The sequence below is a fragment of the Cyprinodon tularosa genome, unplaced genomic scaffold (genome assembly GCF_016077235.1).
Source record: "Cyprinodon tularosa strain WSP-4 unplaced genomic scaffold, ASM1607723v1 ctg389, whole genome shotgun sequence".
NCBI lineage: Eukaryota > Metazoa > Chordata > Actinopteri > Cyprinodontiformes > Cyprinodontidae > Cyprinodon > Cyprinodon tularosa.
In genome coordinates this window covers 469,355-541,443 of record NW_024039106.1, presented here as the reverse complement: position 1 = coordinate 541,443, position 72,089 = coordinate 469,355, and the positions used below count along the sequence as shown (strand labels likewise).

The 72,089-nt window shown below is 37.4% G+C and overlaps 1 protein-coding gene across 3 annotated transcripts; it reads left to right on the top strand.

Moving 5' to 3' along the window:
* Positions 1-12,052: 12,052 nt before the first annotated feature.
* Positions 12,053-63,521, top strand: cdh19 (cadherin 19, type 2). 3 transcript variants are annotated; one of them, XM_038297494.1, is made up of 13 exons: positions 12,053-12,273; positions 23,266-23,630; positions 23,749-24,043; positions 25,945-26,064; positions 33,668-33,835; positions 35,522-35,712; positions 38,779-39,032; positions 40,857-40,993; positions 52,511-52,632; positions 52,898-53,015; positions 57,729-57,977; positions 62,159-62,194; positions 62,774-62,884. In XM_038297494.1, exons 2-12 carry the CDS (start codon positions 23,385-23,387, stop codon positions 62,167-62,169), a joined length of 1,911 nt encoding a protein of 636 aa, XP_038153422.1. In that variant the 5' UTR covers positions 12,053-12,273; positions 23,266-23,384; the 3' UTR covers positions 62,170-62,194; positions 62,774-62,884. The 3 variants fall into 3 exon arrangements, with proteins under 3 accessions (XP_038153422.1, XP_038153421.1, XP_038153420.1); XM_038297493.1 differs by having other exon boundaries at positions 62,156-62,194; XM_038297492.1 differs by lacking the exon at positions 62,159-62,194 and having other exon boundaries at positions 62,774-63,521.
* Positions 63,522-72,089: the final 8,568 nt, after the last annotated feature.

Below are 72,089 nucleotides of genomic sequence, written 5' to 3'. Positions count from 1 at the left end.
TTACAGGAAGCAGTACGCCGTCTTAACAACTCGGAGACTAATTGCAGGCGCTATGAACCGGAGCAAGGGTAAGATTTAAAGAATATGCTTTCATTCTGCGGTAAAAGGTAATGGATACCGATCATAGCTTTACATTTTGTTTTCACAGACCTCCTATTTGCTCAGGACCATAATCAGCAAGTCCAGATTTGCACGATGTTGATAAAGACGACATTGTGTGTAAGTGACTTGTTTTAATGTTTTCTCCTTCCTTGTTACTGTGACTTGCGTTTGATTTTTTATTTATACCACTCTAATTTAATTGTTTTCCAGCTGCCTGTAAGACGTATTTTCAGACGGTACGCAGGAGCTTCAGATATACGCTGCCAGCCAACACGCTGCATGCGGAGGCTATCTGCTCGGAGTTGGGCCAGAAGAAAGAGGGTAAGACTTTATTTGGTGACTATTTTTCAGGTGCATTGATAGATGTGTTGTGTCCATACGCAGTGCGCTGATTCATAGTTTTTTTTTTTCAGCTGCTGAAAGCGAGGCAGAGTGTGCTAGCAGATGAGGAAGTGGAACTCTGAAAGTCCGCCGTCGTCAGCGGTGTCTCTGGATGGATTGTACGGTCGCCGCCATTTTGTAGGCCGGATCTCTCTGAACTCTGTGTTAAGCTGCAGTCCCGGTTAGAAGCGATGCCGAAGTACAGGGCCACGCACAGTAGGCGTCTGCACATCGGACCTGCCTCGGAGGGAATGCTGCCAGTTACCTCCAACCCCGAGGAAGCAAACGGACCGTTCACGGACTTTTAATTTTTAGAAACGCATGTGTTTGGATACGCGCTGTATATAGTTGTGTGTGTTTTAATAAAGCTCTTTCTTTGCATAAACAGCTTCCTGGCAAATCTTCATTTCCTGTATAAATTCATTCATGTCCTTGATGGTAGCCTAATAATTTGTAGTAGTGTAGGATAACATAAATACACACCATATGAATGAATAAATATATGAATGAATAAATAAATATATATATGAATAAATATATATATATATATATATATGAATAAATATATATATGTAAATATATATATGCCAACCAATCACGAGCGACTTTACTTGTTTAAAAAGAAGTGGTTCCGTCCAATACTCAGTAAGAAAATTAAAGCCTGGCGTGGCCACGTGTGGTTTTGCTGCCAATCACGAGCGATTTCATTTGTTTGAGAATAGTGGTTTCAGCCAATACTGAGAAGGTTATTCAAGCCAGACCTGGCCAGCCGCGCGGGTTTGCTGCATTCATATGCTAATTAGGGCCATTAGTACAGCTGATCGCTCTCCACATACGTCACGGTACGTTTCCGACAATTTGTGGCACGACAAACGCGGACAAGCACGGGTTGCAAATTGTCGGAAACTGACGAAAATCAGGCAGATCTGCGGGAGTTTACGGGGGTTTACAGGGACGAAAATCTCACTTTTCATGCAGTGCTAAGAGCAGCAGGGGAATCCACATAGGAATCTTCAGGTTAGGCTCTTCCAGGGCAGATTGGCAGGTTAAGCTCATCCAGAGCTTCAGGCTAGAGACAGGTTTCCTGTGAGGCAAAAACAGAGGAGAGTTAGAATCTGATCTCTCTCTCAAGAGACAACTAAGATTCTTTTAGTTTCAAGGCTCAGGTTGCTAACCAAACTAAGGTCAACACTGCGGCGTCAAAGCAAGGTCTGGCAGCTGGTTATAAAGGAGAGGTCTCCTGATGAGTAGATGCGTCTCAGGTGTGCTGGAAGACTCCAGCTCCAGGAGACCCACGGCGCACTCTGCTGGAGGAAGGTGGTACAGCTCCAGATCCCAACAATTATAATGGAATCCTAAGATGAAAAGGATGGTAGCAATATGAGTGTATTCACATGTTCAGCTAAACATTTGGAAAATAGTTCCTTGCTCCAAATGAGAGCCAGAGTTTAGGGGAGTTTGATGTATCTGAACAACATATAAATTAAGTCATCCCATTTTGCATGCTTCAGAACACTTAGGGATCGCAGTGAAGTACCCGACATGTCAGTGTGTTACCCAAAAAAGCCCTGGTTTTAAATAAAAAAATTTTCTTTGGTTAGTAACATTGTGAATGCTTTATATTTTGAGTTGTATATAGTATAGTATATTACATTATATATACACACACACACACACATATATATATATATATATATATATATATTATATATATATATATATATATATATATATATATATATATATATGTATATATATATATATATATATATATATATATAATATATATATATATATATATATATATATGTTTAGGGGGCAACATACCCCCTAAACAACACACTCCTGCTACGTCTTGTCAAATTAACAGTGAGTATTGTAACGGCAGATAAGATTTGACGATGTGTTTCGACCACATCATATGAGCCAAGGTCACATAGGACTTGCTAATATAACTGTCTATGTGTTTCTCATTGCTGCTCTCGACCTGCTGTCATTTTAACGATCCTGTTTGTGTAAGCTGGTGAGTACTAGTTATATCTTTTCACTAATTATACCAGTAGGTCAATTTATTTAATAACATGGTAGGGGTGTTATGCAATTGAATGTTTTTGTATATTTATTTTGGACTGGTATGTTGTTTTGTGAACATACACCTAACTGCCTGTGTGTAGGGGAAAGTGTGATTCAAGCTCAAATCATGGTCAAACGGTTAACTCTGTACAGTTAAAAAAAAACTTAATTTACAAATAAATAAAAGGTTGCACAAAGTCTGTTTGCAGCAATCTTATCTCTGGTATTAGCCAGCAGATCCAGTTAGTTTTTCAGCAGTCAGACAATTCTTTCCTTGGTCTGCCACTCATGAGAGTGATCCATGATGTGATACTCCTGTAATCTTACCACAGTAAAGAGGGTGAAGGTTGCTGTCTCACAGCTTTTATACCAAGCATGGCATGGGCTCATCACATGTCCCTGTGATGTCTCTGTGGGAGTGTTTGGTTAAGTGGGTCTGCAAGCTTTAGACTTTGCAAAGAAACCAAATATGGACATGAGTCAGTGAAAGTGGTGAAATGTTACCTATTAAGGCTAGGTTGAATAAAATTCTCAAAATTAATAGTAGCTTTTGTGGTCATTCTCAAACGTTAAATTTTCACCAAACTGATCATCAACTGTCCACTCCAATGTGTAATCTAAAACTTTATTTTAATCCACTGATATAGTCCATAGAGTTTTAAATAAAATATTTTTTCCATTAGCCAAAGTAAACCAAAAACTATTAAAAATCCAATGCACAGGTGAAAAGATGTCCACATTAGGACACCTATTAATACCATAATCTATTTCAGCAATGGTTGGTTTGATCAAAAGGGGTAACAAAGTCTCACTTAACACGTCCCTTTTTTGTTTGTTTTTTGCTACATTTGAATTTGTCGGCCAAAAAAAAAAAAAAAAAAAAAAAGAACAAAAGACAGCAAAACAAATGTTTTGGGGGCTTAATGAAGAAAAGCAATAATCAATATACAAATGCCTTGATAGGGCATAGTCATGTAATATGCCTGTACAAAAAAAAAAAAAAACATTGATAAATATAAAATATGGTTATACAGCAAGATTCTTTCTGATAGTGTTTTGACAGTTTTATTAAATGTCAGAACCTCAGAACTTAGGACCCAAGACTAAAGCAGACAGAGGGAGTCATGGCCTAGTGGTTAGGGCATAGAACTTGGAATCTTAAAGGGGAATTCTAGTTTTTTTACATTTGGCCCTTGATTTTACGTTAGTGCATAATGTTCTACTCACCCATATAAGTTTTGTGTCATTTGGAGCTGTTCTGAAGATATTCCGTTAGGTTATATCCAAGTAACGTCTTCCTATGGGCGATCGATTTGAAGGCACAAACTGAATTGTTCCTAATTTATCATTTATGGTATGCCAGCATTCATAAAATGCAGGCGAATCACTGTCCCCCAGACATCCGCGGTTATATTTTTTATATTTATATGTTTTAAAAACAAAGCGGTGCGTGTATCTGGAGAAGGCTTAAGAGTGTGATTTCTCTTTAGTTGGAACACACCCTCTGGTCCCCTTTTTTAAATAGAGGGACCACCAGCCCAGTCTGCCAATTCAGGGGAACCACCCCTGAAGTCCATGCAATGATGCAGAGCTGTATTAATCAGCACAGCCCCACAACATCCAGAGCCTTAAGGTAATCAGCGCGAATCTCATCCACCTCTGGGGCCTTGCCACCAAGGAGCTTTTTAATCACCTCAGTGACTTCAGCACCAGAGATGGGAGAACCCGGAGCCCCCAGGCTCTGCTTTCTCAATGGAAGACGTTTTGGTGGGATTAAGGAGGTCCTTAATCCCACCAAACACCGACATATGAGTCCCAAGTCAAGGTCAGCACCACATCAACCCCCACTATAAATAGTGTTGGTACTGCACTGCTTCCCCCTCCCGAGACGCCGGATTGTGGACCAGAATCGCTTCAAAGCCATATGGAAGTCTTTCTCCAAGCCTTTCCGACCTCTTCCAAGGCCCGAGTTTTTGCCTCAGCGACCAGCAGCACCACCTGCTGCTTTGACTGCAGGTACAAATGAGCTGCTTCTGTAATCCCACAGGTCAATAAAGCCAGATAGGACTCCTTCTTCAGCTTGACAGCTTCCCTCACCGCCGGTGTCCACCAGTGTGTTTGAGGGTTGCCGCCAAGACATGCACCGACAACCTTGCAGCCACAGCTCCAACTAGCCACCTCAACAATACCAGGCACTCGCCAGCATGCCCCACCTCCAGAGTTGGAGCAAACACAAAATCCATCTTGAACTGTAATATGGTTTTCAACCATGTTTTCCCCTTCCTCTTTGTACATAATAGTTTAGTTTAGATGAGTTTCACTAGTTTTACTTAAGAGTTTTAAACTGAAATTTGTTTGACTTGAAGGTGAATGATTTTTGGTAATAAACGCTTATATTCAAAAAGAATTCATTGTGAATTTATTCCATGTATGTGCAGAATTAACAATTTGACCATGATTTGAGCTTGAATCACTTTTCACAGTTATTGTTCCAATACACAGCTAGTAGGGCGTGTGTTCATAAACAATGTATAACAGCCGACATAATATCTGATTTAATAAGAGATTTACCACTCCTACCGGGGAGGGCAATAAACATCTTAAAGTATCAGAAATATAAATTCCAACCTGGCTGGGATTTGAATATAACAGTTATTCACAACATAAATATGGATTGGCATTGAATGTAAATCCACAACACTCCTATGATTAGACCACATCAAGAACTAAAGAACACTAGTAATCTATGGGTTATTAAATGGATGGAAACCAACTTACAAAAGTTCAGTATCTGAATCTTTACAGTAACATGTCCTGGATAAAACCATCTGTTTTTTACAAGCACTGCTAACCCACCTCCCTTGTTTATTATGGCCTTACAGTCTCATAGCAGGGAAACGGTGGAGTCAGGAAATAATCCTGCAGCTATGTTTCAGAAAAACACAGAATACTGCATTTCCAGTATTCTTACTGGGTCCTTACTAAGGCTTGGAATGTTTTCTAAAATTCTAACAGGGCCCATAATGATGGAAGAGATGAGTTGAATTGTCTGCTCATCTCTCTTCTCCTTACTTGTGCTCTGTATCCTTGGCATCTCTTTTTCAACACAGTTGGTACTTGCGGAAGTAGTTCTTTCAAATCAGTTGGTACTTGCGGAAGTAGTTGAAGGAAAAATACTCCCAGGGGCACAGCCTCCAACAACAGAGTCAAATACATTGGGAAAAAAAAGAAACTCTGATTCACAAACAGAGGAACTAAAGTTCTCCTAAAAAACTGCCATCAGTATCAAGCTAGCAAAGTTGGATTCTCTTGGGTTCTATGGTGAATTCATGTTGATTTATTGCTGTTTGTTGCATTCCTGGGTTTAGGGGTCCCAAGTGGAGAAGTCTGCAGTATCAGCTTTTCCATAGCCCGGGGTTCCCATGTGCATTTGTCATTTAAGAATGTGAAGGAGCACTGACAATAGCAGCCTCGTACCATATCTAAACCCTAAACATGTAAAGCCATTGCTAAAACAGTCAGCGCATGTTCTTTACAGTAATTTCTCTCCTCCACAAAAAAGTTAAAATGGTTGGTGTGTTATGATGGTATTGTAGCTTGACCAATGGCTTTGAACAAATAGATGAGAAGAGGTTCTGGAATGCACTCGAACTAGAGTTATGTGAACATACGTTACTCATCATAGAGAAACATTGGTTTTCTGTAACTTCTCTCATTCCATCCAATTTTGCGATACAAGTAAATCACTTTTTTTTGCACCAACAGTGTTCTGAGTCCAAAAGGCACCATGTTTAAAGAAGTTTCCAATGGTAACACCAGATTTAGTATATTAAAGGGCTGTGTCTGAACATCCACCATAAATCCCTCAATCACTATATGGAGCGGAGACTGTAGTGGTCAGTTAACTGTCCGTTCAGACAGATGAACTCTACTTTTCACATCTTCACCTCCCCTCGAGGTGCATGCGTCACTGCAAATCCCATGATGCTTTGCGAGGAGAGCTCTCACAAAGCAATTTGGGTTATAACTTCTCATTTAGTGACCGTTGATGATCAATACTTTTCTAAATGAATTGTGGGAAATTTCAAGTCCACTACTTTTTCATCCACTAGATGTTTGCACATTTCAAATGCCGTATCCACTATAATGCTCTATATATTGATTAGGGCGAATGAGAGGATGAGCCAATGTGTCTTGAATTCTAAATTACCTCGCTTTACTTATAATTATTTTTAAATTAAACACTGCGTGTCCTTTTAAATATTTTAACCTGCTTCTCTAAATTCTCCTTTGGTGTGTTTGTGTATGAATGGTTATTAGTCCTGTTTGTCTCCGTGTTGCCCTTCGATAGACCTGTGACATGTCCAGGGTGTACCCCGCCTTTCACCTATTGACAGCTTGAGATAGGCACCAGCACTTCTCGCTACCACAGCAGGGATAAGCAAGGCGGAAAATGGATGGATTTCCACCAATTAACTTATTAAAAGGTATTTATTTATGAAAATTTAACTTTTTTCTTCAATAAATCTCAACAGATGGTTCTTCATGATGGTGATACCGATGTCACCCAGGTTGGTTAATTCTTATCATTGTAGACAGAGCATCTGCATACTCAAACATGAAATTAAATAACATTATGATGCTGTAACATCTGTTTTTAATGAACTTTGTTTACCCCTAAAATTTCATAGTGGTGATACCCATCTGTTCTAAATCTGGCATATCTAACTTGTGTCATTAATGTCAAAAAAAATCTTTTCAACATATTCCAAAGGTCTGTATTTGTTTAGCTTAGCTTGCTATAAAACAATGTATTATAAAATATTAAGTATGTGAAAAGGCGATGCAGGAGTGTGCTTTACCTAAGGCTGAGTATTTGTAAACATGCAGTGCAATACTGTATTGGTTGATGATGCCTGGAATAGCTGCAGTAAAATACAATTTGATTAGTATTAAAAGCTCAGCAGTGCCTTGATATACTACACACAGCCAAAGGTTATCCTTTACCTTATTTCCTTTATTACTTTAGATTAACTGCAGAGGGAAAATGTTGAGTAAAATTAAACACCATATAACATTAAAGCTGATCTGCTATCCCTTTCCCTAGTTGGACAAACTTGATGCAAACAAGCTTTTGTTTAACCAGTGTTTTGAACTTCTACAAAATAGTGTTATAAACTGTAAAAAGAAAGCAAACTCAACATATTGGATTTTATTATTTTTAAAAGCTCAGCAGTGCCTTGATTTACAACACACTGAAAACGAGGTGTTCCTTTCCATGTTCCTTTATTACTTCACAGTATCTGTAGAGGGACAAGGTTTAATCAATGTTTTGAATACTTACAAAAAAGTGTGGTATATAAAAAGAAAGAGCAAACCAAACAAATTGGTTTTGAGTAGTGTTAAAAGCTTAGCAGTACCTTGATTTACTGCACACTGAAAAGGAGGTTTTCTTTTCCATGTTCCTTTATTACTTTACAGAGGGACAAGGTTGGAGTATAATTGAACGCCATAACAATTAAGCTGATCTATTCTCACCGTGCCTAGTTGAACAAGCTTGACAAAATCTAGTTTTATCTGTGTTTTGAGCTCTTACAAACAAATTTTGACATGTATAAACAAAAAGCAAACCAAACAGATTGATTTTAACAGTTTTATAAAACAAGGAAATGTAAACTGAAAATTAATACAGATGAAAACTTAAAATATGCACCATGGAAACAAACACTGCAGAGGCTTGAATTACTTTAGCTTTTAAAAGAATTTGACACTGTATGTCTTGATTTGTGCCTTGATCTTATTTTTTTTTCTTGACAGTTATATTCATAAAGTCCATGAAACTTTTTTTTTTGTACCCTGCTTTATTCCCATAAATCAGGCCCAGTAGTTGACAAGCACTCTTCTCATGTGGAGGAGGTAGACAGGGGAAAAAAACGCTGATATTTCCTCTCGAATACAGAGATCCACCTCAGGCGGCATCGACTCTGTCCTTATTTGTCATAAGTGTCCAAGACAAAGGCCAAAGAACGTAAGAGGAACATACATTTTTAATGTGACATGCTCATCAAACTCACCACAGTGGACTGAGCAGAATCTCAATGACACTTTATTCTTCCTCCAATTACAAAGAGACAATCCAACAATATGTACACAAGCAGTGAAGGACATGTCTTCCCTGACAAAGTTGAACAGTTCAATATTCCATGTTGGGGAACTTTTGTCATAGCACTGTGTTTGATTTGGAAATAACAGGTTTTCAATAAGATCTTTACACACCTTCATCAGTAGGATGCAAAAGTCATGAAAATGTTAAAAAATATAGAAGTTTATTCTCAGATCGGCAAAATCTATTTTATAGGTCCTGCTTGAAGAAAGATGCCTTCACAGATAGGTAGTTTTACAAGAAACAAGAGAGAACTACACCACAATTATAGCTCACGTTTTTTTAAACAGTATGACATCATGGTGAATGCCTATTTGACCAGACTTGCCTTTATCTTCCTTCAAATATGTTGACCATTAATCTAAACCCAATATTTGACAGCACTGAAAATGTCAGAGGAGACTAAGATATAGTTGTATCTGCCAATACATTCAGAGAAAAAGATGTAAATAATTTTAAACCACCGCTTTCATTTCTGATGTTCTTTTCCGATGCTTTCCCCACACTCCATCATTATAATGAGGGAGGCTCAATTAAACAAGGTCTACAATGGAGGTTTTAAATGTCACAGTGCAGGTCCTGACATTTCTCTGTTTGATAAGGAATCAGAATAGGAGTGGAGTTCACACAGGGAACTAATCTCAAGCTCCGAAATAACAAATTCCACCCTGTCAGAGAGCTCTAAGGGAAGGCTGCTGTGGTCACATAAGGGATTTGCACTAGCGGTCTTGTTTTGGCCTTTTTAGAGTTTTCTAATGATGGAATCCATTTGCATTGTTTAGGGGTGTAATTAGCCTTCCGAGGTTAGCGTATTTTCACGGAGCATATAACGAGGGGTCCTAGGGTATTTTATACAAAAGGTAATTGGGTTTTCTAATATAAAAAGCCTTAGGAAAGACAAACTTTTAACTGCTGGTAATTGGAGTTACTATAATTGATTTGTGAGGCTAAAAAGAAGTACCCATTTTCACATCCCATACAACAAAAAAAGCCACATAATTTTAAAAGTTTTGAAAAACTATAGAATTTAAAGATCTTATATCTAAACCTATAGTTTTTAAGCCTTTCAAAGCTCTACAAAGTTTTAATTTCTTATGAAATAGTTGTTTTCTGGTGTGATTTCTCAGACCTAGAACACAAGACACATACCTTCACTGCAACTCTGTGTCCTATAGCAAGGGTCTGCAACCTGTGGCTTCAGACCCTCTACAATGTCTCTTAAAAGTTCCTTAAAATGATACAAAGAACCAACTAATGTAGTATAATAACAAATACAGGCCTTGGGAGCAGTAATCACCAGATTCTTGAAAGGCATACAGGTGAGTAGACCACCCTGCCTTAACCCTGTCTAATACATCGACCTTCGTCTTGCGTCACGACCTAGTGTTTGCCTCTTCCCCGTCTAGAATGTTCAGCCAATCATGTCTGAACAAGAAAAAATTGGTTAAAAAGACATTGATAAGGCAACATGATTTATGTCCAAGCAACATCAACATTGGGTTGAAAGGGAAAGTTGAAAAGTCGTTATTTTTAGATATGAACTTAAGTGGGGCAAAATCAGACCGACCAAACACAACCCAATTTTCAATTGTTTCTGGACTAAATCAAAACTGTGACGGACCGACCAGCTTTAGCTTACAAATAAACGTCTAAGTGTGTCCGGTGTTTGAGGGGTGTGACAAAAGCCTCCTGCATTTGTTCTTCTGGAGACCTCTCTCTGGTAAATGTGCCTCCTATTACCCAATCTCTAACCTGGATCAATCATCAGAGCCTGTGCAACCTCCAGGCTTCTGAAAAGTGACTCCAATTCCAGTCAGTTCCTGTTCCTGCAATTTATATAAAAAAATATATATATATTATATATTATTTATTTATTCTTAATTACTTATTTCAGCTGAATATGACATGCCTTTTTGGCCCTTGAGTGCCAGAAAAATTGCTATGACTGCCTGGATTCTGTCCACGGGCCTTTAGTTGTCAATGTGATCTAGGCCCCTTAAGGAAACCAGCCTTTTTTTCCCAAAATAAACAAAAAATGTCACAAAAGTGTGTTGATATTTCCAGCCATGGAAATATCTAGTATTCATTATGAAGTTTTGAATTATAACGACTCAAACCCTGAAAGTTGCACTTTTAGTTTTTTGGAATTGGTCCTTAAACAAAGAACATATGAACTAAGTATCATGGTTCACGAAACTTCTTTTTACATTTTTTATTTATTTATTTATTTATTTATTTTTATGTCACAAACCCTGCAGGTCCTCTGTATAAGTATCTGCCTGAATGGCAGATACTAATTTGCCCTTACAGACATAGGGATGGATTGTATGTTTTTACTGACAGTAGTTTTCAGTCCAGACAGTAATTTCTACCATGTATTGTAATCATGACTGGGTTTCATGCAGTGCTGCCTAAGGGTGTAAAGATCACAGCTAGTTAGTATTTGTTTCAGACATGTCCTAGGGGCACACAGATTTGTGCATACACTTTGGATTTTATTAATCACACAAAGGGTGTAGAAAATATCCCTGAATTCTTTAAAGATTTAATGCATCAGATGCTGGATGCCTTATTTATTATATAATTTTAGTTTGTCTTTAACCATCCTTATAAATGAAAAAAAAATAATAAATTTAATTTATGGCAGTGTAAGTATGCTAAAAAAATGTTGACAAATATATAACTGCTACTTAAAGTGCAAGATGGTTAATAACAACATTTTTTTTGATGTTGTTGCTTTTTTGCATAACATTTTTTCTTTGGCAAATATTATTAGTTGCTGTTTAAAAACGTAAAAATGGTACAACTGCTTCCTGTGAGAAACAACATCTTCCACAGATTTACATGATACAGATTAATCAACTTTAATCCTTAAACACTGTTCTGGTTATATAGGACACATTTAAAGATAGAAGGACAAACATTCACTGGATTATTTTTGCAACCATCAGTCATTAGGAGGGGTTTACTATCAAAATAGGACAAAAGCAGTAAGAAGTGTTAGGGAATAACTTGCTCCCTCCCAATGCTTGAATGTCAGAAAACAGATTGTTGATGTCCTATCACTAGCAAAAATGGTGACCTTACAGTGGATGAAATACCATCTGCTCAGTGCTGCAGCTCAACTCTAATAAGCACGGGATTGTTCACCAAGACAGGACAGAAAAAAACAAGGAAAAAAAGTGATAAAAAACCATTTGTAAGTCTGGGCTGTGGCCATGTGAATGTCAATGAAGGCACCAAGTGTTCTGCAGTGTTCAGATTGGAGTCTCAGACAATAGAGCCTGTGTTTGTTCTTCCCTAGAAAGTTGGAGGAGGACAGAAATGGGAAAAAGAAGAAGAAGAAGGAGAAGAAAGGGGATGTTGTCAGTTAAAGGGATTACGCATTCTAAGAGCCATGATCATTCGCCTCTTTTTGTGTGATGGGTGAAATTGCTTTTTATATATCAGGATATTTGGTTAAGCTGATTGTTTTTTTCTGTAAACCAAATGGTGATATCTGTCTGGAGTGGCCTGGACCAGTGACTTGGTGGATGCAAGCATCACATAAATAGGTGGGTGTGGTTATGTACTCAAATTTAGTGTAAGATATTTTGTATTTTATTAAGGGGCTACAGGAAAATTAAGTCAGGAATAACTATCAATTTGACAACATTTCAAAAGAGTCTATTAAGTTTTCTTTAAAAGAAATAAAGTGAGATAAAAGAAAGCATTTTCTCCTCTTTAGACTTGTTTTGTCACTCTAAACTTACTTGTGTTATGATCGAAAAGACTTAAATCCCACTTTTTCTTTCTAGCAAGCACTAGCTGTCTTATGTGTTCCACCTGTCTTGTTCTGTATTCTTCATACAAATGGACTAATAAGTGGGACAGCAAGGCAACTAAAGAGTTTCAGGGAGCATCTATGGTCTAATAAAACCAAAATGTATATTTGAGACATTATTCCAAAATGTGTTCTAGAAATTGAAAGGAACATTACTGAAACACCAGGATCACGACTCATTATAACATGAGGACCTCATATCGGCAAGTTTAGCAGCTTTTCTTGAGATGGATAAAATGTGATGAGCTTCCAATCCCACATTTTTAAAACTAAAGTATTAGCATTGTACTGACTCCTAACACTTATGGATCATAAAGTTATGGATCAAACTGTTTAAGCTTACAAAGGAGAGTTTTTTAGAAAGGCAACCCGTACGGGAAATTGATACACACTCAGTGTTGTATGTTGACCTGAAAATTCTTTATTTCTCCAACTAGATGGCTACACTCATGTTATAAGGACATGTATTTAAGTCTCTAACATATTGATTTTGCAGACAGCTGAATGCCTCCACAGCTGTAGCTCTCACTTCAGTGAACACTGCATTCATACTTTCAAGTACCAAACAAGTCTTATCCCTCTTGGGATATGAATCACACTGAATCTTTGACTTTTCTTTATTGAATTCAGAAGATCGCAAAGAGTTGCTAATTTGTTTGGTCCCATCATTTTCTCGTTGAACTGTTGAGCACATGCACAATAGCATTATCCTTCAGTCATGTGATGTATTGTAAACATGAGCAGAAGGGTTTTATTTTCTAACAGAGTGTAGAACCGAAATTAAGAAATAATAAACCAACAGAACGCAAAATATTTGGAAAAACTTTTTGAGCAACCCGAATGACCTATTGATGGATCATTTTAAATAAATAATATAATGAGACTCTGCCTCTTTAAGTACTTGGAAGTGAAAGTGATGCAGTGTTGCCTTAAAACTGACATGTCAAAAGTTCTGAGAAGCAACATATTCTACATACGACCTAAAAACAGAATGTTTCTAATTACAATGGTAATTAATAACTTTATATTCAATTTATCTTAAAATGAGACCTATGTTATCTTCAAGGTTTAGAAATTCAGATATCTTTGTATTATTCTGTGTCTGTCGTTGAAAAACAATAAATATATATATTTCCCAAAACATGTACCCTAAGGATTAGAGGAAAGGAGCAAAGTTCCTTTTTGCCCCATCATCCAAGTTATGAAAGCAAGTTATAAAGAAACCAGAATTCAAAATGTGTCCAACTATTTGAACGGATATGAAATATCAGTCTGTTTTTTTAAACAGCATTTGCATGCCAGTAGGAGCATAAATTCTTGTCAGTACCAGTGCACACTTTAATATGCCTGACTAAATTTTTACAAATTCTTTTACTTCTAATGATAGTTTTACATGCAGGTTCCCATTCTATGCTGCACTGATGTAAAGAAAGACTGTGTTTAGGATATAGCACTTTAAAAAGCTTTCACAGGAAGCTGGTTTGGTATTTCTCAAACCACCTACTGAGTTCCTCTATTTGAAACTGGATGATATCATTGATCAATCTTTGCTTTTCTATTCATAAATAGTCAAGCTTGAAACTTTATGAATAAAACTTTTTTCTTTGCTGACTTATTCACTAATGCCAGAGTTCAGCGTTCCAGATATAATTATAATTCTTCGTCCACTTTTAGCTTTGTTTCAAGCTGCCCTGAGCTTGCTTTTTGTCTTTTTTCTTTTGTTTAACATTTTCTAAATTTCAATGATGTAAAAAATAATTTATTATTAAGCTACCAGACAGAACAAATTTGAAAAGGAAAAGTCATGAACATTATATGTATTTAACATACAGTATCGTGTTGGCCTCAGAAATGGAGAATTTTGGAAATCTCTCTGACAAAAAAATAAATCCCTTTCACAAAAGGAAAACCTTTGTACTAAAATTGGAAAAAGAAAAAAAAAGACATTCAAGGATCTTTAAGTCTACCGTTGATATTTGAAATTTAAAACTTGATCTACTCTAAGCTAATTACAAAAAAGTGCTTAATGAAATCATTTAAAGTGAGAAAAATGTTTTAACTTTTATTTTTTTTATCATTTCAATTTTGTCCTGAATTCAAATTTAGCAACAAAGTAATATTGTGAGCTTAATAAAGTGCACTTCTTTCTGTTCTTTGATTTAACATGATAACAAAATCACATCCTGTTTAAGGCAGCATGTGTTTTAGTTTTTATTACTCTAATTAAGAGTTCATCAAAAACTGACTTAATTTAAACCCTTCTGGCTCTGCCTCATTCTTAATTGTTTTTCTAACTTAATTGGTTTTTTCCTCAGATAACAAAAAGAGACAAACAACGGTGTGAGCTATAGTCAGTCGGAATTCATGTTATTTTGTAAAGCGGAGATTATTTCCTCTTATATTCCTAATAAAATCTAAATAATTACTCCACAAACAGGTTACACAGCTTGGCTTGACATTCCCCTGTTGTTCTGGCTCAGTCTTGAGGCTTGTTTCAGGTCCCGAATTAGTAAACGCAAACCATATGTCAGCGTGTCAAAGTTGTGTTATGAAGCTCAACGGTAAACTGCATCTCCCCTGGCTGACTCCCAAATGACCAATTAAGGACATTTTTTCTGAGAAGTGTGATCTTAAAGAAGTGACAATTGGTAGATGTACTTTTCGTTAGACCTTTAAATAGAAGGAAACAATTAGAAATTCTAATTTAGCAAAATATCACTATTGATAAAAGGGGAACTGCCATGTAAATGCTAGACTAACTCTTTGTTGAGCATTATACTTCTAAGTCATACAACAGTTATCCCTATCTATCTATCTATCTATCTATCTATCTATCTATCTATCTATCTATCTATCTATCTGTCTGTCTGTCTGTCTGTCTGTCTGTCTGTCTGTCTGTCTGTCTGTCTGTCTGTCTGTCTGTCTGTCTGTCTGTCTGTCTGTCTGTCTGTCTACAGTATAATATCTGCTTTTCTGTCTTCATGTCTGTCTATCTCTAAGGGTGACTAGATGCACTGGATTTTATTTTGAGAAAAAGGAGGATAATTAATAAATTAAAGGTTGTTGTTTACGTCCATTGTATTGATAGTTGTAAAACCATGACATATGTTCTTTTTAGTTAGATATATTGTTAATGTGTTATTTCTGTCAGCTGCAGGAATTGATATGTGTCACCCACAGAGCAATGTCAAATGACACTCTTTCATTGCCATATGTCAGTGTACAACAGCTAAATGCATGGGCACATTAAGATACCTTTTAATAGCATACTGAAACCATTCCTACAAAAGACCTGCATTTTATGAGCTAGAAGACGCATAGAGAAATGATGGGACAGTCTCAGCGCATCTAGTAGCTAACATGGTGAGACTGCAGCTCATTGTCATTCTGTCATGTCACAGAGTGCCAGCGCTGCTCGGTACGCATAGGCTGCACAAGGCTGGGTGGAAATGGGAGGAAGGCCTATTAGATTTAATGAATGGCTGTCAAGCACAGACCACTCTGCATGTACTGCGTGTCATGTACAATGAGGATTTCTTTAAAAATGAGAAAATATACCATTTAGTCCAATGAGCCTTTCTAGTTTAAGGTCCTCTGGGTTTTTTTTTAGAGCACTTTAACACATGTAATTGATGGTTGATATGCTTGAATTATAAAAGCCTCTATGCACAAAATGTGCTTTTAAAGGCACACTTTGATGTTGCTGCTTGTGATATCTAGTACTACAAACTTGACTGTCTCTCACACACACACAAACACACACAAAACATACTGTAATTCCATAGTTGCATACTTACAGCAGATGTCCCTTATCCAGACCCTGACCTAAGTTTTCTTTGCCAAATTTCATAAAACACTTTCAGGCCCATGTTTGTTAAGTTTAAAATCAAAAATGAGTAATCCTCTGCACTAATTCAGAGAACAGAAGCATTTGAAACTGATTCATGTGGTTTGTTCGGACTTGCTTGGTATACTGTAATTGAGGGGGCTCTTGTCTAGGTGGTGCCTCAAGATGTGTGGTCCAGGCACATGCCTGTTGGTCCTTGTAAAAGGCAACGCCTCACGATTCACTAGCCACTAATTGAAGTGTCACTCAGACATATGAATACAGTCCTACCAGAAATACAAAGGCCCAAACAGATGCCCTCATTCAGTGTTTCTACCATAATTTTCCTTATAAGTAAATCTTAGATATGAAAATAATTTTAACACCTGCTTAGAGGTGGATATTGATAGCTGATCTCCATTTACAGGATTAAACATGGGAACTGTGATGCATACCAGACTATTAACATTGTTAATTGAGCAGAGTACAGACAGTCAATCAATTTTTCCAGCTGGCTGAATGTGCACGATCAGTCAGCTGGATGAAGCCACCTGCAGAGCTAGTCTACAATTACCATGTCTAAGGCTGGGCATACACTGTACGATATTTTCAATCTTTGTACTTAACTACCGCTCAAACGGTACAATGAAATCGCAGGGTTTAAAGGTTCACCACTCAAGATGCATGCTGTTACACTGTACGGCCCGACGCTCTGATGCGATCTAACTGCTCACACTACATATCCGAAAACCACACTTCAGACTAAACGTCAAGAAATGGCGCTGGTCAGAATCTTCAATATGGAAGAAAAATAACAAGAACTCCCTTGTTTGCACATGTGCCGTTTGTGGGGTTCTGTTAAATTGGCTCGTAGACACTTCTAGCTCTGCTTCAACAGCAGGATTTGCTCACCTCCCACCTCACTAGGGCCGACTGAATTTCAAACATGTTTGATTTTATCCCCGACCTTATGATTCTTGATCGAGAGATGGTCGTGAGAGGCTGACACCCACTCATTACCCCTTGTATCCTCAGTGATGGGAGTAACAGCATTTAAAGTAACTAACGTAATCTAACTAATTACCTTGACTGTAACTATAACGCAGTTACCATTGCCGACACCCCGTTACTGCACGTTACTCAAGTCGCACAATTAACCTTTTTTTTCATGATAGGACTCGTGTGCGCCTTGTCATGAGAAAGGGGAGCATGAGATTGGCTGATGTATAGTGCAATTATGTAACAGCCGCCTTGTGCTCGGGCCACAGGGTACTACGGAGAGCGTGAACGATCAAATGTTAGTCTATATGGAGAAAGGGAAAAATCTGGATGGATGGATGGATGGATGGATGGATGGATGGATGGATGGATGGATGGATGGATGGATGGATGGATGGATGGATGGATAGATAGATAGATAGATAGATAGATAGATAGATAGATAGATAGATAGATAGATAGATAGATAGATAGATAGATAGATAGATGTTGCAGTATCTACAGTATAACAAACCAAACACACAGGATTACAGAATTAGACATCCCCAGTTATTAATTTCAAACACTCACCAGATCTGCATCAGATACCGTTCCCCCCATGTTAAGAAGAGAGGAACCCTATCTGACGAGGTTTAGAAGCCCATCAGATACCGTTCCCGCTCCAATGTGAGAGGTTGTCCACTGTCACCACATGTTCATCCATTTCTTCAAAGACAATCACTCAATGCAATCCACAAGATTCCCTTAGACAGACAACGCTATGCCATTGGTCTGTATCATACGATTAAATCAACTTTGTCAAGTGCCTTAAGACAACATTTGTTGTGAACTGGCCCTGTGTAAATTAGCTTGAGCTGTTGTTGATGATGAAAGGAAGGTAATGTGCAAAAAGCTGTTTAAAAAAAAAAAAGAAAAGTAAGTGTGATGTAGCATAATTTAGAAAGGATTTTGGTAAAATAAAAAGCAACCTGCAGTCGACCAAAGCACATGGCTATTTACCTAGCTAGGGTTCATGGGTTCATGAACTCAATGGTTTAGTAGATATTTACGATTAGTGTTGCAACTTTAACAGTAGTGTAGTGTGTAGCTGCAATTTCTTTTTAAAAATAAAAGTAACACATAAATTTTTTTGCAGTTCAAGTTCATAAAGATTTCTGGAAAAACAAAAGAAAATTATTTTCAATTTCAAGCAAAAAAAAACGTAATTAGACATATAACATAGATGAAGCAAAGCTAAGTAAGAAATATAGCATTAACTAATTCTGAATAAAGGAGCACTGTGCATATCATGTTACTGTCCTGTTTGTTTGCTTTAATTTGCTTTTGCTTTCATCTAAGTAAGACAATTAAGTAGTGTAAGCCTGTCAGAAAACAAGTAAATGAAAGTTTCTAACAAATTTGCTCTTGGTTTTGACTTTGATTGTCCTCGCACTCTTGACCCTGATCTCGCTGCACATTATAATTGGTGCATCGATTTGACTCACAGTTTGTCAGTGGTATATGTGTCTCTGTTTTCCATGTCTCCTAGACATTGATCTAATTAGAAGTCTTCATTAGTCAGCTGCACAGTGTGGTGTCATCCTTAAGGAATGATGATCTTGCTTGTCATCCCCAACGTAAAACACAATACAGGGCATTGTAGGGTGAAGTGGACAATGGTTTTCAGTTACCAGGGCTGAAATAGGAAAATAAAGAACATTCCTTAAATATGCATCTTAGTTTTCACCAGAAGTGGAGAGTAACTATTTAAATTTACTTAGTAACATTAATTGGAGTAATTTTTTTACAAATAATTCTTAATGAGTAGTTATACAGCACCATCCTTTTTTTCTTTATGTTTACTAATAATATTGTAATGTTGTTTTAAAGTATTACTACTCAGAGTCAAAAGTATTCATGTTTATTAGAGACAATCAGTAGGAAAGTTAAAAAAGTTTATTAAAACAAACAGAAAGAACTGAATAGCAGAGCTGTGGAACTGCAGCGGCAGCAGGAGGGGTGCGGGGCACCGCCCAGTCACTGACACTCTGGAGGGAGAAAAACAGGTGAATGTCCACAATCATCTGACAGGAGATGATTATCAGAGTGAGTCACTTACCTGTTTTAACTGGTAACCTCTCAATTATAGGCAGGATCAGACGATGCACTGCCAACGACCGTCCCTGAGCCACCCAAAGTGTCCCTGATGCTGCACCCCCAGAGAACATGCAGGGAAGCCGATCCCGGTCAGGGGAAAGCAGATCAGGCAGGAACAGTTCCGAGATCCAGGGATCCATATTCCGACCAGGCAGGATCAGTAGTTGAGGGACAAGACGTGGTACCGGGCTACAGCAGGGAACTTTAAACTGGTCTCCTCCTTGGAGGCAGGCTTTACAGTAATAATACTGACTTTCTCTGCGTACCGAGCCAAAACCCTGATGGCTCTGCGGAAAAGGACCAGGACACAATCAAAAGACAAGAGAGACACAAAAACCCTCAATCCGCTGGCCGCCAGGAAATAGGACATGAACCTTGGAACTGACTAAAAACTAACAAAACAGACAGGCATAAGAAATACAATGACCTGGCCCCGATAGCTGGAACTGAGCCCAATATAAAGGAGAACCAGTAGGTGGATGAGATGAGTGATAATTAGGAGCATGACAGAGTTTAGCAGGAGAAAGGCATGAATAATAAAGGTGAGCTATCAGGGCAGATTGTGACAGTATTAGCTTAAGGTTTTTACTCAAGTAAAAGTGTAGAAGTCCCATTTTTAAAACTAATTAAAGTATAAAAATAAAAGTAATGCAGGACAAAAATGTTAAAGACAGATGTTTTTACTGCACTTCTTTTAAAGGGAAACGTTTCTACAATTCATACTTCATTTTTTTTATAACTAATGGCAACAGTGTCAAATTTAGTTTTTGATCATCTTGAAAAACTTTTCAATTGGTATGTGTTTAACAACAAGTTGGTACGGTACGGAGTGTAGCCACAAAGTAACTAATCATTTTGATGTTTTGTTTTTCTTTAATACCAACAGGCCATAATGGAAAATTAGCTCAATACAAAGCTACCAAATCTATTTTTAAAAAGAAAGGAGTAGAAAGCAGAAATAATTGCAAAAAACAAATTTAAGTAGTGGAAGTAAAAGTTGTCTAAAGATAATTACTCTAGTAAACTTCTACTTAATAGCAAAACTTCTACTTAGCCAGCATATGTCCAAGATTTAAAACACTGGCATACGCAGAACTTTCTATGTATTTTTGGGGAGGATATACAGAGTATTCATAACAAGTCGAGAACTATCCAGTGAAAGCCTAACTTATCCATAACGCACAGCAGCATAATGTCATGGAATGTCACAAGCCAGTGTCATGATGGGGGCAGCAATGCACCAGAAGGCACTCGGCCTGCATAAAAAGATTTCTTTGATCGTGGTATTAACCTAGCTGCTGTTTAAAACCTGCCAAAAAAAGAAAGAATAAAAAAATAATAAATAAAAAGAAAAAAGAAGGTTTGCAGCTGCAGCAGATTAACTGTTATGTCTGCTAGGAAGTTTGTTGGTTATGGCCGTGGCAGTTTGCCAGCGAGGGGTTAGACCCAGCATTTTTGTCAGTGAGAAGGGAGCCAAAGGCCGATTGTTTGCTGGTCGACCCATGTTATAAAACTTGCGTTAACACGTATTTAAGTGGGAAAGAGGCTTTAGATTGCAAACTGGACCAGGCAATATTTTTGTCAAAGATTGACTCAGAAGACTCTTCTGTATGTTATCTTCTTGAAAGTAAAGGTAAGTAAATATAAGTAAAGGAAAGTAAAGTAAAGTTAAAACTATTTTAAAATGTATGTAAGTTACAGTGAAACAATAAAAACAGTGCAATACACTGTAATATGTAATGACCAACAAAAAAGGGATAAAAAACACACTGTTCATAACCTTAATGGTAAGGACATTTACTTACAGTTAAGGGCCGGAGGAGGTCTGGGTTGGGGACCAGCAGGTTTCTTCCCTGCTTTTTGCGGATGACATGGGCTACTGGATGCACTGGGATGAGTGTTTAGCAGCAGGGATATGCAACAGTTCTTCTAAGTTCAAGGCCTTGGTTCTTGACCGAAAGAAGGTGGCTTGGCAGGTCAGAGGTGATTTCCTGCCCCAAGAGGAGGAGTTCAAGTATCTTGGGGTTCTGTTCACTAGCGAGGGGAGAATGGAGCAGGAGATTGATAGTTGAATATGAGTGGTTGTCCGTCATGATGAAGAGAGAGCTGAGCCAAAAGGCAAAAAAGTTTTTGATTTACTTGTGAGTCTATATTCCTACCCTAATTTATTGTCATGAAATCTGGACCATGACTTAAACTACAAGGTCACAGATAGAGCTGAAATGAGCTTTCTCAACAGGGTGGCTGGGGACTGTCTTAAATATAGGGTGACGAGCTCAGCCTGAGGAGCTTAGGGGCTGTATTGTATCTCAGAATCTTATCCGTTATCTGCAATGTTTCTCCGCCCCCTGTCTTCATCCATGTTTCTGTCAGTGTTTTTATATATACAAACTGGGCTCCAACTGTATAGATATTCTTCATGCTCATTAATTCCCCTCTGTTTTGGTGCAACTGGAAATCATTTTTGAATATGTAAAGAAGCAACTTGTTTTTTTTAGATAGTGGAAAGCACACATTTTTATGTTGAAATGTAGAGAGTAAGAATAAAAAGTGCTTTGAAAAATAAATACTGGAGTACAGTAAAGTACAGATCCTAAAAACAGAACAGTAACTTACATTTATTTACTTGATTCAGTCATTGTCCGGGTAATCTCAGACTGCAACAAAATATGACTGATATAAAAATTGTAAATGGAATTTTTAAATGTATTTGCAGTCAAAGTAAAGATAATAAAACCAGAATAATTGGTAAAAAGCCAAGCAGCAGCATTCTGTAATGACTGGAGATAAGCAACATCTTTCCTCTTTTAAGTATCGTCATTCAAGAGCCTTACTTCTGCCCACATATAATATTTCAAACATGTTACTTATAAATGAGATGCCAGGGAATGTTGGTGGGTGTGATTTACAGTAGCACACCAACACAATCATGGTGAGCAGTGTGATGCATTTTTTTTTTTTATATTGTGCAACCGGATTTCTTTCTATTGTCGTCAATACAGACAGGAAATGAGGGGCAAGAGAGGAAGGTTTTGCGGAGAAGGTCAGTGACTTTGAGAAGCACTGCTTTAAGCTGCTGGTATTATTAATGTTTGACCCACTACCAGGGTAATTAAACTTCCGTTTTTTAAACATTTCTATATGTACTATGCTATATTTATTCCTATGTAAACCTTAAAAAATGAGCGCTGTTTAACAAAGTCTGTCCGTTTCCCTTTAACTTTCATGGAACCTAGTTAGCTACAGGTAACTGAAGAAGATATTTTCTGGAACTTTCACAGAAACAAATGGAAACATGAAACTTAACTTCCAAAAATCTAATGATTATTTTCTTGTACTTTCATGGAATTTCCCCTGAATTTACCTGAATAAATTCTTTTTTCTTCCCAAAATCTAAATCTACCAAGTAAATGACATAAAGATGTTTGAATTTGTATCTAACTTACCAAACACCTACCTGAAATTTTATTGTTAATTAATTATTGATAGTTATTGGGAGTTATTGTTAATTAATAACAGTAATTCTCCCTCAATAAACTTAGGCTCCAATGACTCAAAGTTATCTAACACATTCAAGCATGTGCCATAACATGTTTACAATCAAAAGGATTAAAAAATGAGCTTTCAATCAGCAGGTGACTGGCTGGTGCAGACTTAGCAATGTTGCAGATAAAATTATATTATTTATCGTAATCTATTTTGTGAACACTACCTGAAATTATTCATTTAAAAGATGAATAAAATTGTTTAATCTTTTTTCAGTTATGATGCTGCGTACATCAGAAGGTGGGAAACAGTGCTTTCAAGATTATGATCTGCAGACCAAATAAATAAAGGATTACAAACACAACCAGCCCCCTGTTTTCCACCGTTCTTTGACCATGGGAGCTGGGGATGAAATGCATCTACAGACAGTAAAAATGACCACCCCGGGGATACTGGCTGTGATGACAGTGTTCTCTATGATTCCCGGCGGGTTGCTGAGTGATATAAGAGATACCTGGGGTCTGGAGGGCCAGCAGCTGGCCCAAGGGTCTACTGTTCTGCACCATCGCCAAAAAAGAGACTGGATCTGGCAGCAGCTGATTGTCCGCGAGGAAGATCCTACTTCACGTATTATTGGCCAGGTAATGCTTTAAACTGAATGTCCACCATGTCCTTGAAAATGATTTTTCTCCTTTGAACATGTTTTTTTATGTACTTTGGGGAAAATAAATGTAATTTTCCCTTTTAACTCCTCTGTAGGTGAAATCTAACTCAGACCGAGGTGATTTTACTATCCAATATGTGTTATCTGGAGAAGGTGCTGGAGATACGTTTGAGATAGATGAGTATTCTGGAGAAATCCGCGCGCTGAAGAAGCTGGACCGAGAGAAAAAGGCCTTTTATGTCCTTCAGGCCCAGGCTATAAACAGGAGGACCAATGAGCCAGAGGAGCCCCAGTCTGAGTTCATTATCAAAGTTCAAGACATCAATGATAATGCCCCTAAGTTCCTGAATGAACCCTATTTATCCAGCATTCCAGAGATGAGCCCAGTCGGTATGTTTTGTCTTTGCTTTTTTTATTATTACAAATGTAGACTTAGACTTGTATGACAAAGAAATGCATGCACAATTGCACTTTATTGTCTTTTTCAAAACAAACACTTTTTAATACCAAACATAAAATCTTTAAGATTTTTGTTAAATGTTTTCTTTTGAATAAATCAAAAGAAAACTTTTTTGTGATAGACCGACACAAAGAAGTGTTTAATTATAAAGTGGAAGTGGTTATTCAGTCTTGTTTACTGATTACAACTTGAAAAGTGTGGCATTTATTTGTATTCAGCCCTTTTTACCTTTATGTACCTTTATCTTGATACCCATGAGGAATCCAATTTTTAGATTTGTCCACTTGTGCACATTTTTAGTTAACGGCCTATTTAGAATTTTATCTAAAAGAGAATTAAATGAATTGAGAGTTCTGACAGACTTTATGGAGAGAAGGCAGAGAGATTAAGGGATGTGATTTAAAAGGCTCTGTCTCCCACAGTCAAAAGATTTGTCCTAGGATCCACCAACAGCATCTGATCTTCAAAGCTCTTTCAGAGTTCTTTCTTTCTTTCAGAATTATATGTATGCAGGAGTTCAGGAATATAAGGAGGATCCAGACCATTTAAATACCTAAAAACCAGGATTTTAATAAACAATTCTAAAGCTCTTCCCAATTCTAAACTACACTAATTTCTGTTGGTCCATCAAATAAAATCCCTATAAAATACCCAGCAATGTTTTGATATTTAGACATTTCTAAGATATTTCTTTGCACAGTGCTAAAAATCGCCCACAGTTGTTTACACTGAACAAAGGAGCAAAAGGAGAGTAAACAGTGGGTTATAATTAGACTCCCATCCAAAAGAAGTAGATCAAGAATATTGAACCATCTCCAATCCTGCTTTTCTCTTAAAAATAATGAGTCCAGCATGTTTTCAGATTTTGTTTTCACATACAAAAAGGACCAGAAAGAAACTTTTGAATTCTCTAATTACAGCAGTAAAGGTTTGTATGTTTCATAAATGTTCCTTCCACTAGTTGTTTTCACTGTAACGAGGTTGATCCAATCTTCCAGCTCAAAGATAAAAGGGAAGCCGTCTTAAATGAATTCCTAACCGAAGACCAGGAACAAAGCATTATCAGTGACTGTCATCTGCCTCCCATCCAGAAAGTCGAAAGTATTGGATTCTCTATCATGACTTGAATTCCTTTATCGATAGATTTCTTAAAGAAGCTTATTATAACCACTGCATTTCATAGCAAAAATATTACCATTTAATTTAGTATGTAATTGGATTCTACTATACAATACCCAGTCCCCAACCCCCACCCTTTGTAATAAATCACAATAAATTTGACTCAGAGATGGAAAGTCAAAAGGGGTAGGTTGGAGTGAGGGCATCTGAAAATAGGAAACACAGCATTAAATCCATGCCTGTGAATGAAAGACGGACCACTCACATGGAAGAAAGAATAAGACAGAGAGCAGGCGTGAGGAAGATATTTTAGAAAGCAAGGTGAGGGCAAGGATATGGTCAGCTGAGAGAGGTGGCAAGTGAGAAAGATAGTGAAGTAAAACCGAATCAAGAAGCGAAAACCTGGGGCAATAGGATAGAGAGGTGTCGCTACAGGGCTGGAAAGGTTGTCACGCACACCTGCTCTATATTGTGAAAGGCCAGTGCACACCCAACCCCTACTCCCTTCTCTCTTTTGTCAACATCCCCCCACTAACTCTCCCTTAGCCTCCCTCTGCTCTCTGCTTTTTCCATTTTGCCTACCTCCCCCTCCACCTCCTGAGTCAGACAGACAGACCCTGCGGGAATGTGGCATAATCACTTTATTTCCCTGTCGACTGGAACTGCTGCCTGAGTGTACTCTGACTGTGCAATCCGCTCCTTGCCCCTACAGGGACAACCGTGGCCCAGGTGACAGCCACAGATGCGGATGATCCCATGTTTGGCAACAACGCAAAGCTTATCTACTCCATCCTGCAGGGGGAGCCCTACTTCTCTGTGCAGCCAAAGACAGGTATGATGAATAAATTGACATTTGATTTTCAGAAATTAGGCCTAAATTTGCTAAGATTACTATCTCTATGAGAGCAATATATTCCAGTTGGATTCTCAACCAATACATTAAAATACAATCAAAGTTCACTTGTTTTAATCTTTCTATTCAAAACTTCTGATATAGATCTATTATATGGAAAGTGATATCGAATTCCCTTTTTGTCCCTAAATTTAATATTTGTGGTTTACAGCTAATGACAATCCAGAATTAAAATTGTTGGATGAAGAGATGATTACATAAGAGCAATTAGAAAATTATTCAAATACAGAGCTTCTATAGAATCCACATCATGTGGCATGCTTAGACACCGAAATAGAGAAATCTAATATTAACCCCCCCACAAGATTACAAGAGATCATCACCTAATGAGCAAAATGGTTAAAGAGGAATCTTTCCCAGCAAATTCATTGAAAATTTATGGGAAGGAGAAAGTGTGGAGGAAAAAAACAGGTGCACAACTAAAAGTAATATTAAGGGGTATGATGAAAAGTAAATGTAAGAACTTGGAGAGCAAGCTTGTTTGTCACAGAGTATTGTATGTAATCATATTAATAGAAAGTTTAGTGGAAGAATAACCTGTGCTGTAACAGAAGCCTTGAAGAAACAGGGAAGCCAAGTTTCTTTTGGAGATTTACACTGCAATATTTTCGTTATACTTTAAGAGCGAACTCATCATGCATAGACTTCAACTGTTGTTTTCCTTGTGTTAAGCCACTCCTGAAGCAGGGATGCCTGAATTCCCCTATTTGAACTAAGATAATAGACTAGACTGGACTTCTTTTCTTATGGAATTCTATTTCCCTCTCTTGTTCCATGAAACTATAATAAATAAAATGAACAGAAATTAAGGTTTGATATGCTGTGTAATAAATCTACAGAGTGAATGTTTCAGTTTGGAATTCATTTCGGTTATGAAATAGATTGGCCTTTCTAGTGGTATTTAACTTAATTGAAATGGCACTGCAAATTGTTTTTGATAGGACTCCATGGCCTCCCCAACTTTAAACTAGGCTGGTGACAAATGAGCCTTTATTCAGTACAATTTACTTCACCAAAAATGCAATTCAACACCTTTCTATGAATGCATGATAAATTCTGCTTTAATACCGCAGTCAGCCAGAGCTCTTCCCACACACATTGTTGACCTGAACTTTGAATAGCTTTAAGGGGGCATCATTGACGCCAAAGAAATTTAAAATGCAAATCAATGCAGTAGCTGAGAGGACAAAACAGAGTTGTAACAAAGCTCACTGTTTCTTCTTAAATTAAAGGAGTAGGCACCCCTCTCTTCTAAAAGCTGCACATTTTTTAAATTTCTTAAAAACTCACATGATCTGTTAGAAATAAATGTAGAGTTGTATTAGCTTAACATTTAAAGATGAAGACAAAAAACTTCTAGGGAAAAAACAAAGACAAAAAAAATTAAAGACATACTGGGAAATTATTGTTTTGCGTATCTTACTGTATATGAATAAGAGGCACAAGCGGCAACAGAGAGTAACTAAAAAAAAAAGTCCAAATAGGGAGAACCGTAACACAAATAGTTGCAAATATGCAAAATACTTTACCCCTTTTTTATTTTTATGTTTTTCTAAGTTTGCTCTTAATTTGTCTGTTATATATATATCGAATTTCAATGTAGTACTATATTAAAAAGTTATTTCACTCTTGATTCAGCCTGTTTTATAAAAATTTTTAGAATTCAAGATTTCTAGACTTTCTTTTTATATTTTTTGTCTAATCATTGCAATGGAAAGAGAAGAAAACCTAATATTTTTTCATAGAAAATGGAAACAGTTAAAGAAAATGCTTTTTAAGTGGGAATGCTTTAACGTGTGTTATTAACAGCAATACTTGCTCTGTCACAGAACAGGCACGAAAGTTATAGTTTATTTATGAAGCACAATTCACTACAAAGACAATTAAAAGTGTTTTACATTAATTGAACAACAAAATAGAATAAAAACAAAAGCAGAATAAAAACCAATGAAGATAAAAAATATAATAAAGGCAGATAGTAAAACAAGTAGAACATTTGGACCCCGACCTCAAACTAATGATATCTCGTTTAACATTTAACTTCAACAGTTTTAAACAAAAGGATTTTTAGTTTAACTTAAAAGAACTCAGGCTTTCAGCACTTTTAGTCTTCTGGGAGTTTGCTCCAGATAAATGGAGCATGAGAAATAAATGCTGCTTTTTTATGTTTGGTTCCAGTGTATTTAGACGCTGTTTTAATTTGTTATTTGTGTATTAAGAGAAACATATATCTGACATTACAGCTTGAGTCAGTTCAAAAGAACTGTCTATTTATGTTATATTTATTAAGATTAGGAGAAAGACAACCTTTCCCTCCATGTGGCAACTAGAGCATAAAATAGTATGTGTTGTAAACAAAAAAACTGAATCCTTAAAATGTACCTTTTATTAAGATTTAGATATTAATAATAGTATATTCAGATTGTGTAATGTTATACTGATTTTCTGGTAGAGTGACCTTGACTTTAACAAGAGCAATCCCTTGTCAGAGTCTCTGTTGTCCCCTGTGCATTGCTCTGAAATACAGAATAGACCTTTATTAGGCTGTTAAAGGGTGTGTCCTGCTTTAAATCAATATGGGACACGTTTTGTTCTGTATTATTATAAATCTTCTTTACCAATGTCAGTCACACAAACACCAAAACTAAATCTACCACTAAAACATTTTATGCAGGATTTACTAAGAACAGCTCAGTTGTCCTGCCGGATGTAAGAAGGACCTCCTCAGCTCGGTGTCTGCTGCTGCCACTGTGGCACTTATCAACTACTGTTGATAAGTGTAAACCCAATACTTCTTATCTTCCTCAGATTGATATATACAGTATAAACGTGAATAGGAAATAATAAATCCTCTGCTGAACAGTGTCAGTAGGGATGAGTATGTGTTTTGTGTGTGGCATGATTTAAGCTTTTGCAGCTAATTTTGTGTTTGCAGCATATTTCCACTTTGTTGTTCTCTGTTTTATTTGATGCATTTTTTTGTTTTTATTGGGTGGTTTGTTTTTGTGTTAGTGATTTTTTTTTGTCTAGATTTTAAATTGTTTGTCATTTTTTCAGTTTGCTCATCTAGTTTCCGAGGTTGTACTACCTCCTGAATGTGCTGCATTTGGATGACATTTGCACCACTTATGCCAGGTTGTTTTTTTAAGGAGGTCCTAGAGAGTCATTAAAAATTATAAACATCAGATAAATGTGATTAAGAATATATTTCCTAATTTGAAATTAAAGTTTTTTCCTTATTAATATGATTAGGAAAGGTATATTCATACATAGATTTAGGAATTTTGTTTTTTAAACCCCCATTAAGAAATAGTATTTCAAAATACATTTTCAAATAGCAATATTTAATGATGGATTAACAAATACAATTTACAGGTCCTCATAAATAATTCAATTTGAAATGTGTAATTAGAAAATGCTTTTCAAATTTGATTTAAAATTCCATGATTTAAATATTCCATTTGATATGGCTAGTTTTATTTTTCAGTGACTATCTAGGTAGTCTGTATTTTTTTGTTTGTGTTTTGTGTATTTAATGTCAAAATGTTATTATTTTTGAGCACTCAGTATTTAGGGATCATTTTATTAAGAATGAGAAATGACCAACAAAACGGTGTAAAACATAAAAATGTAGACGTGTTTGCTGATTGTTTTGCAGCTCTTATAGAGCTGTTTCTTAAGACCATTTAGCAAAGACAGCGTTTAATATGAAGTATATATTTTAAAAGTTCTTTATTGCACACTTCACACAAACAGACTAACTTTGGGTCTTGGTGCTACTACCACGTGGTGCATCATACAGTATCTCATTAAGTAGTAAATAAAAAAACAACAAAGTCCAAAACCTCTCTTAGCCCCCCAAAAATCAAACAAAAAGCAAAAAAAAAAAAAACATCACAATAACGAGGTTAGTTAAAAAGGAGACGTTGCTAAACTGTGCAGATTAGCTGCTAAAAAAGCCATCTTGTCTTAGTTTTGAGCAAGAATCATTGCACACTGCCTCACATCACCCCTCTCTGATCAGAGAAAGTGGCTGTTTGTTTACAGTGCTGGTACAGCGCTTTAAGGTAGGGGCTTCCTTGAGGGAGCCTTCTAGTTTATACTTTTCTACATCTGCCGGTTTTCACAAGTCAGGAAGAGGCTGCTGCTCAGACTGCAAAACTCATGAGCAATACTCAGGTTAGTGAATTCATTGAAATCCCATTCTGTGCATAGTTTAAATGAATGAATTGAATTGTCACATTGTGAAATGTCTTATATACTATACTATACTTATATACTATACTTATATTATAGCTAGTCGAGCAACAGCAACTGTGCAATAACTGAGTTAATAACTCAATTATTAACTCAGATTAGATCTGCCTTATATGACCAAGGCAGTCGATGCAGGAAGATGCATTATAAATCATTATCAGCTCCACACCAACCCTCCTAACTTAATATCATGTCATGAGGCTTTGACTGGACTTCAACATTTACTGTAGTCAACCTTGAAAAATCACAACTCCTAACCCTTATGTGTCAATGGCTAAACACAGTGTAAAACACTTTGGAGTACTTGGACTTGATCAAGCAATTTACAAGAACAGGCTATTTACTACTTGCCATTAGTAAGTCCCCTCAATGCTATTTTGATTATTTAAACTTGAATCAGGAGCAAATGAGGTTTTCACATGACTGGCAATGACAACAAAGGTGTTACCAGCTGAAGCACTGGTCATTATTTAATTTATTGGTTTTGTTTACATGTATTGTAGGGCCATTACCAATGTAGTCCAATGTAGTCTCGTAGTCTTTAGTGTAACATTGTAGTGCCTTTATCTAGCAAGATGTTCTAGAATACCATTCTAGCATGATTCAATATTTCTTTGAATATAAGTCATATGCTATATTCAGTCATTTAATATGAAATTCTGTCTCAGATAAGTACAGTATTTTCACGACTATAAGGCGCACTTAAACGTCTTTTTTCCCCTCAAAATGTGCGGTGCGCCCTATGGTGCGGTGCGCCCTATGTGTGTTGTAACTGCGACTTTTGAGACCACCTCATTGAGGAGATGATGAAAGAGTGGCTGAATGTAAGGAGACCAGGTGTTTTTTTTTTCCACCCCTCACCATCGCTGTTAATATGTAACTCCATGCGTGCCCATCTCACAGCTGATGTGAAAAACATGGGGAAACAAATGAATGCTGTGCTCGCTGTTCAACCGCTCAACATCGGTGTGAACCGGACCCAGCAGGTGCAGCAGAAGCAGCGAGTTTACATGCAAAGTCAATGGTTGACGCGCGTATAGGTGCAGCAAAAGGTCCTGCAGCGCGTTTTGGTGCAGCACGTCGGGAGCGTTTAAGCATCTGAAGCGCCGCCAACGCGCTGCTGCAGCTCAGATGGAAAAATTGAAGTTTTGCTGCTGGACGCGCCGCATCAACCAATCAGAGAAGCTGATCTGGGAGCTGACAGCGAGACAGACAGCGCTCTGATGACATATGATATTAGATGAAAAAGGCTGGGTGGATGCGTGGCTGAGGCAGGTGTATCTGAGAAGACTAGGTGGTTTTTTCCACGCATCACCATTGCTGCGTGCCCATCTCACAGCCGATGTGAAAAAAATTGGTGAATCAAATGGATGCTGTGCTCGCCGTTATCTCGGGGGTCTGACAAAGGAACTTCAACCGCTCGACATCGGTGTGAAGCGGCCGTTCAAAGTAAGGCTGCGAGCGGCGTGGGAGCGATGGATGACAGACGGAGACCACAGTTTCAGGATAAGTGGAAGGCAGCGCCGGGCAAGTTACGCCACCGTTTGCGGATGGATTGTAGATGGACTAACGTGTCTGCTGGCTCTGTTCTTCAAGCTTTTGCAAAAGCCGGCATTATTTCTGAGGAGCTGCGCTGCACGGAAAGTGACTGACAGCGAAGAAGGGGAAACTGGCACGTCTGATTTAGCGCAGCTGTTTTATTCAGAAACAGAGGATGATGACTTTGATGGGTTTGATTAATACTTTGTAATAAATACATGAATAAAGCACAATCATACTCAGTTTTGCTCCCGCTCTATTTTTCTACCTGAAAACTTAATTCAACAGCAGCCTCTGGGCGCGTCTCCTCCTCTTCATCGCGGTGGCTGGCAGGTGTTTTTTCATCTAAATAATCTAAATCTTGCAGCTATATTTGCTGTGATCAGTGGGAATAAAGTAGTTTTAATATGTTTTTAAGTGAGAAAGTCCACCTGAAAACTTAATAATTGCAGTCAGTTCATCCAGATTATCTATTTCTGTCGGAGGCGCTCAGACCCCCACATACCAGCGGTGCGCCGACAGGAGAAATCCTTTCGTTCACCGCGGCTGCTGGCAGGTGTTTTTTCATCTAAATAATCTAAATCTTGCAGCTATATTTGCTGTGATCAGTGGGAATAAAGTAGTTTTAATATGTTTTTAAGTGAGAAAGTCCACCTGAAAACTTCATAATTGCAGTCAGTTCATCCAGATTATCTATTTCTGTCGGAGGCGCTCAGACCCCCACATACCAGCGGTGCACCGACAGTAAATCCCTTCAACAGCAGCCTCACCGCGGCTGCTGGCAGGTGTTTTTCATCTAAATAATTTTAGCTGCAGGCACCAGGATACCGGCAATAAAAGCGAACATATTCCGTCGGCAGGTTTCAGGATTTTAAGTTAATTTAGGAGTGATCACAGCGCTGTGTCATCTGCAATGTGTCTGTCTCATGGCCAGCTGCCAGGTTTGATTACTACTTTGTAATAAATACATGAATAAAGCACAATCATACTCAGTTTTGCCCCCGCTGTATTTTTAAATACGCAGTAGAGGTATTTAAAGGTAGTAGAGGACATGTACCTGTATATAAAAAACGCGCCCTATAGTCCGGTGCGCCTTATGTGTGTGTTAAAAACAGAAATGGGACACATAACTGAGAGTGCGCCTTTTAGTCCGGTGCGCCTTATGGTCGTGAAAATACGGTACTCAAAATATGAATCTACAGCATTTATTGTGATGATGTCATCACTGAAACCTCCTAAAAAATCTGCTTTTATACAGTTATGATTAGATTTAATCCATAAGAAATCAAATCTTTGGCAAAAGTGAGATGAGTTTTAAAGTGAGGCGGTAAATTGAACAAATATTTAATTTCAGAATAGCTTTTAAAAGTTTAATGTCATGTAATCATAAAATTACATGACTCATTGCTGGAAATGATGGCCTCAAAGGTATCATTGGGTTGGTGTAATTCTGAAATTGTTCTCCGGTTTACTGTCGCCCACGGCCTCCAGTCTGGCCAGACAGAATACGTATTTAGTCATCCCAAAGACCTCTTAACATTTATTTTTTAGCTAATTAAATTCCTGATGACTATTGTAGCTGGTGCTCCAAATGTGTGCTTCAGGCAATCTTTGTTTACTTATATTTTGTTAAATGAAACATATGTACCACCCACAGAAAGACATTTAATGAACTGAAACCTTAACTTTTTTCCAGTTTATCTCTATGTGTTTTCTCATTCTGCAGGGATCATTGTAACATCTTGGCCTAATATGGACCGTGAAGCCAGGGAAGAATATCTGGTTGTGGTGCAGGTGAAAGACATGCTGGGCCTCAGCGGAGGTTATTCCTCCTCCACTACGGTTACCATCAGCCTTACTGACATAAACGACAATGGGCCCACATTTCAGAAGCGTGAGTCACTTACATGACTTGCAGTGATGCAAACGCAGAAGAATACATACACTCAAAGACACACACACACACATCCTCACACAGGGAATCAATGACAGTGTACAAAGCATTACAGATCACATTGAGGACATGTTTAATATTATACCTACAAGGTATTTATTTGATCCCGCTCCTCTGGTCCGGGTGGGCGGCTTTTGCTTCTAGCGCTGCGTTCTACTCTGCACGTCATGGCATTCAGCCGGCAACCCAAAATTAAAAAGCAGACAGTCGAAAGATGAGATGGGGACGTTGCCCACATCTGCGTGTGCACACGTACATGTGCCACATGCTGGATGAATTTAATCATTCACACATGAAAGGACATTCCCCATGACCTTTGGAAACAAACCAAGCTTTCTCAGGGATAAACCTCCCTAAACGACTGCAGTAGGAGGAAATCAATTTAGCTGGAAAGAGTCAGCTAGGATTGAGCTTTTAACTATTAATGTCACATTCCAATTCATAGCAGGAGCTAGTGTATCCCATGGATTCTGTGTTTTTTGAAAGAAAGGCCTTATTAATATTAGATGGCTGCACTTCACTTTGTATTTTGCCCTCTGCATTGTCACATAATTACAAATTATCAGCAGGGCTATTTTTTAAGAGCAGCTGGTTGCCTGTTGAGTTGCTCCCAGTAGTGCCATACCTGCAAAAAAAAAAAAAAAAAAAAAACTGCTTGAAGATGCTATCAGATTCTCTCATCTCCTTTAGAGTTAGGCCGGATTATATTGGTTTTGCCTCAATTCATCTGTGACTGACACATATTGAACATCTACTACCATGTTCTCTCTCTTATCATTTTAGAAACCTGCAGAATCTATTTGCTGGCTATTAACAACTTCCAGTTACCTCCTGTAAACAGTGTCTCTCTGCTTGTGAAATGGCATTTGCAAAATCATAGATAGAACTTCACCTTTTTGTACCCCTTTTGTTATGTTGCTACCAAAGATTTTTAAATATAGATTAGCACATTGTAAATCTTAAATATGCTTTGATCTAATCTGAAGCTGAAAGAATTAATCAGATTAATGATGATTAATGGATTATTGAAATGATGGTCAACTAATTTAGTAATCGATTAACCATTAAGTGGAGTTTAGAGACTGTAAAATATGCCTTTAGGTAACAGATCAATCTATTGTTGAGCAGAAATTTTACCAAAATAAAAAAAAGATGTATATACATATAAATATAAACATTTTGTATTTAAGATAAAAAATAAAAAAAAAACTTTTTTTCTGTCAATATGATCTATCCAGACCTTCACATGTAGCGTTTTCGTTTCACCTGGTTTAATTTGGTAAAAATCTTCTTTAAGGAACCTTTGGCTATCAGATTATCAATCGGTTAATTGAAAAAAAAATTATCAATCGATTTGCAAAATAATCATTATTTGAAGCGATTATCTAAACTGTAGCATTGAATGAATACATTTTCGGGTATTTTGTCATTATATTGCTTTTAAACACAACAATTCATCTATGAATCTTCGCAATATCATATGAGTTAAGCTAAAAAAAAGTCTGTATCATTCTCCTTCCAGATTATATCTTTGTGCATTGGTATTGGTCTTTAAATTAAAATTCCAATCAAATAAGATAGTTTGTTGTTTTAACTTGACTAAATGTAACCTCTTCCTTCTTATAGCTCAGTACACCTTTACTTTGCCTGAAAATGCACTCATTGGGACCACAGTGGGCAGAATCATGGCAGACGATGGGGACATAGGCATTAATGCCAAAATGACATACCGTCTGGAGGATGACCTGGAGGAAAGCTCTACTTTTATCATTCAAACAAACCCAGAGACACAGGAAGGAGTGGTCCTTCTGGCCAAGGTACGTATTACAGTAATTGAAGAATTTCTGACCACAATTTTTTCTTCAATTTCTTGTTCTAAAGGTATATTACCCGAAAAATATAATGAACACAAATAAAAAAGACAGGTAATTTTTTTTTTTTATCACATCTTTTTATCACCCACGATATTTTCCAATACCCTGTCATGCTGTTGTGTATCTGCACCTTGTTTGAATGGAAAAGAAATCTACATTTAACACTGTGGAATACTTGACTTCATCAGACATACAGACTTATTTAATGTAAAGTTAACTTTTTTATGGATAAGAACTCTCTAAATTCTACAACCTCCCAATATGTGACTAATATTCAGAATGAGAATCTGTTAAAAATTATAATTGTGACAGGATTTGATCTGTATTTGTTTTGTTTTTTTTTGGTAACCATTACTTGAGTAATACCCTTATACTTATAAAACTTCTATACTTTTCATTCTTAATTAATGTGGATTTAAAAAAAAAAATACTTCAGTAATGGGAAATATACTTTTGGAAAATTTCAACTGTTGAAGAAAAAATCTAAAATCTTTCGGTTTTCTTTAAAAAACTAAGCATGGCTACAAGATTCAGTTACAAATTCATGTCTTTGAGCCTTACAAGGCGCCAAAGCATAAATCTGTAACTGTAGTGTATTTGCGTTATAAGTGGTCCCATGCTTTTTAGTGTTGTTGTTTTTTTTTTTTCTATTTCAAGGTACAACATATTCCTGGTTCAGTGTCTGCAACACAGTGTGGCATATCAATTTAGCAATTTAATTGTAAATTCAAAAATTATACCGGATGGATGAGGGGAAAAAAATAACAGAAAAAAATATATATAAATATGTAAATATATATAATAAAAACATTTAAAATAAAAATATAAATAGAGTTTTAAGATACAGTCTGTCACAGTGGGCTGGAGGTTTGACAGGAGGACCCCAATGCAGACGGAAGTTGAAGGAGGTTACTTGAAGATTCATTATCCAAAAAAGTTTAACAGAAGCAAAAATCAAAAACATAAATCCACAAATTCCACAATAACTGAGAAGTAGGAATACTCTCAACAAGGGGCAAAGAAATAATGACAAAACAGCAAAGAGTGAGTGAACAGAAGGAGAATATGTGGGAGAGAGAAACAAGGCTAATAAGCAGATTGAGAGCAGGTGTGAACAGAGGAGGCAGGAATGGAGCTAGGGAAAAGGAGACTGACACAACGGGGCAGAGAATTTATATGCAATCAAAAATAACTAGAACACAAAATGGAAATGAAACCAATGAAAACTTGGAGATAAAACTTGAACAGAACCAAAACCATGACAAAAATGCGAAACATGATTAAAATGTCTCTCTCAAATTAATCTGAAAGATCCAAATTCACATAAAAATGACAAGATGCTAAAGACTCATAGCTGAAATAAATGTAAGTTTTCCTAAAAATAAATATTAACACTCATGATCAAAGTCTTCCATTTTGTTTTTAAATTGTACATTTTCTTTAGTTCCCTTGCTGTGACATACAAGGAAAATCAGTTGCAGATGGCATGCAAAGGCCCTCTATAGAGACCCTGGGCTGGGAATTGAACCCTAGACATTCTTGCTGCAAAGCAACACTGCTTCAAACTGTGCCAACATGAAGAATGCAAAATGAAACACCTTGGAGTTGAAAACAGCTCAGTTTTAGTGTAGGTGTGTGACGACCAAATAAGCATAAGACATCTGTAGAAAGTACTATTTGTGCTGAGCTGATCTTAAACCACTTGTTAAAATTGGGCCACAGGTATTAAAATATTAATTGTATCTAGAATACAAGTAACACTACACAAAACCTGATTTACAGAATAGCCACCATCAAAAGCTAGCTGCTTTTTTAAAAATGTCAGAGAGGCGTGAAAAATCACTCAATAGGATAACAAAGTCATAAAATGGTATCAGTGGACAGTCTCAACCTGACAGAGTGGAGTGTGGGCTTGCTGTAAGTGGGCAAGCACTGTGCAGCTGCACTGTCATGGAGGAAATGTTAAACATGAACTCTAGCAGAGGGTAAAAATACAAAACTTTACATCTACTGAATGAACTCCAAAACAAAGACCAGGTTAAGGTTAAGAAATGAACTCGAAAAATGAAACATTATACATTTTTTTTCCCATCTAGATTATTTACTCAAGAACTTTTTTGTATATTCTTGGCTCACTTGTCCCACTAGACTCTGAAATAATGTAGAACAGTGTATGTTTATCAGATATTTTTCAATCTCATTAACTAATTAATTAAAGTAATGAAGAACAGCATTCATTTCTATTAACATTTTATATTTGATAACAGGTTGTGGGATTTAAAGGTTCAATAAAAGATAAGTTATCTAAATTCAACAACATTTTAGTACATAAAAAGCAACTGCATAGTTTGAATAACTAGCTACTTTGCAGTATCCACAGCAAAATGATCCATTGTGTGAATCCAACATTTGATTTTTTTCTATATGAAAATTATTTCTCTGCATGTGTAGATTCTGTATGCATGATTGGTTGTTTTGTCTTTTTCTCTATCTAGCCATGTTAGATGAATGATTAAATATTATAATACATTATAAGGTAGATAAACTATAGTTTAAACAAATAGTTCTAAGTAATGATGGTTTGTGTGGCAACCAAATGTGTTATTTAAACAAGGCTGTAACTACTGAGTCTAGATATTGTTTTTTGCATAAACACTGAAAGTAATTTGTTGTTTGCCATGTCAACAGTTGTTTTCTAGTTAAAGGAAATGGAAGAGAAAACATATATCGACGCAGTTTATGAGTCACTGTGTGAGTGTGGTAATGTTTTTCCTGCTGCTTTCCTATTAGACACATCTTAATGTTTTTCAAAATCATAGCAGTATTTAAGACTAAGCTCACAGCTGGCAATTTATTGAAAATTGCTCAACATCATTAAATATGTCTTACTACCAATGGATTACGCCTCCGAGGGACAATCCGGTGAAACAAGATTAAAAAGTTATTTCTTCTATTTGATGTGAACCAAAGAGTTGGTATAAAGTGTTAGATTTGTGTGATTTTTCACAGCCCTTGGACTATGAATCCAAGAGACGCTACGTGATGATGGCAGAGGCAGCCAACGACCACCCAGACACTCGGTTTCTAACTCTAGATGAGTTCAGTGACAGGACAAAGGTGAAGATTCTTGTGGAGGACGTAGACGAGCCACCTGTCTTCTTCTCAGCACTCTACGAGTGGAAGGTCCCTGAGAATGCAGCGGTGGGAACAGTGGTTGGCACTGTTAGTGCCAGAGACACCGACGCAGTCAACAATCCCATGAGGTATTGTGAGTTGTATAAAGAATGGGTGGGGGGGCTTGGCATCTGCCATCCAGTATCCAACAACCAGCATGATAATGACGGGTTAGACACCCAAGCTGCAACTCCTGGAGACAGCTTCCTTTGCGGGTTGAAAAATCATTCCATTTCATACAGGCTTACTGGCTCACTGCATCCATTTCTACCCCCTTGATCTCTGGATACCCTGAACATGGTCATATTTATCTCATAATACTTTGCGGGAAATGAGCCCTCCTGAATAAATAATGACATTTCCTTTTTTTTTTTTTTTTTTTACACCTCACAGGCTTTTCTATCTATTGCAGCGGCATTATCGCAAAGAGACTTTGCAGAGAACATGTCAATGTAATACAGCACTGTACGAGGCGGCATATGGAATTGAGATTTGAAGTAATTTGCAAGTGGGGCACGTTGCAGAGGAGACAGCGGTACAAGCGGTGCCTGTAGTCCATCTCAGCAGAGCTTAAGAGTGGCAGGTGCTGCATATCATGCTCAGTGCACCGTCTATTATTGTCCCTCCGGTGACAGTGTTTCATTGATTAATAAATTCAGGCTGACATTTCAGAGGTTTCCAGAGTTCCAGTAAATATGATTAAGTTTGCCATGTTCAGACCTTCTTTGTATCGGGTCACAGAAATTATCTCACCTTAAACTCAGGTAAGTTTTATATGTGTGTTTATTTTAAAGACACACATTTAGGAAATAATACTCCTGTCACTGAAGTTATCCATTTTTTTTTAATGCCAGGATCATCTTACAGCAAAATATACAAATATTTTTAATTCTTATAGACAAAAAACACAGGGAATTAATTTCCCTGTGCTTTTAATTCTCAGACAGCTCAAATTCATAAATTATTCTACAGGGATCAAAACATTAACCATTTTAAATCTGTGAAGAATTTAGTGATTTCGCTGTCATCCTTACAATTACTCTGTCTGTAGTGTTGCAGGTAAAGTCTTTGACTTGGAGTTTAAATCTGGGTTTAAATCCTTAGTGTTGCTGGTAGGATTTTTGGGTGTAAAACTCTGTATACCACTTGTGAAGGCTTGCTTTGGTAACCCCTGCAGGACCCCTGTTTTAAGGGACTAACTCACAGCTATCTGTGTATTTATAAAGTATGTCTGAAACAAATACTAATTAGCTATCATCTTTATGACCATAGACAGCACTGCATGATAAGAAGGCATGATTCTCAAATAGAAATTACAGCCTGAGCTGTTTAGTATTGTGTCTGTAGTTGTAAATACACTCTACTAGCTTATGAATTACCTATACTTTGGGACAATTGGATTTTTTTAAATTATTATTTTGTGAAGCATTAACTTTTTTACAGTAAAGTTCTGGTTATCTTGTTACTATGGGTGATACTATATAGATATTTCAGATTCCTTAAAGTTAAATAATAATGGAAGGATAAAATAAAAATTATCATTTCAGGCTTAAAGACTAAAAATGCAAATAGTTTTTTGTACAGTTATACTTTTCGTTCAACAATATTCTTACTTCTTTTCCTCAAGGGTTAAAGAACAGTTTGAAAAATAATATATTAATTTAAACTGACTTGAAGAAAAAACAAATCCCTTATCAGTGTAAGGTGCTGTCTTTTCACCATATTGTGTCACTTTTCTGTCGCTGGATTGTGTGTGTACTTGCTTTGCTGGAAATCTGTTAATAGATAAAAGAAAAGGAAAATTGAGCAGTTTGTCTAGTTCATTTCCCTGTGGTTTTCCAATGTTGGCTTTGCCCAGAAACCAAAAATCCTTGCTAAATGTGCCATTTCTGTGAATTAATTTTTTTCCGCAGATACTCAATCAACAAAAAGACCGATGCCACCAAAGCTTTCAAAATAGACCCTAACAATGGAACCATAGCTATCGCTAGAACTTTGGACCGAGAAACTACAGACTGGTACAATTTGACTATCGAAGCCAAGGAAACCGGTAAGGAGTTTTTTCTTTATTTGGATCTTGTTAAAATTGCCAAAGCACATTTTCATCCTCTTTGGAAGCCTGTAATATACTCTGCTAAAAAAAATTAAAGGGAACACTTAAACAACACGATAATACTTCAATTAATTCACACTTCTGAAAAAATCAAACTGTCCACTTATGAAGCAACACAGATTGATGATCAATTTCACATGCTGTTGTGCAAATTCAATAGACAACAGGTGGAAATTACTGGCAATTAGCAAGACACACTCAATAAAGGAGTGGTTCTGCAGGTGGGGACCACAGACCACTTGTCAGTACCTATGCTTTCTGGCTGATGTTTTGGTCACTTTTGAATGTTGGTGGTGCTTTTACACTGGTAGAATGAGACAGACTCTTCAAACGGCACTAGTGGTCAGGTAGTGCAGCTCATCCAGGATGGAACATCAATGCGAGCTATGGCAAAAAAGTTTGCTGTGTCTGTCAGCGTAGTGTCCAAAGGCTGGAGGCGCTACCAGGAGACTGGCCAGTACACCAAGATACGTGGAGGTCATAGGAGGTCAAGAACCATACAGCCGGACCGCTATCTCCGCCTTTGTGCGGGTACGAACAGGAGGGGAACTTCCAGAACCCTGCAAAATTGCCTCCAGCGGGGCAGAAATGTGCATATGTCTGCACAAACAGATAGAAACTGATTCCATGAGGATGGTATGTGGAGCCCGATGTCCACAGATGATGGTTGTGCTCACAGCCCAACACTGTGCAGGTTGCTTGGCATTTGCCAGAGAACACCAGGTATGATGGCAAATTGACCACTGGCACCCTGTGCTCTTCACAGATGAAAGCAGGTTCACACTGAACACATGTTACAGATGTGACAGAATCTGGAGACACCGTAAAGAGCAATCTGCTACCTGCAACACCCTTCAGTATGACTAGTTTGGCAGTGCGTCAGTAATGGTGTAAAGTAGCATTTATTTGCAGGGCCGCACATCCAAGTGCTTGTCAGAGGTAGCATGTTACCCATCAGGTAACAACATGAGATCCTCAGACCCCTTGTGAGACCATATTCTGCTCTGGTTGGCCCTGGGTTCCTCCTACTGCAGGACAATGCTATACCTTATGTAGCTGGAACGTGTCAGCAAGAAGAAGGCATTGAGGCTATTGACTGGCATCCCCAGACCTGAATCTGACTGAGCACATCTGCGACAAAATGTCTCGATTAATCCACCAATGTCACGTTTTGCCACAGACTGCCCAAGAGTTTGCAGATGCTTTAGTCCAGGGGGAGGAGATCCTTCAGGAGACCATCCACCACCTCATCAGGAGCATGCCCAGGAGTTCTAGGGAGGTCATACAGGCACATGGAGGCCACACAAAATGATGAGCCTCTTTTGACCTGTTTTAAGGACATTAAATCAAAGTTTGATAAGCCTGGAGTATGTTTTTTCCACACACATTTTTTGTGTGACTCCAAATCCAGGCATCTATTGTTTAATACATTTTTCATAGATGATTTTTGTGTGGTTTTGTTGTCAGCACATTCAACTTTGTACAGAACAAAATATTCAAAGAGAATATTTCATTCATTCAGATCTGGAATATGTTATTTGAGTGCTCCCTTTATTTTTTGAGCATTGTATGTGCTATAGCATTATGCTTTTTTATAACACACCCTTTTGTTGCATGTCTTTCTCTTTTTCCTACAATTGTGTATACAGGTAAAATATAAGAGCTATAACAGGGTTATACTTATTGGGGAATAATGAATAATTTACTTGAAAATGTAACAATTTCTTTTTTCAAAGATTTATTTCTGAGTTAATATCCAAGTCTAATTTATGTTTATTCTGTTTTGTTGAATAAAGTTTACAGGTAGAGAGTTATTCAGAGAACAAAAAAAGTCACTTTATTTATATAGCACCAATTAACAACGTAATGTCAAGTCTAATTAAAGAGCCAATTCTGGTTAAAAGGAATTTATGTTACAGAGAAATAAAATATAATTAGAACTTAATATTCTAATTTTATAATATTATTTATAAGACTATCCATCTATGTCTAGATTAGCTTGCACTTGCAGGGTCACAGTGGCTGCCTTTCTACAGTAGTCACTGGGCAATGGCAGGATACACCCTAAACAAGCCGCCAGTCATTAGGACTGTGCTAGGTAGCAGGCGTGGCTTAAAGGAATAGTACACCCAAAACATGATTAGCCTTCATTTTCTACTCACCCCCATGCTGAACAACACTCTGGAGTACTTTTTTGATATCTCAAATGAATCTGGAGATCTGGGAGGCTTCTTGCTGTCTGCTGACATTCAAATAATGGAGGTCTATGGTGCCCGAGACAGAAAGGTCCATAAAAGTCCACAAAAAACGTGTCAATATTCCTCCATACTGCTCGTCCAATGTATTCCAAGTGTCCTGAGTGGGTAGCATCCAGAATTTACTCGAAACGAAGTCATTTAGAATGTTTTTAGAGCATAAACAGTAGTGTATAGGATTTCCTGAAAGCGCGCACATGCGCGCTCCCGACGCTACGGAAGCCGGCAGACCAGACCAGCGCATTCAGCTCGGCAAAGAACTCATGCTCTTCCTCAACACTGAAGTCCTCAGACATTTTTCTTTCGTTGTTTCTTTCTTTGCACAGGTAAACAGCACATTTCTTCTTCTACGCTTGCATTATTGGCAGAGCAGACGCTGAATGCGCACTTTCATCTGGCTTGGTCTGCCGGCTTCCGTAGCGTCATGAACGCGCCGGCGCGCGCTTTCAGGAAATCCTATACACTACTGTTTATGCTCTAAAAACATTCTAAATGACTTCGTTTCGAGTAAATTCTGGATGCTACCCACTCAGGACACTTGGAATACATTGGACGAGCAGTATGGAGGAATATTGACACGTTTTTTGTGGACTTTTATGGACCTTTCTCCCTCGGGCGCCATAGACCAGGGGCGTCTCTAGGTTTAAGACACAAGGGTGGCTCAGCCCCTGGAAGATAATGCGCGCGCATAGCGCGCGCCGAATTTTTTCAGTGCACCTGCTAAGGCGTTGTCTAAGACAAGGGTGTAACTTTGTGTTGAAAGTTGGTGGGGACGGCTCATAAGGAAAGGGAGCTACCTGCGCGACGCCTTTTTTTTTTTGTTGGAAAGGATAAAGCCAAAAAAATGCGAATAACATTTATCAATTTAATGCTTACAGTTGAAAACATAACTGTTACAATATTCACTTATATATTTTGTGCCAAAAATATCACATAAATCTAAACAGACAGTACAAATCAAATAAATATATCAATTTTGTAGAACATTTATTGACAGTCAATTTTGGGTCACGTTTTAAAATTAATTTACTTTTAAACCAGGACTCGGACAAGATCTTATGGGACCTTAAGCAGAATATGATTAAGCAACTCCGTCTTTCTGTCAAGAACATCCACCAGCAGGGTATCCAGGGGGGGATTTACCATTAGGCAATACTAGGCAGTTGCCCAGGGCCCCAAGTTCTGGGGGCCCCATAAAACTCTGTTTCCATGTATGGTTAATACAACTAATCCTTATTTGTGCACATTAATTATGTTTTTGCTAAAAATCCTTTGGCTAAAATGCCATCAGAACGCTGATAAATAGAGAGAAAAAAGGGACAAGAAGAGAGGGACAAAACCTAGAACAGATAATTCAATTCAATTCAATTTCAATTCAGTTTATTTATATAGCGCCAAATTCACAACACATGTCATCTCAAGGCACTTTACAGTTCAACCAGATCATACAGTCAAATTGAATGATCCAGATAATGGATGTCTATTCTATTAACATTTCTCTATCTGTAGAATGGGTCTGTTTTATGGGTTTTCTTCTCAGGGGGCCCCCTGCCTTTGCCTAGGGCCCCAAATTTCCTAAATCCGCCCCTGAGGGTGTCAATACTGATTTGATAGAATCTTGGAGAGCGGACTATGTTCAACCATCCATTTTCTTTAACCTTATCCCTCAGTGGGATCAGGAGGTGCTGGTGCATATCTCCAGCCACGTTCTGGGTGAGAGGTGGGATCACCCTGGACAGGTCACCAGTCTGTCGCAGTATGTTCAACCAGCTTAAAAGTAATCGGTAATCAGATTTATTATTTGCACTTTTACTAAGTGAACTTTCTAACTCCCTTAAATCTGAAATTCCAATGCCAAAATTGTTTAAATCTTTTATCTTTGGACCCCCTGCAGAGTGACGTCACACCTGCAAGATCTTATCCTTACCTTCCTGCTAGATTGCAAAAAGCAGCTTGCTCATGAGTTGTCAACTTAACACGCTAAATCTTAAATGTACGTGTACATATAAAAGAAAAAGGGGCGCAGTGCTTGCTACTGAATGGCAACACTATCAAAGTCAGGAAAAAGTTTTAAGTGAAGCCGGGATTAAAATAGTAGCTACAAGAAGCTTCAAATAAAAGGTGTTCTTTATGTTCAACCTAAACACCAACTCCGATAGACCATCCGTAGAGCAGGTGTTTAAATTAATCAATCACTGCTGCGAAAGCTTATAGCAGTGAAAGCTAATATACCACAGCCATCACTTAATAAACGCAAAATAAACAACCCTCTAAAAACGGAAAACTGTAATGGACTGAAAGTCCTGTTTTTTATGTGGGAAATTATTTGCGTGTGTTTTAGTATAATTCTGATATATTGGCGCTGTTGTCTGTTTCTATGGCAACGATACTGAATGTAGTGTAGCTTAGAGACCTGCATGGGTCGAGTTTTACCAACCCTCACCCGCCCGAACCCGTTAGGATGACTACTGAACCCGACCCGTCACCCGCGGATATCTTCAATTCAAATGTTATGGGGAGAGGGCGGAGGGGGGTGATGGGGAGAAAGCGAGAGGCAACAGAATATTTTTTCTGAGTTTTTTTTGTCGGGGTTTGTGGACGGTGAGCAGCGGGGAGAACTTTTTTTATTTTCTTTCTGAGGAGCGGCATGAATGGGGTTTTAATCAGATATACACAGCACCGAAAGCAAAATACGTGTACAAAATATTGGTGGGGACATGACCACACCAGTCCTTAAGGAAGTTACGCCTATGATTGTTTAGATTAACTTGTCTTCTTTATGGCTTTTATTCGGTGCTTTACTGCATTTGTTTTGGGAAAATATGAGGAAATAATAAATACAGAAAAAAAATATATTTTTTTTAAAATCGCAAAATAATTATAGGGTGGCTAATGCCAAAGAAAGGGTGGCTGAAGCCACCCTTAAATAGGTCTAACGACGCTTATGCCATAGACCTCCATTATTTGAATGTCAGCAGACAGCAAGAAGCCTCCCAGATCTCCAGATGCATTTGAGATATCAAAAAAGTACTCCAGAGTGTTGTTCAGCATGGGAGTGAGTAGAAAATGAAGGCTAATCATGTTTTGAGTGTACTATTCCTTTAAGAGAACCCCACAGACATGTACAGGTAAATCTTACAAACTCTACTTAGAAAGAATCCAGGCTGATAGGCATCAGGTCTACCAACTGCATTAACCAAGACCAAAGAAAAATATGTTTTCTGGCAAAATGTTATGAACTAAATAACATGGATTTTTTTTTTTAGATTACATGTATTTAGCAAACAATGTTTAACACCCTCTACAAAACTGTAGGCCTCAAAATATTTGCTAAAGTAGCTTAGTGCTCCCAATATCCAAACTTGAAAGTCAAAAGTTCTTAGTAAAAAGTCGAGTGAAAGGGAAAAATTTGGTAAGAAAAAAAAGGTGCCAAAGTGTGTGCAATTGTCTAGCCGGAGTTTTTTTAGAACATTTTTAGCTTTATGACTACACTGAAAGAAGTTTATAGATAGATTTGGCAACTGAACTAAAAAGGACTACTACATACATTCTTTAAGATTGTTGATACTTTACTTGACTGACCAAGAAAATAGGTCTATGCCTCCTGATCACAAATAAGAGTGTCAAAAAAAAGATTTGAAGACCTAGAGCAGCAGGACAAGATGAAGGACACTTCAGGCTGAGCTCCTTTATCACCTTAGCAGCACCAAAGCCTGATCATCTTTGTGCTCTGCTGTGTTGATGCAGCATTTTATTCATAAGCAGCAGTGGTTATTCAGACCATATAGTTTACATTGTATAATAGAATGAAAAAAAAAATGTAATCCTCATTTTAATGCCTTTCCTTGTAAGAAACTGAATTTAAGTTTTCATTAGCTGTAAGGCATAGCTTAAAGGCATATTATAGAATAACTGAAATAAAAGCATGAAATACTACCTTCTTTTTAAATTGAATCAGTATAGTCTATAATTTTGATTTTAATTACTGAAATAAACTTTGACTGAAGTGAACATTATTATTTAATTCAAACGTATTGATATGCGCCTGTATTCCTATTTCAGTTAGCCATAGGGTAGATAATTAGGCCCGAGCAGCGAAGGCTGCAAGAGCCTATTGTATTTCGAAAGTTTCTTATTATTATTATTATTATTATTATTATTATTATTAGGCCCGAGCAGCAAAGCGCTGCGAAGGCCTATTGTAATTCGAATGTTTATTATTATTATTAGGCCCGAGCAGCAAAGCGCTGCGAAGGCCTATTGTAATTCAAATGTTTATTATTAGGCCCGAGCAGCGAAGGCGAGATTTGAAAGTTGGCACACCGGTAGATCTCCTCAAATCATGAAAAAAAGTCTCTTGGAGGTATGCCCTAAAACCCACAGGAAGTCGGCCATTTTGGCTCAAAGTGCGATTTTTGGCCATTTTTCATTTTCGCTCATGTCGAACTTTAACGAACTCCTCCTAGGGATTATGAGCTATCGGCTTCAAACTCGGTCATTATGCAGTTAAGGCATTGGAGATTAAAAGTTATCAAAGGTTTTCGTTTTTGAGCATGTTTAAGGGGTCCCCAGGGGCCCCAAAGTTAGGGTACTTTTGAAGAATTTCAAAGTGGAATAACTTTTAGAAAAAAGGTTCAAATCAAACCACGTTTGGCAGTAAGGAGCCCCTTTGGGTGCTTGACCATACTGGATGGTCAAATGATGACATCATCTAAGCCCCGCCCCCTAAGGGAAGAAAGTCACTTTTTTCACTTGGGAGGGTCCCTTTGAGTCATTTTAAACACCAGCACCTTGAAAATTTGTCAGATGATAGAAAACATGTTGGTCTAACTTCGTTTAAAGCACAGAGATTTTGAGTTAAATGGTGTTGCCGTGGCGCCATGGCGAAGTGAGGCGTTTCGCCATGAAAATAAGATTGGCTCTCATTTCCTCATTATTAATCAGATCTGCACCAAAATCACAAGAGATGATCCTAGTCCAACTCCAAACAGGAATCCAGAGCAATATTTTGTGGGCGGGGCTTAATTTCACTACAGCGCCCCCTAGAAATAACAAACTTCAAACCACCAGCCCCAAGCCGTTTTTAGTCCTAGAATATTGAAACTTTGAATACATTTGCATCTCATCATGCCCTAACTAAAAGCCTCATGAAGCCATGGTCTAAACCCCACCGGAAGTCGGCCATTTTGAATTACAATTTACTCTCTTGTGAAAGCACTGACCTTTTTTCAAAAAATTGTATAAAATCAGCCTTTTATCCAAATGAGCTAAAACTTTCAAAATACGTTCTTTACAAAGCCTGCTGTAAGCTGGTTACAATAGCAAAGCGCTTCTTTAAAGTCCGTCACTCTGATTTTTCAAAAGTTTGCGTTCTCGCCTAATAGTTGGTCAAGTGGACAGATAATGCCAGGAAATAATTCAGCCCCTAGCCATGCTCGTTCCTAGGATAATGAAACTTGGCACACATCTGTATGAGCCCCCCACCTACAAAAAGTTTCATTGGAGCCATGGTCTACACCTCTCATGAAGTCGGCCATTTTGAATCAAACGGCACCCTTATGAAAATAGAATCACTATGTTAAAATATTTCTAAAAAATCAGTCGTTTTCCCAAAAGCGCTAGGACTTTTGGAATATATTCCTCTAATCGGTACTTTTTTGATGGTGTACACAGCATAGCTCTTCTTAAAAGTCCGTCACTCTGATTTTTCAACAGTTTGTGTTAACAGGAAATTGTTGTATCTCAAAAAGTTTTATAGCAATCCTAGCCAACTTTGGAACAGTTATTTATCCTTTGATTATAGAAATGACTGCCAAGTTTGGCGTGAATCTATGCATGTTTGAGCATCTTATGGGGTTTTCAACTGCAGCAGTATAAGGCATTCAAGTTTAAAGATTTTTCTTTCTTTTAATTATTTAGTAAATCATCTAAAAAAAATCTAGGACATGCAAAATGTGTTCCTTAACATTTGTGATTTTTTTCTGGATTTTATTGCAAACTATGGATTTTTAAAGATTTTTTTTGTTTTGAGTAGAGTCGGCCATTTTGAATTACATTTTACCGTGTTGTGAAATCACGGACCTCTTTTCAAAAAATTGTATAAAATCAGCCTTTTATCCAAATGAGCTAAAACTTTCAAAATACGTTCTTTACAAAGCCTGCTGTACGCTGGTTACAATAGCAAAGCGCTTTTTTAAAGTCTGTCAGTCTGATTTTTCAAAAGTTTGTGTTAAGAGAAAATTGTTGTATCTCAAAAAGTTTTTTAGCAATCCTAGCCAAATGTGGAATAGTTATTTATCCTTTGATTATACAAAAGACTGCCAAGATTGTCGTGAATCTATGCATGTTTGAGCATCTTATGGGGTTTTCAACTGCCGCAGTATATGGCATTCAAGTTTAAAGATTTTTCTTTCTTTAAATTATTTAATAAATCATCTAAAAAAAATCTAGGACATGCAAGATGTGTTCCTTGACATTTGTGATTTTTTTCAGGATTTTATTGCAAACTATGGATTTTTAATGATTTTTTTTGTTTTGAGTAGGGTGTATTACCGCTAACCGTGGAGTTTGGCAGTGCTGTTTCTCCATCTTTTGAACATATACTTTTGACCGACCACCTGAGATGGCCGCAGCATCTATCTCACAGATGAGATTCATCCCAGATATTATATTTTATCCCTAGTTTAACCCTTCCTGACCAAAGCTGTGGTTTTCTCCGGCTGGTCCAGAGGAGAAGCGTGGCGCCTTTTCCGCTGGCTGGGAAGGAGCAAGGGGGCGGCAAACTTCTAACTTGCTGAGCCTCGAATTAAGACATAAGGGGTCAAAAGTAATCAAAAGATTATTGCTGTGACAAACCATGTGGGCGTGGCCAAGCATCAAAATCAGACTTCTCGCCATTAGAGTATGACTAGAGTATGACTGCCTCAGGCCCTGCTTTTATTAAGGATTATTAAATTTGTATAGCTGAACACGATGCTCAAAAAAGTATATTGGAGCCATGGTCCACACCCAACAAGAAATGGGCCATTTTGGATCAAAGATACCATTTTCTTTTTTTAGGTCATGACATATCTGAGTGAAGGGCTCTTGGTTTTTTTTGAGTTTGAGACTTTAAATTAACTTTACATGGACTATAGTCATAGCAGATTAAAAGTTATCAAAATTATTATTCTACATGGGAGCATGTGGACGTGGCTAAGCATCAAACTGTTAACTCCAGTCATCCAAAGCCATGCTTTTAGGAGGAGGAGAAGGATAGTGAGGATGAGAAACAAACAGCAGTAGGAGATGCAGTGAGAGCAGCAGCAGGAAGAAGAATATGAAGAGAAGGAGCACAGGGGGGGCAGGATGATTAGGATGAGAAACAGCAGAAGGAGAATGGAGGAGGATTAAATGAAGCAGGATAAGGAGGATGAAGAGGATCAGGAGAAGCAGCAGTACGCAGGGGATGAAGAGAAAGAGCAGCAGCAGGATGAGGAGAAGGAGATGCAGCAAGAGCGACAGCATGTTGAGGAAAAGGAGATGCAACAAGAGCGACAGCAGGAGGAGGAGAAGGAGACACAGTAAGATAAGCAGAAGCAGGAGGATGATGAGGAGAAGCTGCATTAGCAGGAGGATGAGGAAGATGAGGAGAAGCTGCAGGAGGAGGAGGATAAGAAACAGTGGCAGCAGCAGAACGAGAAGGAGGGGGAGGATGAAGAAGCAGCAGCAGGCATAGGCTGAAGAGCAGGAGCATAGGCTGGGAAGCAGCGTGGAGGTGGAGGTCGCTTGGTTCCCGCGATCGCAACATACCAGGCGGTGCGAGCTGCGAGGGCCGCCCAATGCCACTTGTGGCTTTAATTACTATTATAGTTTTAGTGTCGGCTTTTTCCCAGATTCTTCATTAAGACACTGTTTAAAAGCTGCTAGGAGTAGTTTTTCTTTGCAATCTGACTCTTTTTTTTCTTACTCTTAAATAAGCTAAGATATGACATGTTACTTTCATTTAATACATGTGCAGTTGGAAAAGCATAGTTGAGGACAACATACAGTAGTTCTTAAGTTTTTGTCTCAAGGAAAAAACAACATGGGGCTAAAGTGTATGTTCAAATAGCTGTCTATATTTAATTATTAAAAAATTTATAAACAATATGAAGAATTAATGCTTTGAACGTGTTGTTTTTTAAGCTGTAATGAATCATAGATGAAAGTCAAACATACTGACTCATGTGTGGCCAAATTTATCTGAACGTCAGCCACAGCTATATTCCAAAAATCATTAGAAATGTAAAAATAATATGCTAAAAATAATTGCGACTGTTTGCAGCAAAACTCAAACTAAACAGACAGAAAACAGGTCAAAGTGCCTTTTAGTAAATTAGTCCAAATTTGAAAAGTTGTACGAAACACAAGTTGACCAAAGGTGTACCAAATTGCTTCCCAAGTTATTTTCAAGTACTTCTATCCGTTACTTTGTCATTCAGAGGTGGTTATTTTACAGGTAGGGTAAATAAGAAATTTTATAATTTTTCTTTTCACCCCCTATGTAAGTAAACAGAGATCAGCAGCCCAAGCTAATTCATATTGATAAAGAGCAGCTGTAGACTTTTTGCCTAGAATTTGACTAGGTCATCCTTTCATAAGTATATACAGCTCTTCAGTTTTATCACTGTCCGCATCTTCAGGATTATCAGGACTGCACTTCACTGCATGTTTTCTCTTCCTTTTTACCATTATTGTTGTTCCTGCTGGAGAAAAGCATTATCACAACTGCTAACTGCTCTACTACCACATACAACAGTATGAAAAACTGTTTTCTGCAGGCAGTATGTTTCTGATCAGACATACAGTACTGTTTGATATTTAGGCCAAAAAGGTCAGTTTTGTGAAGCTTGTAGTTGTAGTGGAACAACATGTGTACTGGCTTTAAAAGTTTTCAAGACATTATAGATTCACAATTTTATACTTGAGGCATGGTTCTAAAGTAAAGATTAGAAAAGCATCAGGAACAAGCTCCTCCACGATTCCCCACGTTATGAATTCAATTAAATGCATTGATTATTTGTCTGATTCTGTTTCACAGTCCTCATTTTGCAGTACAGCCGTGTTCTAGCACAAAACATTTATCAGTCTTAAGTGTTATTTTGCCACAGCTTTCAGAAAGCATTTGTGATACATACACCCAGCGGACTTCAGTAAATGTCTGTCTTCACTACTGCAGCGCAGAGCCATTTATCCTCCTCCGTGGTGGTGTTCATCACCGTGCTGGACGTAAACGACAACGTGCCAAGGCTTGCAAGGGATTACCGGCCATATATCTGTGAAGGCACACAGGCGGGAGAAGTATGTATATTATGATGTGCTCGTGTTTGTGATTTATTTTGCAGCAATGTTGAAATCAAAATGGGCCTGAGTTCAGTCAGTTAGTATACTTACATGGAGTAGTGTTTTATTACAGAGAAACATATTTCTGTTTTCCTAAGTATTCTTTTTATGACAATGTCCTGTTCATGTAATATTTTTTTGATAGCAGGTAAACTTATTAAATTAACAGCAATTGGAATAAATTGAAGTGCTTTTTTTCATCTCTTTATTTGTACCTCTTTAGGTTATTCAGGTTCTCAGTGCTGTTGATCCAGACGAGGCAGTGCAGGAACACCACTTCTACTACTCTATGGTACCTGAGAAGCGCATCAATCCAAACTTCACCATAAGAGATAATCAAGGTTGGATTGAAAAAAAATACATTATAATAGAGTTTCATAGATTTTGTACTAGCAATAATTAAGATACTCTTATTGTACTTCTATTAAATTAATAAGAATGCACAAACTAGCAACACTTCCAAAACACATGTAAGTGTTTCACTGCTCTTTAGGAAAGTTCTGTCATCAAGGTTGTGTTTTTTTCTTTGTTAACCCAAGGTTTCTCAATAGTTTTGTTATTATTTTTTTTTTTCTCAAGGCCTATCCTGTTCTATGAACAAGGACAAATAAAAGCATAGCTATATTCTGCATGTAGAAGCCTAATGCTCAACAAAGTAGTAATTAAAATTTAATTAATTCTAACTGCTGCATATTAGAGTCAAAAATACTCCTTATTGGATACTAGTCAGGACAAAAATTGTTTTAATTTTCCGAATAATTCATATTTGGAATCACAAAGAGATGAATTTCTGCTCTTAAACGCATTTGGATTTTAAGATGGGAATCTTCCCAAAGCAATTTATAAAGGTTGTTGGACTCTAATACAGTGCAAAAAGGGAAACTCTGAAGGTAATTTTACCTGAGAATAGTTCATTCAAATGGTTTCTTGCACGGGTTTTATACATGGAAGAAATGATAAATTAAACAATGGCCACCAAACATTTCAGATAGATGTTTCAATACATATTTCCTTAAAATTCTTCCATTTGCTTATTTTTGCAATTATTCGTCAGTTGATTAGAAAGACAAAAATGAATATTTTCTTTAATCTGTTTGTACCTGTACACTATTGCACAGTTTACTTCGTATTTCTAAGCTGATCCTGTACTATGATTTTTCTCAGTGTTCTTTTTATTATTTGGAAGCAGCTTTTTTAGCACCTTACAAATATGTGAAGAAATCATGGCCCCCTATGACAGCCCATCTCAGATAGTTGTTTTTTTTTCATCTGTATTTTGGTAAATATTCCAGTGAAGAATGGCACAAAAACATTGGCATATTGGCTTGTGATGTTTTCTTTTTTGTGAGTTTTGTGAGTTTCCAACCATCTATTAAAAAAAACAAACATATTTTCTTAGACTGAATGTAACATACTCCATCTTTATGGACAACTTACTAAGCTGTGTGGAAACAGAGCATAAATGCTGGAGGGACATTTTTCTTCTATGGTCAGAACCAAATTACTGTTTTTTTTGTTGTTGTTTTTTTAACCCCTGTTTGCAATCTTAGCTCTGTAGCTTTGTGCAGCTTGGAAAGATGCAACAAAAGCAAATATAAACTAAGGGCCTTTTTATTACATTATATGTAAAAATAATAGATAAATAGAATGTAAATTATTGTCGCATCTTCTATGTGACAATCAAAAAATTGATGTAAGTTCGGATGATTATGTCATCAATTTTATCAAACTACCTCTTGAGTGACTTGATTCTTTGCAGAAGCCTTTGGCATTAATAGTTATGTAATTATTTTTCTTGGAAGTGAAACTCCATCCAGAACACTCATAAATGTCTAATTTGAGACTGTAGGCTATGGTACCCCGCCAATACGAAAATTAATCAAAGCACTTTGAACCACATTCAACAAGCAAATATTCACTTGTAATGAACAGAACACCTCAAAACTGACATTTTTACTTAACCTTTTTTTCTCCAACTTAATTCAAAATCTCATTTTCAGCCTTCAGATTTCTTTACTTTTTTTGTATCCCACAATGTTTGCATCTCAAATTTTTATGACATGAATGGGTTTTTATTTTTTACTTAGAGACATATTTTCATCAGTATGTCCAGTGACCAACCTTAAAGAGCCTCTTCTTCAAGATTTTTTGCTAGCCTGAAAGCATTGTCAATATTAGAAATATCTGTCCAGATGTGGTGCAGAAAAACTACTCCATGCATGGGTTACTTCAAGGGTAGACAAATGTAATTGTTTACTATAAGAAATCCAGTTGATCCAAAATGCTACTGCCAGAGTTCTGATGAAAATTTAAAAAGGGATAATATGTCTGCCATTTGGTCTCCCTTTATTGGCTCTCTGTTAAATCTGAAAGGTACAGCTGTTGCTACATATAGTACATAAATCTTCAGTAAAATAGCTTTACTTCACCGCTTCTCAATACAGGTGCTGGTCATAAAATTAGAATATCATGAAAAAGTAGATTGATTTCAGTAATTCCATTTAAAAAGTGAAACTTGTATATTATATTCATACATTACATACAAACTCATATATTTCAGATGTTTATTTTGTTTAATTTTGATGATTACAAATGACAACAAATGAAAATCTCAAATTCATCATATCAGAAAATTAGAATATTACTGAAGACCAATAAAAACAAAGGATTTATAGAAATGTTGGCCAACTGAAAAGTATGAACATGAAAAGTATGAGCATGTACAGCACTCAGTATTTAGTTGGGCCTCCTTTGGCCTGTATTACTGCAGCAATGCGGCGTGGCATGGAGTCGATCAGTCTGTGGCACTGCTCAGGTGTTATGATAGCCCAGGTTGCTCTAATAGTGGCTTTTAGCTCTTCTGAATTGTTGGGTCTGGTGTATTGCATCTTCTTCTTCACAATACCCCATAGATTTTCTATGGGGTTAAGGTCAGGAGAGTTTGCTGGCCAATTAAGAACAGGGATACCATGGTCCTTCAACCAGGTACTGGTAGCTTTGGCACTGTGTGCAGGTGCCAAGTCCTGTTGGAAAATGAAATCTGCATCTCCAAAAAGTTGGTCAGCTGCAGGAAGCATGAAGTGCTCTAAAACTTCCTGGTATGTGGCTGCGTTGACCCTGGACCTCAGAAAACACAATGGACCAACACCAGCAGATGACATGGCACCCCAAACCATCACTGACTGTGGAAACTTTACACTGGACTTCAAGCAACGTGGATGAAGTGCCTCTCTTCTTTTCCTCCAGACTCTGGGACCTTGATTTCCAAAGGAAATGCAAAATTTACTTTCATCAGAGAACATGACTTTGGACCACTCACCAGCAGTCCAGTCCTGTTTCTCTTTAGCCCAGGCAAGACGCTTCTGACGCTGTCTGTGGTTCAAGAGTGGCTTGACACAAGGAATGCGACAGCAGAAACCCATGTCTTTCATACGTCTGTGTGTGGTGGTTCTTGAAGCACTCACTCCAGCTGCAGTCCACTCTTTGTGAATCTCCCCCACATTTTTGAATGGGTTTTGTTTCACAATCCTCTCCAGGGTGCGGTTATCTCTCTTGCTTGTACACTTTTTTCGACCACATCTTTTCCTTCCCTTCGCCTCTCTATTAATGTGCTTGGACACTGAGCTCTGTGAACAGCCAGCCTCTTTAGCGATGACCTTTTGTGTCTTGCCCTCCTTGTGCAAGGTGTCGTCTTTTGGACAACTGTCAAGTCAGCAGTCTTCCCCATGATTGTGTAGCCTATAGAACTAGACTGAAAGACCATTTAAAGGCTTTTGCAGGTGGTTTGAGTTAATTAGCTGATTAGAGTGTGGCACCAGGGGCCATAAATTTTGAACCTTTTCACAATATTCTAATTTTCTGATATGATGAATTTGAGATTTTCATTTGTTGTCATTTGTAATCATCAAAATTAAACAAAATAAACATCTGAAATATATGAGTTTGTATGTAATGTATGAATATAATATACAAGTTTCACTTTTTAAATGGAATTACTGAAATCAATCTACTTTTTCATGATATTCTAATTTTATGACCAGCACCTGTATGTGTTCAGTATGAAAAACTCACACAGAAAGAGACAATTAGAAGAATTTTATTGATGCAATTATTTTAAGTCTTTTGAGCTCAGACCACAGCAAGAAACATTAGCATGAACCTGTCCATGATGAGCAAAAATGAAGCGACACTATAGAGGAAAAACTCCCCTTTGGAAAGAAACCTCTGGCAGAACCAGTCTCAACATGGCGCTCTTATGCCGGACCAATTGATATGTGACTGGGAATGCAGTAAGAATCCCAGAAGAATTACACTCTGATGGGGAAGACATTGAAGGAGCACTATGGAAAAGCCAAATGGAGCTTAAGCTATGGTGGAGAAGGGGATGGAGGTGGGTTAAATCAGGGTAATCTGAGTGAAAATCAGACGTAGCGCAACCACTTCTTGCATTGGCTTGGTAGCAGGCTGAGTCGTGGATTTGGAGACCTTTTAAAATGGACTCCGGAGGCTGATTGGGCTTCATAGAGGTGTGGTTCAAAGCTGATTGGTTTGCCTCAGAGGCAGATGAGCCCCTGACGATGAGGCAGGTAATTTACTGTAGTTTCTTAAGTTGAACTTCCACCTAGGCTTCTTTATTGAAATGTTTGCTTTATTAGTTAGAGGAAAACTTGTGATTTAGTATTAATCCTAACAGTTTATGATTAGCTAAGGCAGTGAAAATAAAGAAATGCTAATATAAAAACATAAAGGGTTTCCAAATTTGTAAAACACTATAAGGTAGTTTAATAAAAGGATGGTTTGCCTTGTGAGGAACCAAATACAAACAGCATCAGGAAAATGAATAATAAAGAAGAAGACATTAAAAAAACACTATTATATCCCTTGAAACTTATTTAACTTTATAAATGTTATTCTTTGATAGCATGAAGAAATAAAAGAGATGCATTGAAAAATAAACAATTTTTCCTTCATATTGCATTGAAGATTGAAAAAAGCAAAACAAGGAGCAGCCCCTGTAAGCATGCTAAAATGTATATCCTTCATTCTAATTTCAGATAACACGGCAGGCATTGTGTCACGCAGGAGTACTTTCACACGTAAAGATCAAACTCAGTACCTGCTACCTGTGGTGGTGTCCGACAGTGGCACCCCTGCTCTCTCCACCACCACCACCTTGACCATCAGCGTTTGCAGCTGCCTGCCAGCTGGCCATTGTCCCACTGGAGGGGTGGAGGCATTCGCTCTTTCTGGGGTCAGCATGCAAACCTTGATAGGGATTTCAGTCTGCCTGGTCACTCTCTCTGGTAAGTATGAAATTGGCTCACTGGTAATGTTTATTGCAAATGATGGTCAATGTATGGTTTTCCTGGACTCATTATAATCATAGTTTACAATAGTCTCATGCATATGATTCTTTACAGAAATAATTTTGCTTAAACATTGATATTTATTAGGTTTAGTATTGTATGGTTTTCAGACAGTGAAAAACATTCTTGTGCATTGTTACTTCCAACAGATTGACTTTGCTAAGATTTTCCAAATATATAAAAAAAATCAGATGTCCACAGATTCATTATCATTTATCTTACTTGTATTTTGTACATTTAAGAACCGGTGAAGTGTAGAAAGCTTTATCAGTACTTTAATTATTTGTAGTTTATTTACCCTTTCCAATTCTTTAAATATGTTGATTATGGTAATAAAAAAAATACTTTATCATACATTTTCAGGGGGTTTCAATCAATTAAAATATAGAAAAACAACAGCAGAATTTCACTCCATCTTAAACAACATAAGTATTCAGATTTTTTTGTATTTTAGAAGTTTCTAGCTTTGGAAGCAGAAGACGGCTTGATGTAAAAAAAGGATTTTGAATTAAGTAAAACAACCCTGAGGCTTTCATCCTGGTTAAATTTGATAAATAGCTGAAATATTATGCATAGCAGACTTGCTCAAAACTTAATGCAGTCTACAGTATGCAATAACAGAAATGTGTCAGCTAAACAAAATTAGGTGCCAAATAACCAAAACTTAAAACATACAAAATTTGACAAAATGACCAGCATCTGTTTCAAGGCATGAAAAACACTGACTGAACCATGCTGTATTAAAATAAATTTAGATGTACAGATGATAATGAATCAGATGGAGAAACACTGTGTTGTGATTGGTTGTCATGTAGAAAGCTGATTAAACATTTGGGAACAGACTGGCAGACTGGGCGTGAATCCATAAAATTTAGAAACATGATTTAGTCTATAAGAAATCAGAGAACAGTTTGTGCATTTTATCTCTTTATACCATATGATGTAAGCTACCACTGAAAACATTTAGGGGTAAAAAGTCGTAGTATTTTTAAAAACAGAAAATTGATAAAAAAAATATAATAATGCAGACATTTGTCAAAATCTTTAAATCAAATACTTTACTGTATGAACCAATTTTTGATTGAATCTCTGTAGTCTTTGGAATGGGGATATCAGCGTGCTTCACAATATTTTTAGCATTCCACCTTGCAGAATTTCTCCAAGTCTGTCAGATTATTAGGACATGGGTTTCCCACATAGAAGAGAGTTATTGTAGTGCATTCTCTAGAGCAGTGTTCCAACCTTTTTTGACCTGTGTACCCCTTTGGGCATTTTGTCTTACCATGAGTACCCCTCTCAGTCAAAAGTAATGATGAATGTCAAGAACTGTAACGTACAATAACTGATAAAAAAGAAAAAAATATGTTCCTGAATTCACTTCTTAGGAATTTCATCATATATATATATATATATATATATATATATATATATATATATATATATATATATATATATATATATATATATATATATATATATATATATATATATATATATATATTGCTTGGAAGTTAGTAAGGAATAGAAATAAAAAAAAAAAATAAAATCATATTATAAACCTGTATTTATAAAACAGGAGCTCCTCTGAGTAACTCCCCCATAACCACATTTAAAATAGATGAATTGGAAACAAAACATTATAGTCAGACTGACTTAATTAGTTTTACTTTGTTTTCATCAAAACACCTGAGCCGCTTTGATGAGCTCTGATAGCTTAGTGTGACAAACAGCTGATCCCATGGTGTTTTCTACATCCGGTCTGTTTCTCTGCTTGGTTTGTATGAGTGTCAAAGCTGAAGGTGAACACAAAAATATCAGAAAAACTTACTTTTTGATTAATAAAAGCTTGTTTAATTTGTCAGTTGGGTCCACACAAAATAAAACAGGTCCCATTTTATTTTACTGCCTAAGAAATAAAATATTTTCATGTACCCTACCTCTTGCATTACACTGGCGGACCACTAGGGGTACGCATACAAATGGTTGGGAATAACTGTTCTAGACCATTCTAAAGCTTTCATTTTTTTCCTTTTTGTAAAGTAATTGTTTTATTTTTCTTTGTGTGTGTGCCCCTAAAAAGCTTTCAGGATAAACTTTCTTTTTGTGTTGTGGTTTTAAACCAACAACTAAATATATATTTTTATTAAAATTTACTGGTATAAGGAACTGTTATATTTTAAACTCTCTTGAAAAAAATGCAGTTTGTCTGGAAAAACTAAATCCCATAGCTCTATTTAGATTTTTTCTAAATACATGGTATTATAGTACAAAAAGTATAATTTTGAACTTTTGACTCATAAATTCAAATTTCAGTCTTATGAGACCAGAGCATATCCTCCCACAAGGTTTTAGGAGATTGAGGGATGATTTATTATGTCTGTAGTCTTGCTGCTATTCTTTTCACAGAGGTGCAAAAGAGAAGACTATCTGTAATTCAGAACTTGTCAAACATATCTACATCTATGCTGCCCTTTTAGATGCAGCATAGAGATTAGATACAGCCTTTAAAGCACACAGAACCATTCAATGTAAATATTGACAATAATAATAATTAAAAAAGAACAAAAATGGGAAAGGATGATGAACCTATGACCTCATTTCACATTTTGTAAATGTAGTAGACCTAGGGAGCAAATTAATTGTTTTAAACTGCCCAGTTTGCAGATAGTGATCAACTTGAACAGAGACACAAGCATTTTATTGACAGAAAGACTCATTTTCCAAATATATCGATTGTGTCTGTATGATATGGCATGTCGTTTTTCTGCAGAGGTTAGATAAACAATCACTTCTGCCGACCTTAAGTTGTGTCACTATGTAAACAGTGAAAAAAAATAGACGTTTGAGCTCCACCTGGGTTGCCAGATAAAAGGATAAAGTAGAATATATGTACCATTAGCATAACTCATGAGATTGCAGTATTACTAAAACATATTACACTACAATTTCTTTTTGTACTTACTTACTACAAAAAAAAAAACAAGAAAAAAAAAGACTTGGGGAATGGGGACAATTGAACCACTGACTTGTCAAAAAAGAAATTCTCAGAACCCTGGCGTAAGACACGGTAATCAATGCCTTTACCTTCTACCAAAACAACAGGAAAATTTACTGTTCAAGTCACCTCATATTGGGTTAAATATTCCCTTCTGTTACCTGTCATTGTGGTCTGGTTTTGACAAAGTTTATTTCGAGCAATCATGGAGAAAAGTCTGCCTTTGTGAGGCAGACTTTGCTATTCCTTTAAAGTACTTACTGTGTTTTCTATGTCAAGTTTAATGTGGATTTTTTAAAAGCTGTCTGGTGATGGAAATGTTAGCAAAACTTTAAATATTGTGTCCCCTTTCTGCAAGCTATGGCTTTAGCTAAAGAATGCAAATGAGGAAATTTGATGAAAACCCTACAAGGACAGCTGAACTTCATTTCAGTTTAATAACACTCACTATGATTGATGTTGGGTTTGAGCAAAAGAAGAATGATTGCTTTAATTAAATCAGAATGTGCTTCAGCCATATATTAGGTTAAACTTGCACATTATATTGCAACTTTCTTAATTTGGTTAAAATAGTAGGTAGGCAGGTTTATGAAACAGCTTGTGATCAGTGTTACTTTAGTTTACAATTTTTTTTACACTTATTCACAATAAGATAAAATGATATTTGAATTAGACATAGGCTTCTGAAACCCACACAACTTTAAAATAAGTTCTGGTGGAAGTAAGCTGTTAACTGTTCCAAAAAGTAAAATGATTGGGTTGTAGGCATTAAAAAAAGACACAAAAAAAAACAAGTTCATATTCAGTTTTGTTTTTATTAACAGAACATCTGGTTTGCTTTAAGGCTGAGACATTTTTTTACAAAGCAGAAGCCTTTCTTGCAAAGATATGACAGCTTGTTCTTTGTCAGAGGATGTATTTATATATATCTAGCTGCTGGGCCAGCAGTAAGGTAATATTTTACATGGTGACATAAATAAGTAATAAAAAAGTCAGAACTACATATTATCAGGGAACCAAATCAGTAAACAATCCATACGACTTTATAAAAAGAACAGTTACAATAAATAAGTTACATGGTGTTTTTTTGAAATGTTTTCATATAGTCCCTCTTTTCCAGCAGATGTGAGCTAAAGTACTTCCACCTGACAACCATTTGGCAAGTATATGAAACAGCAGGGTTTTCATTAACAAATTTTCACTTTCATTGTTGAAGCTGCCTTTTTTTAACTCACCCGAGTGCCTTTAACACACGATTACAATGCTGGAGCTTGCAGAGCAAAGATGTCGGGTAATGAGTGTATTGGTTGCAATACATCAGTACCAATGCCATCCTGGGACACTGATGGGTGTTCATAGTGAAGAGCTTTATTATGACCTTAGTTGCTTTGTGTCCTCCCTTTGCCCATCACATGAAAGATTAATGACAAAACACGCTATGCTAACACTTCTCACACAACAAGAGCCTGTTAAAAAAGTGGCCAAAAAGATAAACACTCTTTGAGTATTCTGTGCCAAATGGAGCTGATAAAATAAAATATTCGTTTTATTTCATCTAAAATAAAAAAAAAGGAACATGTTTTTTCCATATGAAAACACGTTACAGGAAAATAAATCTGTTTGCTATTATTATCCTACACGCTCCATCAGGCACCATATGCTACTTTTTTCTCCCTCATTGCTAAGCTTATGCCGTAGTGTTTAACTGTAATGATCTCTTGCTATTTTGTGTCTACAGCACTGTTGGTTCTAATGCTGGTAGTGAGAAGGCACAGGCGTAAGAACCAGGAGGGGACAGATACGGAGGTAAAGGAGCTGGAGCTGCCCGAGTCCTTTTCCCAAAAGGTGCTTTTTTACGAAGAAAGAGGAGATAGGGCAGCTGGTCTGGACTTCTGCCAGCCCACAGTGCCACTACGCCCTCATCCGAGGAGAAGAGACAGGAGGCTCCACAAGGAGGAAGTCAGGGCCAGCATACGGATGTCACTCAGAGAGTCACACCTCATTGGGCCTGAGGACGAGGTCTTCAGGCAGTTTATCCTGGACAGGCTAGCAGAAGCTGATCAGGATCCATATGTCCCACCATTTGATTGCCTTCGGACTTATGCTTACGAAGGGTCAGGGTCCCCACCAGGGTCTCTGAGCTCATTGGATTCCACCTCTTTGGAATTTGAACCTAGGATACCTGTGTGCAACTCCAAGCCTAAAGTTGTAAGACTCACCCCTTGGTATGGTGGAGCAGAGGAGGACACAATCTTCTAAAGAACTTTTTTTTTCACATATTTTTATATTATTCAATTTTGTTATGGGGTGAAGAGACCTGGACAGTTCATGTTGAGTAAGCTTCAATCAAATAAATCGTATGTTTTCCTTTTTTATTTTTTCCCACATTTTTTTTACATTACACCCACAAACTTTATTAGAATTTTATTGGGATGTTATGTGATTTCTTTTTTAATTATAAATAAAAAATTTACATGGCTTTCAAATGTTTACAAAACAGTTATTTTCAGCCCTGCTAACCATTCAATAAAATCAAGTCTTGCTAAACTTTGTTCATCAATATCTGATCTTTAATTTTTCATGGTTTTGGTTCTATTTAAGTCTTCCCCTAGTCTTCATTCATTTTATTTCCATTTTGTTTTATTCTAGTTATTTTTAATTGTTTTTGAGCTTTTATTTATTTCTTGTTTTCTCTCTGTTGCCCTCTTGTGCCAGTCTCCTCCTAGCTGCCTTCTAGATTATTCAGTCCATATCTGTTACTCATCTGCCAATTAGTCCTTCCGTTGTTTCTGTCTCCCACATATACTCCTTATGTTCGGCCACTTTTTGCTGGTTTCTCATGTTTCTCTGCTCCTTATATGTGTTTTCCCTGATGTCCCCTGGGTTTTGGTATTTCTGTATTTTGTCATTTTCTGGGGGGATTTTTGCTTCAGTGGCCACCTTTTTGTTATTAAACTTGTGAGAGACCACCTCAGCTTCCATCTCTGCATTTGGGTCCTTCAAACCTCAACTTCACCTGACATAATTTGAGAAAAACTGCTTCAAATAGGTATAATTTTATCCAAGCACTTTCGTTTGGCAGTTTTTGAGTTTTTTTTTTATTTTTAAATATATGACGGTGTCAAAGAATGCCTACTTTAAGCCAAAGGAGATCCACCACTTGCTGGAACCATGTTTGCACATGTTTTTAATTCACTGTAGGTCTCGTCTTAACAGAGTTGTGGCATATATGACCAATACTTGTCATACAGGCCATGTATTCTGTTCTACCAGCTGGGCTGCAAACCTCTGCAGATCCTCCATCTTTAACACAGGCCATTTGGATATTTCCCCGAATAATAATAGTTGTTGTTGTTTTTTAGTTTATAGCTGCCAATGTCTTGGTAGGTTTGAGTTATGTCATAACTAGGTTAGGAAAACAGAGCAACTAAATTCAAACATTGGCCACAGCATTTAAGTTTGTTTTCAAATAATTTGTTAATCATTTTCCCCTGTCCTTCGATATTACAATTACCAACTAACTTCTAAATATATCTGAATAAAACAAATAGTTTGAGGCTGTGATGTGAGAAAATATAAATGATTTCAAGGGGTTTCAGTAGTTCCATCATTATTTCTTTTAGTCTTTTGACATTGGAGGCACACTTCTGTTCCCTGTTTTTAGGGTTTTTAAGGCTGCAGGCTTTAATGTTTGTTTTTTCTTTATCTTGACAGTTTGCACAATGACAAAGTGTACTATTCAAAATGTCAAACCATTGCTGCTAAGATAATATCTTTAGCCTTAAATAAAAAAACACAATCGCTGGCAGGCTTCACATATACAATTAATGTTGGCAGCTGTAATTTTTTTGTTGCTTTCAAAAACTGTAAAAGCTGCATCAGCTACTTGTCCACTGTTTTCATATGTTACTCTATAAAGGTATGTATGTGCATTACCTGAAACAGAGTTCTGGTATGTATTAAGCCTGCACGAAGTAATTGAGTATCTGCATTAAAATATTGCCATATTTCTTGATATTGTAAGGAAGGCTACTGTACCCTCAAGGTAAATAACCATCTTAGATAAGTGTGCACAGCCATAAACTTCCATTACGTGGCTTGAGGCAAACCCAAGTGCAGAATGGATCATAAGACAATCATTAAGATATAAAAACTATTACAAACTCACAGGCAAGTAGTAAATCAGAACAACGTAGATGTTTCGAGTCAGAGGCAAAACAAGACTAATAGGCTCTGTCGGGAACAATGACCAACTTTAAACCTAGAAGTAAAGGCTACGTTTGGCTATAAAAAATATAAACCTACATATTTACTTACAAAACTAAGACAGACAAATAAAACAAATAAAATGTGCATGTGGTTTATTCTCCGACTAGATACATGTTTTAAACCTGAGGCCAGTTAACTTATTTGAAAGAAGATTAAAAAAATCGTAGCAACTAAACAGTGGAAATACTGATGTGTTGGCAAAAGTGTTGGGAACATTACGTAAAAAAGTAAATAGTTATATGCCTGTGCAAAGGGCTGTACGCAAGGCCCAAAAAGAGTCAGTCCCTTCTAGGTTCTTTTAGCGGCATGCACCTTAGAAAATGCTTTCAATTCCATTCTTTAAATCTGGCCAGTCTTAAGCAGCAAAAGTAAACACCATTCTGACTTTGAATAGGCTATTCAGTGCATTTATCTGTTCCTCTTCCCCTTCCTCTTGCACAGCCGCCTTGAAGAAAGAATATTCCGGGTTTGTTTTCCAGGCTCGGGTTTTTTCTGCATTGAGTTACAGTAGCATGTTCTCCCTGTACATACGTAGGTTCTCTCCGGATACTCCGGCTTCTTCCCACAGTCCAAAAACATGACTGTTAGGTTAACTGGCTTGTCTCAATTTACCTTAGGTGTGAGTGTGTGCGTGAATGGTTGTTTGTCCTGTTTGTCTCTGTGTTGCCCTGTGATAGACTGGCGACCTCGCGACCCCAACTGGGATAAGCATGACAAAAAATGGATGGATGGATGGATGGATGGATGGATGGATGGATGGATGGATGGATGGATGGATGGATGGATGGATGGATGGATGGATGGATGGATGGATGGAAGGATGGATGGATGGATGGATGGATGGATGGATGGAGTCTACAACATTACAGCACAGCAGTTGCAAATAAAAATGGGGCATTCTGAGGCTATTTGATGGACCATTATGGCGACTCTTGAAGTAAAGGCAAGTTACCACAGAAAATTATTTATCATTTTAAAGATTAACTGGCTGTTTTATTTAGTTTCTGTGCAGAACTTCCTATCCTGCACGATCTGCTCTGTGCCATCTTGCTGCTTTGAGCTTCAGCAGCTGGCAGAAATATAAAACAGCTCAGCATCCAACAGTGAAAAACCAGCGCTGAATAAAGGTTTTTTCAGCCAAAGCCGTCACTAACATATCAATGGCATAATTGATGTGGATTCAGTTGGTGGAAATTTACTGACAACCAGTGCCGACTGAGTTACATAAACTTTGGTTCAATGTTCCTTTGCTGTCTGAGTACCTCGCTGGGCTGAAATATTTCCACATGAAAATGTCATTTTTCCTGACTGTCATCAACACCTTAAACTGCTCTCCACCTACATTTGTAGCTTGATGTGCTTCCACAGACCGCCGTGAGTGGCGGACTACATCTATATCCTACAGTCAGTTTAAGTGTAATTTTCATTTTTAATTTATATATCACAATGTAGGCAGAATATAAATTGAAAAAAAACAGAGGACATAACCTCTGTGTCCTCAATAGTAGTTACGGCCCTGCCTGTGTAAATCCTCAGTAAATAGGGTCATACAAATCAAGTCAGATGTAAATTTGTTTTGCTTTTGACTTGGAATGTGCAGGAGGATGGACCTCCATGCTGCATAAATACATCACCACTCTAATTAACGTTTGCTCCTGTGTGAGCTGACAGTGTTGACAAAGACTCCTGGATAAGTGTTGAAATGCATTCATAAAAAGAATTAGCAAAAGTCTGGTTGCCTTACAAATTTAGCCCAATTTGTGATGAACTAGTTTTAGTTGGTTACTTCTTCAAAAATGAAAATGAAAAACAGAATTAGTAAATTAGGTGCTGCACAATAAAGTAGGTACTATGCACAGTATTTATGCAATTAATTTTTAAGATCTGAAATGCTATTTTGAAATATAAAATGTTTGATATTAATTTATGAATAAAACAAGAATTTAAACGGGGCTACACATCTGAAAATATTGTATAGTGGTCTGCACCAGTTTTGGTGTTTGCGAAGTGAATTGTGACATAATTTTGTAAATTTGTATGTATTTATTGTTTGTAATAAAATATATTATAGCAAATTATATACTTTAGAAATTTATAGTTTTGCATTTTGACAGCCTTCACATGGCTTGAAAATAGGCATGAAGCTGAAAAATAATGATTTTGACACAATTAAACAGGGTTGAATTAATTGAATTAAACAGGGTTTGCACTGTTTCAGAAAAACACACACAACAAAGAACAACATATGGGCACCCAGTTATCAGTGAGTGTTGAGATGATGGGCAGAAATTAGTTAGAGATACTTTTAACTCACATATAGTCATTTTTTTTCACACAAAATGGGCAAATCACAGGAACATTTAGCCTTTGACTTCAGCAAGTGCTTCATTGAATCTATGGCTAAGTGCCATCCTTTTCTTCTCAGTCCGTGTTCAAGGAATGCTTAACATCTGACCACATTGCAGCTCCTCAGCAAATCTAAGTCTTTTATTGATCAATCTCAAATCTCCTCAAAGTAATTTTGAGTAAGATTGATAGAGTTGAAGTAACATGCAGTGTTAGATTACAACTAATATAACAGTAATACCAATATCTGTAAAGTAATTAGTAATTTTGTTATGAAAAAGTAAGTCAATTACTAATGCTGTTATTATGTAACACCATGTTACTCCCAACACTGGTCAGCTATGAGAATAATTCCCAGTAAAACCTTGCGGTTGTTCACTATGTCTATTTAAGAACAAATAGATAAGAGCTGTTGCACCTTCCTAAACAAACTGAAATCAGAACAAAAATACAGATAAAAAAAAATGTAAGAAATATATAAATATAAAAATATATTTTAAATAACATGTGATCTATCTATTAAGTCAACTCCCAGAACTCCAGAAGGGATAATCAGGCAAAGGAGTGCTGCAGAAATACAACAGATTCCCATACTTGAGGACCTGGAAATTGGCAAAAAAAGACTCAAAATCTTGGCTATCTGACTGAAGAGGAACACTAAAGAGATGGAAGCCAGATCAATAAACAGGCTGTTCTCAACTGAGCCAGTGTAATCCTAGTGGCAAGGTGACAGCAAACAAGCCAACCCGCCAAGGCTGGAGACTGAATAATACCGGATAGGTATCCTGGAGAAAGAAGCATCACATAATAATGATCGACCGTGGCTAAAAGACCGAAGAACAGACAACTTTAACCTCCCTCAACAAGGTTCAGAATCATCACAGTAGCAGAACAAATCAAGCTTTCAGGTATTCCACCAAAATCATACAAACTGCCAGGGTTAATTAAAACAGAGCCTACAGTATGACTCCACACATGTATCCTGGAATGGCTAAGGATGCACAAGGTCGACAGCACTCCAAATACCTTGATTGCAAACTCATTGAGCCTATGGGCTCATGGAGTTGGTCTCATACATCTGCAGCTCATTGCGGTGCTGAGGGCTGGCAGCTAAAAGGAGCGATGAAGCAGCCAGAAGTAGCCAGTGTGTTAACTTACCTCCCATGGTGCAGCTCGGATCCCTCTCTGAGCCTTTCCTTGTTCTAAGGACTAGCTGTGGAAGAGATTGGAGAGAACCTTCTGAACCCCACTACAGATTCCGCCCCTGTTTCTATAACTGCCGACTCCAGTTCCAGCTCATTCTCCTTCTGACCTCTTTGGTTCTACTAAGTTGGGCCACAGCCACATACTTGATCTTTGTTCCTGTGACTTCTGGCTCGGGCTACTCTCCACTGTCAGTCGCACCACCTGTCCCTCAGTCATCTGTGGTTTGCGTATATCCATCGCCGCTCCGCTACCCCTGGATAGGTTTAGCGAACCTGGTGGTAAGCATTTCAATTTCTTCTGTTTATGCTGTCTCCATCCCGATTATTTACTTCCCCTCTACCCTCACAGATCAGGTCTCGTTTAGATCCTCCGGAGGCGTCCTGATCTCTCCTGCTCATTTCTCTGTCCAGTAAAATAAACGTCTTTTTAATTAAGATCTGACAAAACGCACTGGCCAAACTAAGCCAGAAGATACATTCGGAAGGCAGCCCGCCGCTTAACAGGGTCACCTCCTCGCTCTGGATTTGGCAGTGTAAGCCACGCATGACCAGCTGCAGGGTGTTACAGCTCATACATACATACATACCCCTCTTCACCTTCCGCAGGATAAATTGTCAGGCATGGGCAGGGACTGCGCCGGTTTTCTTTTTCAGTGCACGGTTGTACTCAACAGCTCTCCACAGGTCTATTCCTCAGATGAAACGAAGATATAATTTATATTACGCCTTCCAACTGGGAGAGCCTTAACCCCTAGAACCCTACGTACCCACCGGTGGGTCCAGCTGCTACGTGACCTCGTAATTTTAACAAACCCCCAGTATTGATGTAAAAAACACATCTGGCACAGTTTGGTGACATTTTTGGATAAATGTGCCAAAATGGCCCCTCCGCCTAAGAAATTTCTCACTAATACCATTCTAAAGTAAATATGATTCATCTGATTGAGTCCAAATTTGGTATATTTCTACACAACATTTAGATTTAAAAGTCTGTACTACTTTTTTGTGCTATAAATAATATGTGGTAGTGTTTTGCAATGCAAAATATTTTGTATTTTGTTCCTAATATTTCAGGCAGGGTCAAAGCTACAATGGTGCTGACACCAGAAAACCATTCTATGACATCTTACCCTTACAGAGGTACCAAAAGTTTCTTCTTAAATCTAATAGCTGTGATGCTATAAGTGATTTACTTTTGTGTGTTTTTGTCAGGCAGAAATTTATTTATACCCCCTCAGGGTGTAAGAGGTTAAAGGAATAGTACACCCAAAACATGATTAGCCTTCATTTTCTACTCACCCCCATGATGAACAACACTCTGGAGTACTTTTTTGATATCTCAAATGCATCTGGAGATCTGGGAGGCTTCTTGCTGTCTGCTGACATTCAAATAATGGAGGTCTATGGCGCCCGAGGCAGAAAGGTCCATAAAAGTCCACAAAAAACGTGTCAATATTCCTCCATAATGCTCGTCCAATGTATTCCCAGTGTCCTGAGTGGGTAGCATCCAGAATTTACTCGAAATGAAGTCATTTAGAATGTTTTTAGAGCATAAACTGTAATGTATAGGATTTCCTGAAAGAGCGCACATGCGGGTTCACGACGCTACGGAAGCCGGCAGACCAAACCAGCGCATTCAGCTCGGCAAAGAACTCATGCTCTTCCTCAACACTGAAGTCCTCAGACATTTTTCTTTCGTTGTTTCTTTCTTTGCACAGGTAAACAGCACATTTCTTCTTCTACGCTTGCATTATTGGCAGAGCAGACGCTGAATGCGCACTTTCATCTGGTTTGGTCTGCCGGCTTCCGTAGCGTCGTGAACGCGCATGTGCGCGCTTTCAGGAAATCCTATACACTACTGTTTATGCTCTAAAAACATTCTAAATGACTTCGTTTCGAGTAAATTCTGGATGCTACCCACTCAGGACACTTGGAATACATTGGATGAGCAGTATGGAGGAATATTGACACGTTTTTTGTGGACTTTTATGGACCTTTCTGTCTCGGGCACCATAGACCTCCATTATTTGAATGTCAGCAGACAGCAAGAAGCCTCCCAGATCTCCAGATGCATTTGAGATATCAAAAAAGTACTCCAGAGTGTTGTTCAGCATGGGAGTGAGTAGAAAATGAAGGCTAATCATGTTTTGGGTGTACTATTCCTTTAAGATGGGCAGAGGCCTGCTTCCCAGACTGTTGTGATTTTGATATCTTTTTCTGTGTTCATTTGTGAGTTTAAGGCAGTTTTTGCAGCTGAAGAGGATCCAGTTCAGAAATTACGAGCTTTGCTGGCTCTCAGACGGCTCAGACGCAGAGTCTCGGATTTCTCCATAGATTTCCGAACTCTTGTGACCACTCCTGGCTGGGAACCACTCTTAAGGGTGTGTTCTTCCAGGCTTTAGATAAGTCCCTTAAGGACACATTACCCTGCCTGGACTAACCAGATTCATTAGATGATTTTATTTCCCTCGCGATCCGCCTGGATAACAGGTTGGATAGGTCTCCATGCCACCCTGCGCCTGCTCCTACAGTTCACAGAACTTATCCTCCTATTTTTTATACCGACTTAGAAATGGGGCCACTGCCAGGGACACTGAAATGTCATTCAGGCCGGAGAAATAGAAGCATGGGGTGACAAAGAAAGAAGCTAATCCACACAGAGAAGAATGCATTCCCAAAGGGGAGAATAACAGATGTAGAAGAGAGATACAGGTACACTGGAATACCACAGGCAAATGGAGACCACAAACAGTCCTCAAGGAAAGCAGCAGATGCAAAATAACGCACTGAGTAAGACAAGTTCTGAGAAGTCATTTCAATAATAGGAATTAGATCCAGGGATATATATATATATATATATATATATATATATATATATATATATATATATATATATATATATATATATATATATATATATATATATATATATATATATATATATATATATATATATATATACCTCATAGATTAGTTTATTAAACATAATTTAAATATCCACGACCAATTATTGATAGCTATAACTGCTGGGGTTCATGAACTATGGTACTTATCTTGGAGCATTCCTCCTACTTTGCTAAACCAAAACCATAGAATATTCAGTTCAATTCAATTTATTTATATATCACCAATTTAAAACATTTCAGTTTATTTAATAAGCACCAATTTAAAACACGTAGTCTCAAGGCACTTAAGAGAGACACAATGTCAGTTTGGTAAGGAAAACCAGTTGCT

Coding starts and splice junctions, on each gene's coding strand:
- cdh19 (XM_038297492.1), top strand. CDS start 23,385: ATGGGAGCTGGGGATGAAATGCATCTACAGACAGTAAAAATGACCACC. Junction 52,633..52,897: donor AAGGCACACAGGCGGGAGAA/GTATGTATATTA, acceptor GTACCTCTTTAG/GTTATTCAGGTTCTCAGTGC. Junction 57,978..62,773: donor CTGCCTGGTCACTCTCTCTG/GTAAGTATGAAA, acceptor TTGTGTCTACAG/CACTGTTGGTTCTAATGCTG.